The sequence below is a fragment of the Lactuca serriola genome, chromosome 2 (genome assembly GCF_051521515.1).
Source record: "Lactuca serriola cultivar US96UC23 chromosome 2, Lser_US96UC23_V15, whole genome shotgun sequence".
Lineage (NCBI taxonomy): Eukaryota > Viridiplantae > Streptophyta > Magnoliopsida > Asterales > Asteraceae > Lactuca > Lactuca serriola.
The window spans coordinates 179,005,515-179,077,603 of record NC_136409.1 but is presented as its reverse complement, the minus strand read 5'-3'; the positions used below and the strand labels follow the sequence as shown (position 1 = coordinate 179,077,603).

The 72,089-nt window shown below is 37.2% G+C and overlaps 4 protein-coding genes across 4 annotated transcripts; 3 read left to right on the top strand and 1 right to left on the bottom strand.

The window, feature by feature from the left end:
• Positions 1 to 24,416: 24,416 nt before the first annotated feature.
• On the top strand, positions 24,417 to 26,263 carry LOC145087538 (PLC-like phosphodiesterases superfamily protein). Its single transcript, XM_079025505.1, has 6 exons — positions 24,417 to 24,521; positions 24,604 to 24,729; positions 24,848 to 24,985; positions 25,072 to 25,170; positions 25,254 to 25,557; positions 25,650 to 26,263. Exons 1-6 carry the CDS (start codon positions 24,444 to 24,446, stop codon positions 26,135 to 26,137), a joined length of 1,233 nt encoding a protein of 410 aa, XP_078881631.1. The 5' UTR covers positions 24,417 to 24,443; the 3' UTR covers positions 26,138 to 26,263.
• A 210-nt stretch (positions 26,264 to 26,473) lies between these two features.
• LOC145089823 (uncharacterized) lies at positions 26,474 to 27,196 on the top strand. Its single transcript, XM_079028217.1, has one exon. It carries the CDS (start codon positions 26,474 to 26,476, stop codon positions 27,194 to 27,196), a length of 723 nt encoding a protein of 240 aa, XP_078884343.1.
• An 8,443-nt stretch (positions 27,197 to 35,639) lies between these two features.
• Positions 35,640 to 42,802, top strand: ICU2 (DNA-directed DNA polymerase). Its single transcript, XM_079025503.1, has 26 exons — positions 35,640 to 36,812; positions 36,958 to 37,128; positions 37,243 to 37,326; positions 37,414 to 37,488; positions 37,585 to 37,649; positions 37,720 to 37,810; positions 37,886 to 38,074; positions 38,166 to 38,444; positions 38,541 to 38,720; positions 38,799 to 38,912; positions 38,997 to 39,116; positions 39,225 to 39,533; positions 39,623 to 39,715; positions 39,799 to 39,990; positions 40,065 to 40,214; positions 40,304 to 40,524; positions 40,591 to 40,750; positions 40,829 to 40,912; positions 41,008 to 41,121; positions 41,202 to 41,291; positions 41,383 to 41,459; positions 41,564 to 41,774; positions 41,860 to 41,913; positions 41,985 to 42,104; positions 42,203 to 42,277; positions 42,351 to 42,802. The coding sequence occupies exons 1-26, from the start codon at positions 35,748 to 35,750 to the stop codon at positions 42,495 to 42,497; spliced, it is 4,530 nt and encodes a 1,509-aa protein (XP_078881629.1). The 5' UTR covers positions 35,640 to 35,747; the 3' UTR covers positions 42,498 to 42,802.
• Positions 42,803 to 43,364: 562 nt separating this feature from the next.
• On the bottom strand, positions 43,365 to 47,627 carry LOC145087533 (nicotinate phosphoribosyltransferase 1-like). The gene is made up of 15 exons (XM_079025502.1): positions 47,284 to 47,627; positions 46,304 to 46,451; positions 46,074 to 46,193; positions 45,843 to 45,977; positions 45,692 to 45,753; positions 45,500 to 45,575; positions 45,310 to 45,411; positions 45,111 to 45,227; positions 44,985 to 45,043; positions 44,742 to 44,916; positions 44,518 to 44,652; positions 44,331 to 44,429; positions 44,120 to 44,228; positions 43,926 to 44,038; positions 43,365 to 43,713 (listed from the first exon to the last, which is right to left on the bottom strand). The coding sequence occupies exons 1-15, from the start codon at positions 47,454 to 47,456 to the stop codon at positions 43,636 to 43,638; spliced, it is 1,701 nt and encodes a 566-aa protein (XP_078881628.1). The 5' UTR covers positions 47,457 to 47,627; the 3' UTR covers positions 43,365 to 43,635.
• Positions 47,628 to 72,089: the final 24,462 nt, after the last annotated feature.

The following is a 72,089-nucleotide window of genomic DNA, read 5'->3' as shown; positions in this document are numbered from 1 at the left end:
CGAATTAGAGCACCATGCATTTTGGGCGGTTAAACAATGTAATTTCAATGTTGATGAGGTGGGAAGACATAGGAAGATTCAACTCTAAGAGTTAGAAGAAATTAGAAATGACTCTTATGAAAATTCAAGGATTTATAAGGAGAAAACGAAACTTTTCCATGACAAGTCCATCACCCGGAAGCATTTTGAACCGGGGCATAGGGTCTTACTTTACCATTCATGATTGAAGTTATCTACGGGCAAGTTAAGATCAAGATGGATTGGCCCTTTTGTTGTGATCAAGACTTTTGATCATGGAGCAGTCGAAATTCAAAGCGAAAAGAAGGGACAAGTTTTCAAAGTCAATGGGCCCTGTTTGAAGCCATTTTATGAAGATTTCAATGCTAATGCTCTTGAAATCATCCATTTGGATGTTCCGATGTGTTGAAGCAAGCGAGGAAGTTGGTTCAGCGCAAACCGAACTCTCAGATGCTCCGGACATGAACATGTGCAGAAGCACCCCTCAATGTCAGAGATCCACCTCATCGCAACTATCGGATCCTGAGTCCCATCAAACTCCGGTGGCTTCATGTTGCTGAAATCCCGGTACAGCAACGCGTCACCCCCTTGCGGCCTGGCAGCAGCAACGACCGCAGTGGCTGCAGCAACAACAACATCAGTAAGAGTAGCATAACGCTCATCAAAAGTCTCGATCAGCGTGATCTTGATAGACCCGAACATCTCTGGAATCTCAGCGCGGATGGCAGCAACCACCTCATCATGAATCATCTGGCGGAGCTCCTCATCCCTCACACCCCCTCACTTGTCCCTGGTCTGTGGCGTGCCCCCACCATGATGTCTCTCTGAAATACAACACAAGATATCAGAGACTCACTCGAGTGTACACACACTCGATATCCAAATCCTACTTGATCCCTGGTACCCTAAGGATTCTTACTTGGGTTGCGCACTGATCCGGTGCCTTCGGTAGTACGGCCCCAATACTACCGTCCACACCACATCAATATTCACCCCAAGTCCTCCTCCTAGGATCCCAAATCCCAAGTACTCTACTCTCTCTCTATGCATAGTCTACTCTCAAGCAGATCTCTCATAAGCTCCTCGTTGCTAGCTATTCACTCTCAAGCATCTTCTAGCAGCAAAATCCCTAGGCTAAGGCATCACAAATCAGGCCACTCTAGTCCTAATAAGAATACCTAGCCTACTCTAGCATGCATATCATATCATAACATATCTCATAACTCATAATGTAAAGGGTATTTTGGGAAATCACCGTTCGGGCGCGGGCTGATCGTGCACACTGCTCTGCCATGCTCTTTCAAAAACTTTTTACTCTTGAGAAAAATTTTGTAAATTCTTTTTTTGAAAGTCCCTCAAATCCTCAGTTTGAGTCCAGATACGCCCGAAGGTGCACCCGAATCCCTCAAACCAAGGCTCTAATACCAACTTGTAACACCCAATTTTTCGAATAAATTTTCACATTAAAAAAAACCATTTTCATTCATAATTGTTATAAAACATCACTGTATCACATAGTCAAATCATAACATCACATCCCAAGATCATAATATAAAAACTCCTCGTGTGTGTACTGATCAAGCCGACGCCTTCCCGCGATCCTCACTGGTACCTGAAACACATAACACAACACTATAATCATAAATGCTTAGTGAGTTCCCTAAAATACCACACACAACACATATTAGCCACTCGAGGCTATAACTCTGTTTGAACCTCTGGTGAATGTGTCTCAGTGGGACCCTCCAGTCCCATAACTCTGTGGGCCCTCTGGCCCTAACTCTGTGGACCTTTCGGTCCTAAATCTGAAAACTCTGGTACATACATGGCATAAATCACATAGAAGTCACAAGTCACATCATGCAAAGGCATACAAAATACTCTGTCACATAACTCTAATTACCACTATAGGTAAAGTATAGTGAGAAGACTCACCTCGGGTAACTCGGTAAAATCTCGAACTCGGTAAAATCTCGAACTCTGTAAAATCCGATCTAGCCTCCGCCTAATCATATGAAATAAACACTCTAAATCAATACATCCCTTAAGGCTAGGCTATTCTCTCTCTTAGTACACTCAGAAGGGTAAGAGACCATTTTACCCCTCTCATGGCTCAAAGACCCTAAAGTTGACCAAACCCTAAAAGTCAACAAAAGTCAACCTCTCGGGTTACGCTGCGTGTACCAAACATATACGTTGGGCGTACCCGGTGCCTTCTCAGAAAACGGGGGTGCGCGACTCCTTACGCCCAGCGTAACTCCCTGTTTCAGACTCTAAGCATTTTGCGGTCTTAATCAGTTAAGACCCACGTCCAACTTCTAGATCTGACCATTTATAACCCTCTTAATCCATAAAGTCGGTGACTTTAATCTTTTGCATGGCTGGACAAGTCACTAACACGCATAATACTCCACTTCCTAACACTAGAAAGCTCAATACTCAAGCATGACCACATATCCACGACCAAGATGGTAACTTTATGGATCTATAACACAAATACCACTGAAATGGGACAGATCTAGGTCCATGGAGCACATTACACTCATAAAGTCTCCACCTTTGGGACTTTTAACCCTAAAATGGCTCATGCAACTTCTAACCAAAATGAAGAGGAAAGTTTTGAACTTTATACCTCCAAATGCAGCTCCTTCCTCTGTAGATCTCAAATCCAAACTTTCAATTCAAGATCTAGGCTTCACAAGCTCCTCTCCTTATTCTTCACTAACACACCAAGGCACTTCTAGCTCCACAACACTCACTCTCAAGCTAAGGACGATGGGAGGCTCTCTTAGGGTTTCACTCACTGATATGGAGGTTGAGAAATGAGCCTTAGCATCCATTATATAGTGCACAAGTCAAATATTAGGGTTTGCGTCTGGACCCATTACGCCCAGCGTAACCCTGGGTACGCCCAGCGTACCCAGGCGAGTCCGCGTCCAATTTAAGCGCATGAGTACACGCAACATACTCATTTGCTACAAGAACTCTTTCAAAGGACCACTTTTGACAATTCGACAAAATGGAAGGATATAATAGCTTTACCTGGATTTTGGGATGTTACAATTCTCCCTCACTAGAACCAGACTTCGCCCTCGAAGTCTCATGCCGAAAGCAACTCCGGATGCTGCTACCGCATCTCTGACTCCGATTCCCAAGTCAGCTCGGACCCTTTCTGATGCTGCCACTGGACCTGAACCAATGGCACCTCCTTGTTCCTCAGAACCTTGACCTTCTGGTCCAAGATCGCGATCGGTCTCTCAATATAATTCAGACCCACGTCCACATGGATATCCTCCAATGGCACCACTGCCGACTCGTCGGCTATAATCTTCCTCAGCTGAGACACGTGGACGGTGTCATGAATCTGGCTCAACTCTGTAGGTAGCTCTAATCGATATGCTACCCTGCCCACCCTCGCAATAATCCTGAACGGTCCAATGTACCGGGGCCCCAACTTGCCCCTTTTCCTGCATCGGATCACTCCTTTCCAAGGAGACACTTTCAGGAGTACAAAATCTCCAACCTAGAACTCGAGCTCTGATCGACACCTATCCGCGTAACTCTTCTAGCGACTCTGGGCCGTCAGCAATCTCTGTCTAACCAGTTGTATCTGCTCTGTCGATTGAAACACCATCTCAGTGTTTCCCATCACTCGCTGCCCTACCTCTCCCCAACAAATGGGAGTCCGACACCTCCTCCCATACAATAACTCAAAGGGAGGCATACCAATTCTCGAATGTTGGTTGTTGTTATAAGAAAACTCAGCCAAAGGCAGATACGTGTCCCAACTCCATCCGAAGTCCAACACACATGCTCGAAGCATATACTCGAGCGTCTGAATCGTCCGCTCACTCTGTCCGTCCGTCTGCGGGTGGTAAGCGGTACTGAAATGCAGCCTAGTACCCAACTCCTCATGGAACTTCTTCCAAAACCTGGAAGTGAAACGCACATCTCTATCTGACACAATCGAGATCGGTACACCATGCCGCAATACCACCTCTCTTACGTACACCTCTGCCAGCCTCTCTGCGGAAGAGCTCTCACTGATAGCGAGAAAATGAGCGCTCTTCGTCACCCGGTCGACGATCACCCAAATTGCATCGACGCCTCTTGCAGTCCTCGGCAATTTGGTGATAAAATCCATGGAAATCTGTTCCCACTTCCACTGGGGAACCTCAAGCGGCTGCAAATTGCCATGCGGACACTAGTGCTCGGCCTTAACCCTGCGACAAGTCAAGCACCTCTCTACAAACCAAGCCACATCCCTCTTCATACAGGACCACCAATAATCTCTTTTCAGGTCCAAATACATCTTAGTGGCCCCGGGATGGATCGAAAACCTACACCTGTGCGCCTCCTCCATCAAAATGGCACGTGCCCCGCCCTCAAATGGCACCCAAATCCGGCCCTGGAAGGTCATAAGCCCCCGGCTATCGGCAATGAACTCTGATATCTGCCCAATCACCCGCTCTCGCTTGCGGTTCTCCAGTCTCATGGCCTCCACCTGGGCCTCTCGAATGGTGTCCAACACCGGAGTCGTCACTGTCAACCTCATACAAACATCTCGCAAAGGGGCACTCTCTGCCCTGCGACTCAAGGCATCGGCTACCATGTTAGCCTTGCCCGGGTGGTACAGGATCTCACACTCATAATCCTTTACCACATCCAACCATCTCCTCTGACGCATGTTCAGGTTAGGCTGGTCCATCAGATACTTCAAGCTCTTATGGTCCGTGTAAATGGTACACCGAACCCCATACAAATAGTGACGCCAGATCTTGAGAGCGAACACCACAGCCCCCAACTCCAGATCGTGAGTAGGATACCTCGTCTCATGAGGCTTCAGCTGCCTCGATGCGTATCCTATCACATGCCCTCTCTGCATCAGCACTGCACCCAGTCCCGATATCGACGCGTCACAATATACCACAAAGCCCTCGATTCCTTCCGGAAGGGCCAACACTGGGGCTTCGCACAATCTCTGGCGAAGTGTCTTGAATGAGGTCTGCTGCTCCGGGCCCCAACTGAAAGCCACGCCCTTCCGGATCAGCCTGGTGAGAGGAACCGCAATCCTGGAGAAATCCTGAATGAATCTCCGATAATATCCAACCAACCCCAAGAAACTCCTGATCTCCGAAGGGGATCTCGGTACCTCCCAATTCATCAACTCCTCAATTTTGGTCGGATCAACCAATATCCCATTCTGGTTGACGAGGTGCCCTAGCAATTGGACCTCCCGTAACCAGAAATCGCACTTGGAGAATTTGGCGTAAAGCCTCTCCGATCTCAGAACTCCGAGGATCTCCCTCAAATACTCCTCATGCTGCTCTCTGGACCTCGAATACACCAGTATATCATCAATGAACATGATCACCGAACGATCCAACATCGGCCTACACACCATGTTCATGAGATCCATGAACGCCACTGGTGCATTGGTGAGCCCGAAAGGCATCACCACGAACTCGTAATGCCCGTAACGAGTCCTGAATGCTGTCTTCTGGATATCCTCATCACGTACCCTCATCTAATGATATCCATACCTCAAATCAATCTTGGAAAACCAAGACGCTCCCTGCAACTGATCGAACAAATTGTCGATCCTTGGTAAGGGGTAACGGTTATTGACCGTCAGCTTGTTCAACTCCCGGTAATCATTGCACATCCAGTGTGAACCATCCTTTTTCTTGACAAAAAGGATCGGCACTCCCCACGGCGAGCTACTCGGCCGTATAAACCCCTTCCCCAGCAGCTCCTGAAGCTGCGAGGATAACTCCTGCATCTCTGGAGGTGCAAGGCGATAGGGCGCTGCCCCTAGAACCAAATCGATACGGAACTCCACCTGCCTCTCGGGAGGCACACCCGAAAACTCCTCGGGGAAAACATCCGGGAACTCACGCACTATCAGGACCTCATCGACCGATCTCTATCTCTCTGCACCTACCCTTGTATCCACCACATAAGTCACAAACCCACTACAACCCTGCTGTAGACTTTGTCTCGCTCTCGCAGCTGAACAAAATGTCGACCCAGAACGGGTACCCTCACCATAAACCATAAGGACTCCCCCACTAGGGACTCGTATGGTCACCAGCCGATGCTCGCAGTCGATAACTGCTCCAAATCTGCTCAACTAGTCCATGCCCACGATGACACAGACATCTCCCATAGTAATCGGAACCAACTTAATCGGAAACTCAACGCCGAAGATCTCAAGTACACATCCTCGAATCACATCAGTGGCATACACTGCTCTCTCGTCAGCTATGGAAACTCGCAAAGGTCGACTCAACGCCTCACGACGAATACTGTTGTGCCGACTAAAGGCTAACGACACAAAAGACTGACTCGCACCAGAGTCAAATAACACCAAAGCAGGTACAGAACACACAAGAAATGTACCTACGCATACCACAATATAAGCATAACACCACAAACTCAAAATAAGCATATGAAAGAATACATACCGGCCACAACATCGGGTGTTGCGCGGACCTCCTCCATCGTCAGCTGGAAGGCTCTCCCACGAGCCTTCGGCGCCTCGGCCTTCACTGGTCGACTCTTTGTAGCTCGAACAGCAACAGGGACAGACCTCTAAGAAGCTCCTGAGCTAACCCTCGTAACTGCGGACACTCAGCCTTCCAGTGTCCGGTCTGGTTGCAGTAAAAACAAACTGCAAACCCCTTGGGGCAATCCTTGGCCATATGCCTCTCCTTGCCACACTTGTATCAAGACCCTGCTCTTCACATCCCCTCATGACTCTTTCCGCACTTGCCACAAGTGCGCCCCTTCTGGTTCCCTGATCTCGAATCGGCGGGATTAGCCAGCTTGGCAGCCGGCTGGGACTCTGCTGGCCGCCGATCCCTCCCCTGAGACTCCGCCTCTTCCCTGGCCTGAGTCTCTAGCTCAATCTCCCTCTTCCAGGCATTTTCCTAAAGCTAGGAAAATGTACGGTACATCGAGTTCCACCAATCCTTCGCCCCCAAGCGAAGCTGGTTCAGCGCAAACCAAACTCTCAGATGCTCCGGACATGAACATGTGCAGAAGCACCCCTCAATGTCAGAGATCCACCTTATCGCAACTATCGGATCCTGAGTCCCATCAAACTCCGGTGGCTTCATGTTGCTGAAATCCCGGTACAGCAACGCGTCACCCCCTTGCGGCCTGGCAGCAGCAACGACCGCAGTGGCTGCAGCAACAACAACATTAGTAAGAGTAGCATAACGCTCATCAAAAGTCTCGATCAGCGTGATCTTGATAGACCCGAACATCTCTGGAATCTCAGCGCGGATGGCAGCAACCACCTCATCATGAATCATCTGGCGGAGCTCCTCATCCCTCACACCCCCTCACTTGTCCCTGGTCTGTGGCGTGCCCCCACCATGATGTCTCTCTGAAATACAACACAAGATATCAGAGACTCACTCGAGTGTACACACACTCGATATCCCAATCCTACTTGATCCCTGGTACCCTAAGGATTCTTACTTGGGCTGCGCACTGATCCGGTACCTTCGGTAGTACGGCCCCAATACTACCGTCCACACCGCATCAATATTCACCCCAAGTCCTCCTCCTAGGATCCCAAATCCCAAGTACTCTACTCTCTCTCTATGCATAGTCTACTTTCAAGCAGATCTCTCATAAGCTCCTCGCTGCTAGCTATTCACTCTCAAGCATCTCCTAGCAGCAAAATCCCTAGGCTAAGGCATCACAAATCAGGACACTCTAGTCCTAATAAGAATACCTAGCCTACTCTAGCATGCATATCATATCATAACACATCTCATAACTCATAATGTAAAGGGTATTTTGGGAAATCATCGTTCGGGCGCGGGCTGATCGTACACACTGCTCTGCCATGCTCTTTCAAAAACTTTTTACTCTTGAGAAAAATTTTGTAAATTCTTATTTTGAAAGTCCCTCAAATCCTCAGTTTGAGTCCAGATACGCCCGAAGGTGCACCTGAATCCCTCAAACCAAGGCTCTAATACCAACTTGTAACACCCAATTTTTCGAATAAATTTTCACATTAAAAAAAACCATTTTCATTCATAATTGTTATAAGACATCACTGTATCACATAGTCAAATCATAACATCACATCCCAAGATCATAATATAAAAACTCCTCGTGTGTGTACTGATCAAGCCGACGCCTTCCCGCGATCCTCACTGGTACCTGAAACACATAACACAACACTATAATCATAAATGCTTAGTGAGTTCCCCAAAATACCACACACAACACATATTAGCCACTCGAGGCTATAACTCTGTTTGAACCTCTGGTGAATGTGTCTCAGTGGGACCCTCCAGTCCCATAACTCTGTGGGCCCTCTGGCCCTAACTCCGTGGACCTTCCGGTCCTAAATCTGAAAACTCTGGTACATACATGGCATAAATCACATAGAAGTCACATCATGCAAAGGCATACAAAATACTCTGTCACATAACTCTAATTACCACTATAGGTAAAGTATAGTGAGAAGACTCACCTCGGGTAACTCGGTAAAATCTCGAACTCTGTAAAATCCGATCTAGCCTCCGCCTAATCATATGAAATAAACACTCTAAATCAATACATCCCTTAAGGCTAGGCTATTCTCTCTCTTAGTACACTCAGAAGGGTAAAAGACCATTTTACCCCTCTCATGGCTCAAAGACCCTAAAGTTGACCAAACCCTAAAAGTCAACAAAAGTCAACCTCTCGGGTTACGCTGCGCGTACCAAACATATACGTTGGGCGTACTCGGTGCCTTCTTAGAAAACGGGGGTGCGCGACCCCTTATGCCGCGCGTACTGGGATTACGCCCAGCGTAACTCCTAGTTTCAGACTCTAAGCATTTTGGGGTTTTAATCAGTTAAGACCCACGTCCAACTTCTAGATCTAACCATTTATAACCCTCTTAATCCGTAAAGTCGGTGACTTTAAGCCTTTGCATGGTTGGACAAGTCACTAACACCCATAATACTCCACTTCCTAACACTAGAAAGCTCAATACTCAAGCATGACCTCATATCCACAACCAAGATGGTAACTTTATGGATCTATAACACAAATACCACTGAAATGGGACAGATCTAGGTCCATGGAGCACATTACACTCATAAAGTCTCCACCTTTTGGACTTTTAACCCTAAAATGGCCCATGCAACATCAAACCAAAATGAAGAGGAAAGTTTTGAACTTTATACCTCTAAATGCAGCTCCTTCCTCTGTAGATCTCAGATCCAAACTTGCATTTCAAGCTCTAGCCTCCACAAGCTCCTCTCCTTATTCTTCACTAACACACCAAGGCACTTGTAGATCCAAAATACTCACTCTCAAGCTCAGGACGACGGGAGGCTCTCTTAGGGTTTCACTCACTGATATGGAGGTTGAGAAATGAGCCTTAGCATCCATTATATAGTGCACAAGTCAAATATTAGGGTTTGCGCCTGGACCCAATACGCCCAGCGTACCCAGGCGAGTCCGCGTCCAATTTAAGCGCATAAGTACGCGCAACGTACTCCCCAGTACGCCCAACGTACTTATTTGCTACAAGAACTCTTTCAAATGACCACTTTTGACAACTTGACAAAATGGAAGGATATAATAGCTTTACCTGGATTTCAGGATGTTACAGAAATCTTTTGACTAGTTGTTGAATATTGAAGACTTCACAAACTTGTTCTTGAATCTTTATGGAACGTTTTGAGTTTTAACATATTATCACTACTTATATGTTTTTATTCATGAGTTTAAATGTGTTTGTGGTGATTAGTTGACTAATTTATTGATTAAGTAAAAGATCCTTAAATTAGTAAGCAACATATGATTTTTGTGTTATTTTTTATTCACACAATCATAAAAACATTTCCTCCAACATGGTAGTGAGAGCATTTGAGTCCTCTTGGATTTGGTGACTTTTTGGTTCTTAATGCTAGTTGTTTTTCACTAATTACATGTTTAATGGAAATTATAACGCCCGTAGATCCGGGCTAGTCAATTAGAGACGTTAAGCGTCAAAACTGACTTTTTGATGGAAGATTATTTTGAAGGAATAATCTTCACTAAGTTATATTATATGTTACAAAGATTCCGTACATATAAAGAACGCCAAAATCCGAGTTATAACGAAGAAGTTATGACCTATCGAAGTTTCGCGACAGAACCAGCACGACGCTGAATGACGTAAAAAGTGAATTTACGTTAGAGTGATATTTAGCCTTAGCGATCTAAACGAAATTCGTACAGTTCGTTAAACCATGAGCGTACATAAAAAAGAACGCCCAAATCTGACTTTGTATGAGAAAGTTATGATTTTTCGAAGTTTCGACTTAGCGGTATGCAACCTGAATACTCGATTTGAGACTGAGCGGTTTTTATCCGAAACAATCTAAATGAGAATCGAAGATCTCATTAATTGTAGTGAAACGATTAAAATATAGGCAAAAACGGACGTCGGATGAAGAAGTTATGATTTTATAACGGAGTTTTCCTGTACCGGCCTACTAAAAATAACTAATAAAAATAAAGTCAAAATTAGCCGACGGAGTCTAAACGAAAGTTGTAGAGTGTAGTCTCACCTACGCGGGGATATAAAGAACGTTGAAAACGGAGTTTGTATGAGAAAGATATGAATTTTTGAAGTTTATTAAATATTTTCGATATTTAATTTAATTATAAATTAACCGATATTATCCATGGGAGGAGTCAGCGATCTGATCCACATTACGCCCAACATAATGTAGATTTACGCCCAACATAAATGGGTTTCCAGCCCCCTACAAAAGGGTGTTGAGGGCAACCGACTACTTTGCTCATTTCTTCCCTTTCTCTCGCGTTTTTGCATCGTTTTTCGTGCAACTTATACCCCGAAGCCCCGGTATCATTCCCAAGCCCCGAATCAAGTCCCGAGGCCCCGAAGATCCCGAGAAGTGCAATTCCCGAGCCGAAGCTCTGCCCGCGAGGAGTCCGGTTTTTGTGAAGATCTTCTAGATCTGCCGAAGAATACTACTTCTACAAGCCGTAGTGTTGTCCGGTCATCTTCTAATCAAGTGAGTGTGTAGTTACTTTCTTCTAACGCATAATTATGAAGTATTTTATACGAAATATGTGCTATGTGTATAATATAAAGATTTTTATATGTGTGAGTGTGTGGTCACTTTCTTCTAACACATAAATATTAAGTATTTGTTATAAAATACGTGCTATGTATATATATATATATATATATATATATATATATATATTGTTGTTTATATGTATGAGTGTGTGGTTACTCTCTTCTAAACACATAAATATAAAGTATTAGCTATGAAATAAGTGTTATGTGTTATACATTAATTGTCTATATGAGATGGGCTTGGAATTGATGTTTTTATATGGGTGTTAAATGATTTAAATTGTGCTTGTATTTATATCTACAAATATGTTGGGTAGAACATGGGTAGATGAATTAGATGATGTGTGATGATAATTAGGTGATGAGAAATAGGTGATGATAATTAGGTGATGAGAAATAGGTGATGAATGATAATTAGGTGATGAGAGATAGGTGATGATAAATAGGTGATGTGATATGAGAGGAGATACCGTAACCTTGACCGGCGATGTGGAAATTTGGCGATGTAGTCATCTACCAAAGTATAGATGGCGACCATGGACTATTCTAGATGACCCCGTGGAAACACCAACAGGCTCATAACCTGTAGGTGATGAATTACGAGTCTAGGCGATGTTGTGTCTACGTATTCATGCGATGATACTCTAACCCCTAGGTGATGAATTACAAGTCCAAGCGATGTTGTGGCTGCGTATTCATGCGACGATAGTCTAACCCTTACTATGAATTACTAGTGCAGGCGATGTTGTGACTACGTATTCATGCGATCATCCTTAGGAATAAACATATAAGGAAATGTGATGTAAGGAGATGAGAGGTAAATACGATGTAGGATATGACCCTTAGGATAATCCCTTAGGGAAGGTACTCAAGAGATAAACGAAGATAATATGGATGGGTTATTGGGTTGATTGTTTGATGATTGAATATATATATATATATATATATATATATATATATATATATATATAATATTGTGGGTTGAAACCCCTATATGCTCACCAGGCTCCCAAGCCTGACCCACTCAGTTTAACTGTATCACAGGTATCGATATGAAGCTGCTTTGCACTGAGAGATTAAAGGAGATGTAAATCACTAGAGTAAATGAATGTATGTTTTGTTTATGCTTATGTATCTGTATCGGAACATGACATCCCGAGGTTTTATTATTTAATGAAAATACATTCTCTTTGAGAAATGTTTTGATAAGTTTTTATCATATCTTGTTTGGGAACAAATTCCGCAACCGTTTTCTTTAAAACGAATACTCTGATTTATAAAACAAAGCATAAACAAATCGGTCTTTTCTGGCCGTGAAATCGGGGATGTCACATAAATTGTGACTTTGACTAAGGAAATTGTTATGAATTTCTCTAACTATTTTAATAACTAAGAAAAGTCTAAGTAATCTCAAGCTTATTGGATTATTATAGCCAAGTTAAGGATTTAAAACAAGTATTGCACCATTGGATTCGAATGATATGTTCATCAAAAAGTCAAAGTGAGGGTTATTAATTTTATTGGCCTCAACAACCACCATTTTAGTGTAAAATATTTAGGGTTATTAATTTTATTAGCCTCGAGAACCACCAAATTTCCTCTCCAACCTTGATGGTTGTTCCATCTTTGATCACCCCGTGGTTGCTCATATCCTCTTCGATTTGACCCGGAATACCCCCTCCCCCCCCCCCAAGGCATTTGCTTCTTCCTAATCCTCCTCTTGTAGTTGAGGGCACACGTCGGTTAGGTGCCACACTTGAGTGCAAATACTGCAAGGGTGAGGTGTGGGTTGCACACCTTTATCTTTAGCTAGCATCATTACCACTTTTGTAAGCTTGGACGGTTGATCTTCAATTTGAGGAGTTTGGACTTCTTTTACACCACGGGGTGTATCCGTGTACCATTATTCATCATGACTTGAATGCTTAGAGTCTTCATCCATGTTCTTGATTAGGTTGCGGATTTCAGTTGGAGTCTTGTCGGGTAAAGACCCACCACTTGAGGCATTAAGAAACATTCTTTCCATTGGAGTCATGCATTCAATGAAGTATTGGAAGAGCTGGTATTCGGTGATTCCATGCATGGTACAATAGGCACAAACTTTCCTAAATCTCTCCCAATATGTATGAAAAGGCTTCTCTTTTATGCTACTTGATTCCAATGATTTCCCTCCGTATGGCTGAAGCTTTCATCTCGGGAAAGTATTTGTCCAAAAAGAGGCGTGCAACATCTACCCAAATAGTGACCGTCCTTGGTGGGAGGTCATATAGCCAGTCTTTTGTTGCATCTTGCACCGCTAAGGGGAATGCCCTAAGCTTGATTTGATCTTCCGTGACATTGTGTGGTTTCATGCCCACACACACGACATGGAATTCAGTTAGAAACTTGTGGGGATCTTCATTTTCCAGACCTCTAAAGGTTGGGAGTAAGTGGATGAGCCCGATTTTTAGTTCAAAGTTAGTGGCTGCCGAATATGTGATGCAAAGAGGTTATTGAGTAACCTCTTGCCTCGCCCACTAGAGAAGGGTTTGATCGGGTGGTGGATTTGGAGGATCTTGATTCCCTCTAAGGTTATCTCCCATTGTGTGAGTAATGGTTGAAGTTTATGTGGTTGTGGAGTTTGGGATGTTATAAGTAGGTGAAGAGGGTGAAGTGGTACTTTTGGGTGAGGATGGTTGAGGTGAGAGTGATAGAGTTTCTGTTTCGGATGCGGATACACTTGAGATGGGTATATCCTATGAAATGTTAATGACTGGAGGGGTAGATGATGAAGAAGTCCCGGAACCCGATTGCTTCTTGCGAAGCTTGGCTTGCTTTTGTAACCTTTTTGCAATATTCTCTATCTCTGAGTCAATTGGCAGTGGTGTACCTATACAAAAAGATCTAGGCATAAACAATTAGCAACACCTTGTCCCCAACAACGGCGCCAATTTGGTAGGCGTGTCAAACCCAACAAATAAAGGGTTACAAAGTACTCTAAAAGAACAGTGCTATATTGCACCAAAAGATAGTACAGTGCAAGCAGGGTCGATCTACAAAGACACATGGCTAATGTCTATACCTCTTTGCGTAAGGTACTTTGATCAAAAGCAAATGGGGGTTTTGAATGCGACATTAGAACAGATAATAAAGACACAAATAATCGACTAAATGAGTGAATTAAATTCAGAATTTGTAAGGACTCCAACTCTATGTATGACAACTTAGCAATGCGACTCAAAGATGACTAAATATTTGCTCAATTCTATCTAAGTTGGTACTTGAAAGTGTTAACAAGCTCTAACACTTCCCATTCACTACCTTAATTAACCAAAACAACTTCTTTGATTAACCCTAACCGTACTAACCTAATCTAAACAAGCTTTTATAATTAGATTGAAAGATTGCATTAAACTTTATGTGAATGTTCCCAACAACACTCAATACTCCTCACAAGCTCAGGAGCGTAAGAGTGTGTGATTAAGATTTACACTAAATTCGTTCAATGGAAATCAGTTTAGTGCTTGTTACTTAGTCCAATTCATGAAACAATTACGGATTTTGCAATTAGATAACTTGAATGAACTACCACTAATTCAAATGGCCAACTAGAATCAAACATTCGATTAAAGCAAAATCAAATTCACTAGATAGAAATTGAAAGCAAACATCAAGTCATATGATTGAAATCACAACTAAGAAGTCAAAACACAAGGTTGGAGAAACTAGGGTTCTAGTTACACATGGCTAGAACAATCAACATGTCTAGGAAAGATGAAATAATCCACATACGAGACTTACAAATCCGAATACAAATGTTTCCAAATGATCACAATTGAAACCTTGCAAAAAAAAAACTTCGAAATTGCCCTTTTCTCGTGCTCTGAAAATGAAGTCTAAGTCTAAAAATGCTCCAAATCCCGTATTATGAAAGATAGGGAGAACTGTCGAAAGTTAGTTTGTGTTTAGTGAAAATTGGCATGCCATCCTCGTGTTTTCTCCAAAGTACAATGCTCATCTGGGCCAACACGACCCGTGTCAAAATAGGCTAAACTGACATGGGTCGTGTTCAGCAAAGTCAACAACCCCTTCTTGGTCAAACACAACCCGTGTGCATTTTTCAGTACAAATTGAACACGACCCATGTACGCCTCTGTCTCCGAATCCAATCTTGATTTTTTCAACTTTTCCGTTCTGCGTCTGATCATCCCGAAATCTTCACCCATGCTTCCCGGCACCTCCCAAAGCGCGTTCCAACCTCCGGTTTACCTGAAAAGATCATGAAAGCATGCAAATAAAATTGTTATAGAGACTAACATGAATTTGATGAAATGCAAGAAAAATAAAGGACAACTATACTAAATGGATGCATAAAATGGACTAAAATGTGCACAAAAAGGTGCATAAAAAGCACCAAACACTCATGTAATTTGTATGACAAAAAGCACCAAACAATCATGTAATTTGTATGAACTTGTAGGATATCTACTCCAAATCCAAATAGATAGACAAAGTGAATGGTGTTTTTGATTTCCATATATTTGGTGGGACATGGGCCGGATTATGGGCAGAGAAGAAAATACCCGGTTTCTTATTTATGGCTCCACATTTTATGACAGGAGACCGAGGCTTTATTGGAGTCATAAACCAGGTGGGATTTTTGTCTAAGCAATTTGTCCCAGTTTGATTTGTGGAGATTTTAATTTTTAAGTAATTGGAGTTACAACTGGCCCCTGGAAGCTGTTAAAATGTTATTATTTGGCAGGAGCTTAAATTACTTTCTAGAAACTTACAATATGGGCCTATACTTTGTAGAATTATGTTTAGCCCCTGAAGTTATAATTTTATATTGAGAAATTAAATTACCTTTTATCTTTTATCCCTACAATTATTTTTACTTACTAAAATTATGACAAATCATCATTTAATTTAATTTTATTTGATATATTCCTAATATAGCTTTAATGAGTTAGTTAAAAAATATGGAAATATAACATTTGTCATAATTTGATTAGGTAGGAACATTTATAGGCATAAAAAATAGGAATCAATTTAATTTCTTTTTTATCTTTTTAACCCACTGTTCCATCATCAATGCGATCGTGGGGATTTAATATATATATATATATATATATATATATATATATATATATATATATATATATATATATATATATATATTAATTTTAGATTGAAGTAGATAAGTGTATTTTCAACACAACACTCAAATAGTAGAACGGTAGATGAATAATCCCATCATTTTTATACAAAAGTTGTGCTCGGATTGGTGGTGGTTATGGTTCCATGAAATATTAACAATACAAAATCAGTTTGGGTTTATATTTGCGTGAATTATAACAGCATCAATATATTAAAGAAAAGTTTAATCGTTATGTTTTATTTAAATAATATCGAAAAAGTAGCAAATTGACAAAAGTCATGAGACGATTATAAATTTCATATTTACACTATTTGGTATCATTTGCTTTATCAAAGGCAAGAGTAAGGAACATGTTATGCCTCGACTATTCCTGCCAATTGCCATGGTCAATATTAAACAAATTAGAAAATTCAAGGCTTCTAGAGACTAGAACCAAACGATTATATCGTTTCCAGGTTTTGAAATTAAATATTTTTAAAGGTCAAATAATTTTATATATCTTCGTCAATTTACTTCACATATGAAGAATCAGATTTAAAAAGGTTCGAACAATGTAAGCAAACATAGTTAGCAACGATTTCGATGGTTTCAACTTTCAACGCATGACAATAAACAAATTATCTGTCAACAAAATGTGATAATTTAGAATCTTATAACTGATTATCCGATTATCAAACAACATTTATAGATTAAAAGCAAGAAAATATTATAATTTAGAATCTTATAACCAATTATCCGATTATCAACCAACATTTATAGATTAAAAGTAAAAGGTCAAATTAAGAAATTTAAATAACAACGGCTGATATGTATTTTAATGAGTCTAGTAATACTCATGGGTAAAAATCCTCTAACACTATACGAAAATAGTAAATAGGTTTCTACCGAGCTTTTTGACCCGCCAACATGTTTATGTTTATTATATGAATCGTATTTGGGTTTGCAAATAATTTTGTGGGTTGACCATGTACTAGTTTTTTTTTTTTTTTTTTTTGAAAAATAATATCACACAAAAAAGTTTGCATTTTAAGAGTGGTTCGCGGGAAAATATGGGTTCTCAAAAGATAATGACTATATATATAGTCAATATCTTTTGCGAGCCCATAATTTCCCGTGAATCACTTTTAAAATGCGAACTTTTTTATGTGATTATTTTTTAAAAAAAAGTGACAAAAGTATCAAATTTATAGAAACATATTCGCAAAAAAAATCTCGAGAAAAATATGCATATACGACAGGTACATATGTACACAAACGTATGGAATTTATACATATGCACCTGTTGTATATTCACATTTTTTTTGAGATTTTTTTTTTGTGAATATAATTTTATAGAACCGATTTGGTGCTTTATGTCACTTTTAAAAAAAAATTATATCACACAAAAAATTTCGCATTTTAAGAGTGATTCACATGAAAATATAGGTTTGCAAAAGATCTGACCACACACACACATACACACGCACACACACACACACACACACACATATATATATATATATATATATATATATATATATATATATATATATATATATATAGGGTTAGGTTATTTTGTTTTTACTAACTATTGTGTGCCAGAATGCACAGATCTGGACCATCGGATGGAATATAATCAAAGGTAATGATCTGAGGGTCTATGATAGTAGAATATGATAACATGTACCATATAATCATACAAATTTCAACATAAGGGCATTTTAGTCAATTAGCCTATATTAAAAAAGGAATTTTTCGGATTTTTAGGGATGATTAATTTCTTTATTTTTTAAAATTATGAATATTTTAAACTAATTCAAATTTAAAAATCCGATTTTATTCTGTCAGAATGATAGAATGCCAACCATAAACTAGTAAATATATTTTTCGATTTTATTCTGTCAGAATGACAGAATGTCAACCATAAACTAGTAAATACATTTTGAAAGGCTACACAAAATCGATTCTTGAACTAATAATATATCAAAAAATTACATTATATGGTTGTGATTCATTGAATAATAATAAACATTCTGAAAGAATAACAAGTATAATTCTTAAACAATGAGTGTGATCATTCTTTAATTCATTCGTCAACCCTTTCCCATCAGGTCTTCAAGCCATTCTTGAAGCCATTTCTACCAGAAATTCATTGCCAAGTAATTTGTAGTGATACACTTGTAAAACCTGCACATTAAACATACAAATAATTAACTACAATTCTATCAGAATACAACAATAATATTCTTACAAAATAAACTATTCCGCAAGAATATTCTTTAAGAATTTGTATAATCAAGAATATACCCAACAAACAAAATAAGGAACTAGCATCAACCTATTCTGACAAAATAAGGAACTAACATTCTTCGGGTTCCCTGTGTTTCTTCTCGATATGCTCAATGTATTTAACGGCAAATTCTGACAGAATAAGAAACTAGCATCAACCTATTGTTATGAAAATGGCATCCAACCCAATATAAATTGAGTTATATAGTTCTAAAAAGAATAAGGAACAAAGTGAAGTAAAAACATTAAAGATTTTTAACTATTTTTTCATTGAGGCATTTTATCGAACACATGGAGGTCATCACAGAATGTTGTTTGTAAACAAAAATTGCAAATATGGTAATGGATCATAACTCATAAGACTTACATTAATGGATGAAAATGAGGAATACCGGGCAGATTACAACTTATTCCCAACAAGAATCTTGTTAACATTGTTCGAAGCATGTTGTTCAATGTTGCGAATCCAGTTTCTTATGTCTGGAGATATAAAGAGATTTGTCAACAATGTGTCATTCATTATAAGGTAAAAAAAACTTACTGTTGAAAGATGATTCGTCAGTAACATCATACACCAATAAAATCCCCATAGCACCCCTGTAGTAAGTTGGAGTATAGAGGGGTAAAAGTGTCAATTACTAGCATTATAATCTGAAAAACATGAGAAAAATCTATACCTGTTGTGATGGTTTGGAATCGTTCCTGACCAGCTGTCTCCTAAATTTGGAGTTTGATCCGTTTGCCATCAAGTTCAACGGTTCTTATCTTGAAATCAATACTCTATCAAGAATTTTTTTTTAACATATTTAAAAAACAAATTAATTTTTAATACAGTAGTTAAGAAATTAACTCACCCAATTATAGTGATGAAACTAATGATGAAAGAACCATCAGAAAAACACAAAAGAAGGCAACTTTTACCCACATATGTAATTAATTACCATTGTTATAACACACATAGGCACATTCATCATAACACAAAACATTGGAACTTGGAAAAAACACAGTCCATGCAAAAATATTACAATCGAACTATAAGTACACCCATAAACAATTGAATTAAATTACCCAGAAAAATCGAGAATAAATTGTATAAACTTACTGAGAGGAAGAACAGGAGCATAGATCAGCGGAACTAAAAACTTAAACGGAGCTCCATTACTTTGCCTGATTTAAAATCAACATACGATGCTGAAGAAGAATTGTGCTTGTGAAACCTATTCATCATCTTCTCCTTCATCATCTCCTTCATTCTGATTAGCAGCCAATCTTCAGAATCATTTGAACTTAGAATCTTCATAATCAAATGGTGATTTTAGGGTTTATTGCGGCTGTGGTGGTCGTGGTGTCCGATGACTTTCGTGATTTAGGGTTGGGTTATGAAGAAGCGGAGAAGAAGATGAAGGCAGGCCGTGCTTCCTCATTTTATTTTGGTGATTTTAAAATCAAATCCCCCATTTATCTCAATTACCATAAATTTAGAGTCATGATTTACTAATTTACCCTTATTAATTTATTTAATGATTAAATTATTCCTAAATTCCTATTGGTGCATTCATGCACACAATAGTTGCTAAAAACATTTGAACCTAGCTCTCTCTCTCTCTCTCTCTCTCTCTCTCTATATATATATATATATATATATATATATATATATATATATATATATATATATATATATATATATATATATATGACGGTTTACTTGAGATTAAAAAAAGTAAAGATCTTCAAATTCAACCTCAACCATATATTTATCATTTGCCGCTCTATCGCTCCAACGTCCCGGCAACAACGAGGTATGCCTAATCATAAATGATTATACATATACATCTGTTAACCAATTGAGTAATCATTATATGATTATGACAGTTGGTGGAAGAAAAGATGGTGGTGGCAAAGGTGGCGCTGGTATAAGTGACAGAGATGACAGTGGTGGGGTCGGCTGGTGTCGAGGTGGTGGTAGTGATGGGGGCGGTGGCGGTTGTGGTAGTGGGAATGGTGGTGGAGGAGAAAGGTGATGGGTTTTGAGCATAACAACATTCATATGTGATCATGCAACCCTAATTGCGTTGGATCTAAGTTTTTCTCTAGTTATACATGCAAATAGAAATTCCAAAGCAACAACCCTAATAATAGCATACATTTTTCTAGATCTATATGAAAACTAGGGTTTGAACATTACCTTGCTTGTTATCTCATAATAACAAGTATTCATTGGATGACCTTGACTCTTGAAAGCTCTAGTGCCTCAAGTGTTGCACCTCTAATGGAGTCACAAACACCAATAGCAAATGATGAGAGGAGAATGGTGGTAAAGCACTACAATTTTTGCTAGGGTTCTCCAAGAAAGCATGGAGATGAAAATGCTATGCTAGGGGTCTTTATACAGTTGAGGTTGCTAGGATTTTCAGGTGGAAACCCTAATTTCCTTGCTTAGGCCTTAAACAGTCCATGGACCTCCACAATAAAAGCCTTGGACGAAATTCTATAGGGCCTCCTATAGATTTCGTCCACTTCCTTCTAAATGAGTCCATCAATCCAACTCTACAACTATCATTGATTTACAAAACCAGTCTCTATACTTCCAATCAGTTCCTTTAATCTCAAAACTAATATCAAATTAATTTATGATTAAATACTAATTGAATAATATGATTTTTAATTAATATATTATTCTTATAATATATTAATAAATCATTTGTTAACCTCTTTCTCCAAAAGTCATTCTGTCAAGTTGTTATGGTGAAGGCAACCTTAAAAGACCATGCTACTATCAAATCAAGTATATACCAATTGTAGTTATGGGCTTAGACACCTAATCCAAAAGTCTCTATCTCTCTCTCAATATATATATATATATATATATATATATATATATATATATATATATATATAAGACTAAGGACTAATAAGTAAATGTGATATTTAAAATAACCTACGAACCTGAATTCGACTCACCAACAGGCCGGCCTGTATAATTAAACAAGTTACGCAGGTTAACCCATTTATGGATAATTTGGGTTAGTGTTGTGCAAGATACAAGGCCGGTCCAATACAATTTGAGTCCCGGAGCAAAACAAAAAAATGAGGCCCTTTGGAAACAATGGTTGAAAAATAAAAACACTATTGAAAGTACCTTGCTATAAACTTAAACCATTTTAAATACGAAAAATGTTTTTTAAAATATATCGATAAAGTAAGATGCTAATTTGAGAAACAAACAAAAGGACATTGTCATATTTTACATTTTCTCCTCTATTGGGATAAATGGAAAAAATAGCGATTTATTTCGAAGTTTATGTCTACTATAACAACAAACTTCTTTTTAATAACTGTTAATTTTAAGTAATACATTTAAAAAAGTTATCATAAAAGGTTAATACACAAACTTACAAATGTGGTCCCTATAATTAAAAAATATAATAAAAGGTCCAAGAGATACAGAGATCATATTTGTCAATAACATGGGTAAATCTGTCTTAAAACCAATAAAATGTCCTTATTATACATATAATAAAGAACATGTTTAGTATTGAAAATTGCTAACATGGATAAATCTGTCTTAAAACCAATATAAGAGATTTAGATTGTAAAATAAAAATACGATTCTAAATTCCACACCATCTTTGAACAACACACCACCCAATATGATCTCAACCTTAGTTGTGTATCAACCAACAGTAAGAGCAAAAACGTCTAGAAATATCTTCAAGTCTTATCAATCCATAACCAATCTTTATATAAGGTACTTTAGTTTTATACATGTAAAAAAAGAAAATGTATAGCTCTATCAGCCCAAAATATATAGCTCTATCAGTCCTAATATTCTTGCTCATTTATACAGTTCATCGTTTTCTTGTACATCAACATAATTTATTTACTTAAAAAACTTATGCATAGATCATCTTTGAGTTTAATTAGATTGTTCAGTAATAAGAGGCTAACAACAAACATATACCAAACATATTAAAGAAAAAATAAAACTGAAACTAAGAGATAACAAAATGCAATGAAGAAACCAATTCCAATTTCCATGTAATTAAAAAAACTAAAGATAAGAAATCATCTCCAAAGAATTGGAGTAAACTTACTTGCAATTCACAATTAATATGCAGTGATTCATAATCAGATTCAGAAGGTCTATACTTGGATATTATGATTCTACACAAAATAAAATAATGAAGTTAAAAAGATAGATTTTACTAAAAAAAATGAATTGCACAAAATAATCAGAATTTTCAAGAATGCTAGAAAGTAGAACTTACAAATATTCACAATAAGGTCAGATACTCATACATAGAGTCTACTCTCGATTTCGTCTTATTTTCAAGAAAAAGAAACTTGAAATCGAAAATAAGAAGAGCATGAATCGAGATTCACATTCACATTCACTTGTGTTGTTTCAGTAAAATAAATTGGAAATCGAAAGGAAGAAGGGCAAGAATCGATTTCAGTTTTTCTGGAATCGTGAGAAAAAAAAAAGCAATCAAACTCGATTCACTGGTTGTCGTTCCTTAATCGATGGTTGTTATGGAGAAACTCAGAAAATCATAAATATAAGAAAATCAAATAACTGATTCACTTAATCACTTGAAATTTTGAATAAGAAATTAGAAATATAAGAAATCGATTACCGTTGCTTCTTGAATGAGGAAAAACGTCGTTTGGATTTTCCATTGAAATCTAAAGAGTTATTGCGCATTGGAAGTAGGAAGCTATCGCACGTCTGGTCTCAGTATCACTTTCTCATGCTTTATTTTAATCGCCTATAATAATAGTATTGGGATTTAAGAACATGTCCAAAATACTTAAAACTAAGGTGTTATTACCATATAAACACTATAACAAGTATAAAATGGGGGCCCTATCGCATTGAGGGCCCTTGGCGGTCGCCCAGCTTGTCCATGCCCATGGGCCGACACTGGCAAGATGACACAAATATTTATATGACTTGTGTATAGGTTGAGTTTTTTAAACCGAACATGACACGATTGTCACCATAAGTAATAATTTGGGTATTACTCGATTAAATTCAAACTATTATATCACATCATACTTATAAGTCTTTGACTTTGTCATGATCATATTTAAGTTTATGGGTGTGTTTGACAAAAGTAGTTGTTAGCTGGAAGCGGGTAACATGTAGCGTGTAGCTGATAGCACGTACCGGATAGCTAGTAGCCGAAAGTTATAACTTTTATTTGTTATATGAGTGTTTGACAAAAATAATTGATAGCTTTTAAAATATATAAAATTACATAAAAGAACAATTGTTTAAAAATAAGTAAATATATAAATATATTTTTAAGGGCAATTATGGAAATGGATTTCAAGAGCTCAGTAGCGTTTTGTTAAACGCCAAATGAAGTAGTTTTTAAATTTGAAGCGTTTTGTTTAAACTAAAAGCTAAACGTGCGTACTGTCAAACGAAATTTTTTATTTAAAATATAGCGTTTTATTAAAAGCTAAAAATTAGAAGCTCTCAAACGGTTTTTAAAGTTTCGTGTCAAACACGCATGTATGACTCAATCAAACTACGCATTAATCAAATTTAATTCAAGATTATGTCTCAATCATATTTAAGTTTAGGTCGAACTCAATCAAATATTTACTTAATTATATTTAATTCAATCAAGTACGATCAAACAACTTAAAATAAATTTCTCATAATATTTTAGAATGGACTAAATTTGGAAGTTGGAAGTATTTAAAAGATCGTAGGTCCTTTTATTTTACATATATTAATTTTCCTCGTTAAAGAAGCCAACAAGAGTCAAACCAAACTCACGTAAAAGTCAAGATGCAAAAATATGATGTTTTCAAAACTAATTCCAAACTATATAACCGCCCCGCTTCTCTCTCTCCGTCTATAATCAAGATTCTTGCCGAAGAAGAAGGCTCCAAATGCCGCAATTCGATCATCACAATTTTATCCTCGTCATCACCATACTTTGTATATTCCAATTCTCAACGTCTCTAAAGGTCTGTTTTGATTCTTCTCTTCATTTTTTTTTAATTTCCCGAATTCATTCATGGCGCTAATTCCTCCACAATTTGGAACCAGATCGGAGAAACATGTTCCATGGACGACGACAAATGCGACGACGGGTTGCGGTGTGGAACCTGCCCTGCGAGTGGAAATACCCGCCCTAGATGCACTCGAATCCAACCAATCAATCCTACTACGAAGGTCTGGAAGTTAGTTTCTCTTTGTTAAACTCGTATTTGGGGAAGAACGAAGATGAACAGAGTCTCAAATCCGATTGTTGTTCTAGAGTTTTTGCGTAACTTTTTAAATTTTCGAACAGGTGAATGGGCTCCCGTTTAATCGGTATTCATGGCTGACGACTCATAATTCATTTGCGCTTTCCGGCTCAACATCACCTACCGGTTCCCCTGTTCTTGGTCCTGCCAATCAGGAAGATGATGTTGCTTCACAGTTACGCGTGAGTAAGATTTTAAAGCGGATTCCTTATAAAACTTATTTGGTTCATCTTCTTCATCCATTTTGATGTGTTATTCGTCTACGTAGAATGGAGTTCGAGGATTAATGTTGGATATGTATGACTTCAACGACGATATCTGGATGTGCCATTCCTTTGGGGGAAAGTGCTATAATATCACAGCATATGTGAGCAAATCTTCTTCTTTCTATATGATTCATGAATCATGCAGCTAGCTTCAGCTTCTTTATCGTTGTTCTTTTACTGTTAGCAACCAGCCATCAATGTGCTAAGAGAAATTCAAAAGTTTTTAGAGGAAAATCCGAGTGAAATCATAACCATTTTCATCGAGGATTATGTGACATCAGAAGATGGATTGACGAAGGTGTTTAATGCATCCGGGCTTAGTAAATACATGTTTCCTTTGAATCGAATGCCCAAAGAAGGTGGCGAATGGCCAATAATCACCGATATGATCTCCCGGAATCAGCGCCTGATAGTCTTCACCTCCAAATCTACAAAAGAAGCACCTGAAGGTTTCGCATATGAATGGACATACGTCGTAGAAAACCAATGTAAGTTTAGATCAATAACATTCTTATTTTTTTATATCTATTTTTTTAATAGAAGATTGATCGAGATTTTGCAAACCCTAATTGGGTCTTAGATGGAAACGAGGGTCAGATTGCTGGTTCATGCCCTAATCGATCTGAATCTTCTGCAATGAACACAACATCACGAGCGTTGGTTCTTCAAAACTACTTTTCCACTAACCCTAATGTAACCGGAGCTTGTATCGATAACTCCGCTTCACTGATCTCGATGATGAACACATGCCAACAAGCAGCAGGCGGACGGTGGCCGAATTATATCGCGGTTGACTTTTACCAGAGGAGTGACGGCGGAGGAGCTGCGGAAGCCGTTGATCAAGCGAATGGTCATATGACGTGTGGATGTCCGAACATTGCGTATTGCAGGGTGAATGCGACGTTTGGGAGTTGTGATATTCCAGTACTTTCACCGCCACCACCAGCACAGCTGCCGCCGGACGAACCAATTGGAGGTTTTGGCGATGGTTTCTTAATTAGTGCAGCGGCTCAGCCACGGTGGTTCTACGGAGTATTTTTGTCTGCATTGTTGTTGTTGGCGTTGTAAATTTATGCACCACCAATGACTTAAATATCTGATGATTCATTCATGGCTTCTTTTTTCTTGAGCAAGTTGTGTACATAGATTCACTTCCGATCTGGGGGCTGGTTATATTCGTCTCATTTATAACATCTCGACAAATTATTTTTAATGATGTAATTTAATCAATATTTTATTTTGCATTTATTATAAATAAAACTAATATACTAAAATAGTGGTATAAAATAAAACAAAATAATAAAAGAGAGGGTATTATAAGATCTCGTCACTATCTAATTATTGTTGGTACTTGGTCGGGTATCCATGGGAAGGTCACTATAAGCTGGTGTTCGAGACTTAAGGATGGGGGGTCACCGCTACACTTATTTCTGTCAATCGGATCCAAAAATGAGTAAATTGGATAGGTTTATGATTTGCCCAAGATTACTCAACCATTTTCCCAAAATATATGTGGTGGCTGTTTCACGTGAACCGTCTGATCACTGCCCAATTATTTTGCAATCGGTGACCGAGGACTTTGGCAAAACCCCGTTCAGATTCTTCAATTCCCGGATGAACAAGGATGGATTCGGTCAGGTGGTAACCAAAGCTTGGGAATCTTTCGTTGGGTACGGGACGCATGACAGATACCTAGCTGCAAAACTCAAATTCTTTAAAAATGAAATCAAAAAATGGAGGGTTGTTGATTATCCAAATGAGGTAAAAGAATTACATACACTAAAACTCAAGTTACAGGAGTTGGATGTAGCATATGAATCCCGTGAATTGTATGAATCGGAGATTGAGGAAAGGAGAGTGATGTTTCAAAAGATAGTTGAACATGAAAAGATCGTTGCACTTGATGCAAAACAAAAGGCAATGATAAGATGGGCAATTAACGGAGATGAGAACACAAGTTTCTTCCACTCTTTTGTTAATATCAAACAACATAAAAATCATATTCATGGGTTGGTTATAAATGGTGAGTGGAACACAAATGCATATACAATAAAACAGGAGATACATAGATTTTTTCGAATGAAGTTCCAGGAGAATTGGCCTACTAGACTAAGATTGATTAATTAAAAGTTTCATATTCTGGATTCGGATATTAGTCATAACCTTGAATCTCCTTTTTCTATGGAGGAGATCAGGATAGTTGTTTGGGCATGTGGCGGAGACAAAGCTCCTGGGCCTGATGGCTTTAGCTTCAAGTTTATATATATATATATATATATATATATATATATATATATATATATATATATATATATATATATATATATATATATATATATATATATATATATATTGGGACTTAATGAAGGAAGACATATTCTGATTTGTTAAACATTTCGAACAACATGGGGAACTTAGCCCTGGGTGTAACTCCTCATTTATTACTTTGGTGCCAAAAGTTAAGGATCCGTTAGTTCTTGGTTGTGACTTCTGGCCGATTAGTCTAACTAGGAGCATGTATAAAGTTATAGCAAAGGCTCTTGCTATCCGGCTCAAAAGGATTATTGCCCACAACATGAATGAGGTACAATCGGCGTTTGTTGAAGGCAAAAATATACATGATGGGCCGCTAATTGTAAATGAAATATGTTCATGAGTGAAAAAAACAAAAAAGAAACTACTCCTCTTCAAAGTGGATTTCGAAAAATCCTTTGACTCGGTTAACTGGGAGTTTTTGGATTCTATAATGGAACAAATGGGGGTACGAATCAAAGTGGAGGATGTGGATTAGGGGGTGCCTCAAATCCGCTAGGGCATCAGTCGTTTTAAATGGTTCGCCCACAGTTGAGTTCGATTTCGGGAAAGGAATACGACAAGGAGACCCACTCTCTCCATTACTCTTCATAATGGTAATGGAAGGGCTAAATGTTGCTATGCAGTCAGCGTGTGAGAAAGGCATATTTAAGGGGGTCCTCTCAACCGCTACCTCTAAGGCACTGCTTGCACCACAATCGCTATTATCGACCGAAAAAGCCAAGGCGGAACTGCAACCACCGAGAAGCTACCATCGTTGCCCGCTCCAGTGAAGACATAATCACCGTCGAACGTTGCGACTGTCGTCCCCAGCGACGTCGGTTGCTCCTTTATGTCATCAACGAGGGTTGAGCGCATTTCTACCACCGTTTTGTCACTCACGGTTCCACCATCCCTCACGTCCTTTCTTCAGTGATTCGTTCGAGCCTTGAACACCGTGGTAAACCGCCGTCTTCTGCCATTTTCCGTCGTCACCAACCACCGTGGAAGGTGGTTGTGTGTGTGTTTTTCTATGTGTTTAGGTGTGTTGATGTATTATGTTGTATGTGGTGTTTGTTTGGCCATAAATTTGCGAGAATAGCCACCACCACCACCGTGAGGTGGTGGTTGCCACCATGTACCACCACAAGGGTGGTTGTATGTGTGTGTGTGTGTTTTCTTATGGTGTGTGTGTGTGTTAGAATTTCATTGTAAAAATTATAATCGTGAAGGAATAATGAAAATAAAACCCATAACCACCACCGTGAGGTGGTGGCCGCCGGCGTGAGCCGCCATTGACCACCACTACCCAAGGTGGTAGTGGGTGGTGCCCGAATTATGAAACCCTAGTGGAACTAATAAAATCCTAATTGATCTAAAGACTTAGTTTTGGGCCTATTGGGCTATGATTAGGTTGGAAACCCTGATTAGGGTTTAGAAAACCCTAATTTTGGAATTATGGGCTTGGAGTTATCGGGACCCGCATTTTGGGCCATTGGAATTAGATTATGTATTAAGCCCGACCACACCATATGATTTGTCTAGTAGAGAGATGGACTTAATGGATTAAGTCCTTAATGGGTAAAGTGAGAAACACTCAACCCTAACCATCATTTTATGTGAAAACCCTAATTTCACTTGGGCCTTAAGTTGGGACTTTCTTTTGGGCCTTTGGATTTGGCCTTGGGCTGGAATCAAGCTAAGATAGGGGTAAAACAGTCTTTTACCCCCAAGCATGGAATTGTGGGTCTATGTTGGAACCCAATTGCTGATTGAGTGTTATTTTGATGATTGACAGTTCGAGAACCTGTTATCCAACAGTTAGAGTTTTGTCTACATGACTTTAGCAGTGTGAGGTGAGTTACTTTCCAGTAAAAGTGGGTATAAGGCACTAAGACAGGCCCACTAGTAAGAGTTATAGTGGAGATAATTGTCTTCGTGATAATTATTTGGTATGTTGTTATGATTATGTGCTAGCATAATAGTCCCCATGTTAGTATGTAGCATGGGGAATAGTTCTCGTGTTACGGTCGACTGAAGGGTAGGTCGGGCACAGATATGCCTGACAATATGTTTATGCTGTGTTATTATGTGGTAGTAGTAGGGGTGAAATAGTCCCCGTAGCCGGTTGAGATAAACCGGAGGGTAGGTCGGCACCCCTGAATTGCCAAACAGGGTAGGTCGGCACCCCAAAAATGCCATACAGGTTAGGTCGGGCACCCCATAATTTTGCCTGGCAGTATGTTGGGTATGTGGTATGTGGTATGATGGGGGAAGTCACCAAGCTGTGTGCTTACGGTTTTCAATTTTGGTTTCAGGTACTTCGTTTTCAACGGAAAGGAGTCGGTGATCGCAGCGCGTCACACTATGTTTTCCGCACATGAGATCTTTAGGACTACACTATGATATTGTTTTATGATAACATGCTTTGATTATTGACACTTTGGTTTTAACATGAATGTTTTTATAGATGTTTTTGTACTGTTGGTTTTATAATAACCTAATTAAAAATTAAATTTTTGGTCTTGACTTTTGGGATGTTACAGTCCGGATACCACGAGATGATATGACAATATCACATCTTTTTTATGAAGATGACGCCTTGTTTGTGGGCGAATGAAGCAGATCAAACATACACAATCTTGCTCGGATACTGTGATGTTTCAAAATCTCTTTTGGACTCAAAATTAATTTTTATAAGTCCCGATTGTTTGGAATTGCAGCATGCCCTAATGAAGTACAAATTTGGGTTGTGCCACTTGGGTGCGAGCCGTCGTCACTTCCGTTTATCTATCTAGGCGTTCCAGTGAGAGCGAATATGAACCTTAAGCGTCATTGGGCCCGGTGATCGAACGTTTCCGTTCCAAGTTATCTACAAGAAAGGCAAAAACATTATCCTTCGGTGGAAGGCTGACCCTAGTGAAAGCAGTGTTGGGAAACCTTCCAACATTCTATCTATCATTGTTTGTTGCACCTATCGGGGTACTAAATACACTGGAGGGCATCAGGAGAAAATTCATTTGGGGATGTGTTGAGGATAGAAAAAAAATACACTGGGTTGCATGGGAAAAAATAACAGCCCCAAAGGATATGGGAGGTTTGAGTGTGGGCTCAATCAGGGCTCTTAACCTTTCTCTATTAACCAAGTGGTGGTGGTGTCTGAGAACAAACCCCACGGCGAGCTGGGCCCGTGTTATTAAAGGAATTCATAACCTCAATATCAAGCCCTCCAATGTTATATCTAATAAAACCATTATAGGAGTTTGGAACAATATTGTCGGTATTCGGCATGCCTTGAGCAATATATGAATAAATATGGAGCATCTGTTTACAAAGCACATTGGGATAGGAGACGATACTATATTCTGGTTGGATTATTGGATTGGAGGCGAACCTCTAAAATCTACTTTCCTAGGGTTGTATCATCTGGAAAAGAAAAAAGAGATGCTTGATTGAAGATATAATTCAAGATGATGGTCCCTCGTGGGATTGGATCTCGCGTCCACAAAATGATGTCCACTCGGAAGAATTACATAGTATTGAGACATTGCTTGGGTCCTTCCAGTTGCAGGCCTCAAATGATGGATGAAAGTGTGGTGTTACAACTGATTGTGAGTTTCAGGTGGTTGCTCTTAGGAAAATAATCAATAAACCTCAAACCCAGGTAATGATGGATCGGGTTAAATGGATTCGTGAGGTTCCTATAAAAGTTACAGGTTTTATCTAGAGAGCAATGCCGAAGCGTATCCCATCGTTATGTGCCCTTAGAAATAGAGGTTTGGATGTGGATTCGGTGATATGCAACTGTTGCTTAGCAGATGTAGAAGATTCTGACCATATCTTGTTGTATTGCCCGTTCGCGAGAGAAGTTTGGGTTTGGGTGATGAAGTTGTGTGGCATTCCAGTAGCACAGGCATCGACAATCGGAGATTTAGCTGGGCATCTGGTTGATTTTGGGAAGGATAAGGATCGAAAAAATAACATAGTCGCAATTTGCTACAGGACGATATGGTGGATTTGGAAGGCGAGGTGCGACAGAGTAATTAAAAACATCTGTTTGTCTCCAAAAATGGTGGTATATATCAATAAGTCTCAGGTATCCGTGTGGATCAAACATAGACGAATGAATTGTAACTACAAATGGGTTGATTGATCCATTTCTCCTTTTATCTGTATGTAAACTTTTGTTCTTATTTTCTCTGCCGTCTAGTGACTTGCTAAGCGGGCGGTGGTGGAGACTTTTAATATATTTATCGGTTCCAAAAAAATATGAATAATAAATTAAATATTATTAATAAGTGTAATTTTTTGTATTAATTATTCAGTATATCAACTTTATCGAAAACCATTTTTTATTAATCACGCAAGACTTTTTTAAACCGCATTAACCAATCGTATTTTGTATACATGAAAAGGCTATATTTTTTATTTATTTGTTTTTTTTTTCAAAATTAAATATATTAGTTTTCTTAAATCATTTAATCAATTTTTGTTTTAGTTTTATTATTTTTATTATTATTATAACTGGTATAAAGTTTAATAGATATTTTTAAATGGATAATTCATGTAAAAAGTTTATAGGAAAATACTTGGGGACAAATTTAACATCATAATGATCATTTGCGGATTTTTGTCTTAAAAATTTGTTTTTTTTTTTCTTTCTAAAATGACCCTTAATGTTTTTTTATAATTTAAAATATTGTATTATTAAATTAACAACGTTCATATACTTTTTTTTAATAGTTAGGCTGGAGGGAGTGGTACCACCGAAACCGCACTCCTTCACCGCCACATGTGTACCACACCATTTTTTACCACACAAGTATGGTTTCTTGCCACACCAAGAAAGTGATGCACTTTTATTATCTTTTATTATTATTATTATTATTATTTTTTTAACTATTTTAATTTAATAAAACTTCCTTTTTAATAAAAACACAAATTTTCATTACATGAAAATTAAAAAAATATTTAATTGAAAATTCAAAAAACATTACATTGCATTACAAAAAAAAAATTGATGATTTTTTTTTAATAAATTAGAGAGAGAAGGGTTTGTTTTGTTTGAAAAAATAAATAAATATGTGTATTTATGGGAAATAAAGGAAAAATAAAAGTAAAAAAAATCAACGGTCGAATATTTGACGTTTTCTCCCCAACCAATTTGATTGCACGACTTTGAAGGGTCGCATCACGACCTAAACCGCATGAGACCGCGGTCAGTGGGCGGTGTCAGTGGCGTAGCCACATAGAGGCAAAGGTGAGCCTTGGCCCACCCCACAAAAGTTCAAGTATATATATATATATATATATATATATATATATATATATATATATATATATATATATATATATATATATATATGTTAAATAAAAAAAATTAATTCATCTCATTCAAAACTTCAGATCTTATATCTAACTCATATTTTTAAATTATTTGCCCTACCTTAATTTAAAACTTTAGATCCCATATTTAGGGATGAGCATATGGACCGGGGAACCGGCCGGAACCGGCACCGGAACCGAAACGCGATGGAACCGGTCGGGCCGGGACCGGGACGTTATTTTTGTGGATTTTTGGAACCGGTAGGAACCGGAACCGATTTAACCGGAACCGGTAGAACCGGCAAAAACCGGAACCGTATGATGCTATTTTTCAAGGAGCGGTTCCAACATTTGAAGACACGACAAGAACCGGTAGGAACCGGGAACCGGTAGAACCGCCGGGCCGGTTCGGTTCTTGATTTTGGCCGAAGCCGGTTCCCCGGTCCGGTCCAGTTCGGGCCGGTTCCGGCCGGTTCGGTCCTTTTGCTCATCCCTACCCATATTTCATTCATACATTGTAAATTATTTGGCCCATCCTAAAATAAATTTCTGGCTACGCCACTGGACGGTATGTGCAGCTGAGATGGCAAAACTGCGGTCCCAAACCACGACCACTCCCACTAGTCTTATATACATAATAGTATTAAATCTCAAACGTTACTCTATATAATAAAAAACAAAGGTCGAATAATAGTAAAGTTTTTCATTTTCATTTGTTTTTTGTTGTTAGGAATTTAGCCATAATCTTTTTATATGTTAGTTTGGTTAGAGAAATATGTTAGTTTGGTTACAGAAAATGTTAGTGTATATATATATATATATATATATATATATATATATATATATATATATATATATATATATATATATATATATATATATATATATATATATATATATATATATATATATATTTCTTACAGAAATTGTCTATATGTTTAAAATTGACAAATATGTTCCGTGTATAATTGAGATTTTAAAGGTTACTGAAATGATCCATATGTTTAAAAAATTTATAAAATGAGCCTTATATAATTGAAAATTTAGAACAAACTATTGAAATCGTCCCTATAGTTTGCTAAAATTTCATGTTTAGTCCCTAACGTTTTTTTTGTTTGTTTTTTGTAGTGTAACCATACTTATAATATCATTTTGTTGTATTTTTCATCCGTAACACATATAAAAAGGACTATCCTGCCCTTATTTATTTATTATTAATTTAATTAAAAAGATATTAAATAGAAAATATGATCCCACCTACATCATCTCCTCCCCTAAGCCTAAAATACCTCACCCTCACCCTCGATTCTCTACATCGTTCCTCTCATCGACGTAAATTTTGTATATGTTTTCGTGTTTCTTTATATATATATATATATATATATATATATATATATATATATATATAACTTATAACTTTGGTCATATATAATACATTTTCGTACGAAGTTAGTAATATAAAACATAAAGAATAAAAGTTTTAAAACTAAACCTCTGTCGACAATGGACTAAAATGTTTGCGTTCGTCTGCGAAATGGAAAGTTGGCAACTTCTACTCTTCTAGTTTTTATAGGGAAAATGACTCTTGAGGGTAATTAACTTTTGCGTTTGTACTCATTTGGTCCCTTTTCTTTTTTTTTTGTATTCAATATACCATCGAACTTGTTGTTGGTGTTTACCATAGCCCTTTTGACCGGCTTTTGACCTGTGATAGCCGGTCAAAGGGTTATGGTGAACACAAACAACAAGTTCGATGGTATATTGAGTACAAAAAAAAGAAAAGGGACCAAATGAGAACAAACGCAACAGTTGGTTACCCTCCTGATTCATTTTCCTTTTACTCATTTACAACAAATCCCACATCATTTCCTACTGATATTAATGACTTTTATGAGATTCATTCTTGTTTCTCTTCAAAACATAACCTACGAAAGGACATTATTCATACATGTACAACTTTGTAATGCACTTGAATATTTATTAGGGGAATCTTGACTAAGCAGGCGCATTTCATGACTACATTTACATTTCCAATCAAATGATTTATCGTATCATGGATTCTAGACAAGTCTACAAACGAGTGGAATCACAAGTGCTATGATTTTTGAGTTTACTTAGCTTTAAGATCGAACTCATGGGATAAGATACAACATCAGTATGTACAATACAATGGTGTATTGTACATACTGATGTTGTATCTTATCCCATGAGTTCGATCTTAAAGCTAAGTAAACTCAAAAATCATAGCACTTGTGATTCCACTCGTTTGTAGACTTGTCTAGAATCCATGATACGATAAATCATTTGATTGGAAATGTAAATGTAGTCATGAAATGCGCCTGCTTAGTCAAGATTCCCCTAATAAATATTCAAGTGCATTACAAAGTTGTACATGTATGAATAATGTCCTTTCGTAGGTTATGTTTTGAAGAGAAACAAGAATGAATCTCATAAAAGTCATTAATATCAGTAGGAAATGATGTGGGATTTGTTGTAAATGAGTAAAAGGAAAATGAATCAGGAGGGTAACCAACTGTTGCGTTTGTTCTCATTTGGTCCCTTTTCTTTTTTTTTGTACTCAATATACCATCGAACTTGTTGTTTGTGTTCACCATAACCCTTTGACCGGCTATCACAGGTCAAAAGCCGGTCAAAAGGGCTATGGTAAACACCAACAACAAGTTCGATGGTATATTGAATACAAAAAAAAAGAAAAGGGACCAAATGAGTACAAACGCAAAAGTTAATTACCCTCAAAAGTCATTTTCCCGTTTTTATATGAAAACGAAGGATATAATTAATATTGAGACCAATTGTTTTAATTTCACGTATTATATTGTAGATCACAATATATTTATACTGTTAAATGTTATTAGTAAAATATTATCCCTGATCGCGTAATAGGGATTTCGCCAATTTATTTTTGGCGCCAAAACGTTCTTCCCGCTATTTCATACATCTCTTTCTCCCCCTTTCTAGTATCAACCCTATCGACCAAACCCTCCATAGATCGATCCAACAAAATCAAAGAATAAGCAAGCCAAGTCCGTGCGAGATCGAAATGGAAGACGATCAGCGGAGACAAAGGAGAAAAACTAGAGAAATGCAGTCTGAGGAGCGCGCTGAAGCACTCCGCAAGCTCAAAATCCGCAGACAAGGCGGCGGCGCCGACATTGGCGAAGAACGTTACAAGATAAAGATCGATGAGCCGATCTACGATACCGTCGATGACGATGAGTACGAGAACCTCGTGGCCCAACGACGTGAAGATTTTAAAGGGTTTATCGTGGACGACGACGGCCTTGGTTACGGGGACGAAGGCGAAGAAGTTGATTGGACTAAATCCGGCGTAATTCCGTCATCAGAAGAGGAATCGGAAGGTGAATTGGAGAAAAAGAAACCGAAGAAGAAAACGGAAAAGAAGGAACATAAGAAGCCCTCTTTTGAAGCCGCAGCTGCTTTAATGGGTAAGCAAAGGATATCTAACTTGTTTACTTCTGCCGTTTTCAATAAGAGTAAGCCTTCAGTGGCGTCTTCCGATAGTGTTCTTGATGATGTGCTTGCTGAATTTGCGCCGGATGAGAATGATAAAGAGAAAAGGAGACGAGGAAACAAAAGATCATCCCAGAATGGCACAGTTTTAGCACCAGCTGCTTTGATTACCTCGATTAAGACTGAAAATACACCTGCAAGTGTGGTGGCTGTGAATACTCTATCGTCAAATAGTTTGTATAAACACGACGTAATAGAAGAAGGGAAGGAAGTGCTAGAATTTCCTAAAAATGAAACAGATTTGGGTGTTGTGGAGGAGCCACCGGTGGTGACAAGTGAAGTTGAAGCATCTAAGGATACTAGCGAACTGAAAGTTGAGCCAGTGATGAAGGAGGCCGATGGTTGGACTTTAAATGCTAAAATTAAAGTGGAAAAGGATCCAACTTTCAGTGCAACAGCAGGATTGCAGACCAACATAAGCTCTGATTTGAATGCTGAGATCGGTCCTGGTGTATATTCTGATGAAAAACCACCATTTGTGGTGGAACTTGATGGATCTCTTCCTTTCTACATGCTCGATGCATATGAGGAGTTTTCTGGTTCTAATGCTGGCAATATCTATCTATTTGGGAAGGTATTTTAGCTAATTCAGTTACATGTCAGTTTACCCTGTTCATTTGCATTCTAACGCTTAATTAATTATATAAGACTCACTGTTTTATCATTCTTACCAAGATAAAGATTGATCTTGATCTTTAATAACATTCATTTGAATCAAGGTGAAAGCAGGAAGTACTTATCACAGCTGTTGTGTGGTCGTGAAGAATATGCAAAGATGCATGTATGCTATCCCAAATGGTCCTGTTTTTGAAGACTCTGTCATTATGAATCTTGAGAGAGATGTTGAAGAGTCAAAGATATCACCTACAGCTTTTCACACCAAGCTTCATGTAATACACCTCTTGCCTTTGGCCTCTTTTAATTTACAATCACCATATTGGCTGTATTATTAGTACTATTCAGTCATTGTTGACAATCACTGTTTAATTATTTTAATTTATTAGGAGATGGCATCTGGATTGAAGGCCAACATAAAGAAACAATTGCTTGATCGAAATGTTTCAAACTTTAGCATGAAACCTGTCAAGGTCCGGTTCTTAGTCTAATTAGCTTCAAAAATCAATGAATTTATATATATTTTTTGTGCTTAAACTGATTTATTTATTTATTTTCAGAGGAATTATGCATTTGAAAGATCCGACATAGAGCGCAAAGAGAATTATGTACTCAAAATCAGCTATCCATTCAAGGTATTTCACACCTTTAACAAAGAAGATTAATCATGCTACATTTCACAAAGAAGATTCATTAAGTGTTTACTGATGTTGTATATATTGTAATTCCAGGATCCACCACTTCCTTCAGATCTTAAAGGAGAAACCTTCCGTGCTTTGCTTGGAACACATAGCAGGTATAAAAGTTACTGATAAATTTTTATTAATTTCACAGGAATCTGAAAACTAATATTATGTTTCATTTAGTGCTTTGGAGCTTTTTCTTATCAAAAGAAAGATAAAGGGACCTTCATGGCTATCACTTTCAAGATTTACCACCTCTTCCACTGCTCAACGTGTAAGCCTATAAATTTTACATTTACAGTTAAGATCTTAGCAAAATGCTCAAATTACTTTCTTACCCTTTGATCAGGTAAGCTGGTGTAAGTTTGAGGTTACAGTGGATTCCCCTAAAGACATTAAAATTGCAACCTCTTCGAAAAACACAGGAGAGATTCCTCCTGTAGTTGTTACTGCAATCAATCTGAAAACTGTAATAAACCAAAAACAAAACATAAACGAAATTGCATCTGCATCTGTCATCTGCTGTCATAAGGCCAAGGTACTTTCACATTCTTTCTTGAAATCTTGTTTGTAACATTACTGATAACATTAAATTTAAATACTTTTTTTTTTTTTTTTTCAAATTTCAGATTGATACACCAATGTTGGCTTCAGAATGGACAAGACCTGGAATGTTAAGTCATTTTACAGTTGTACGTAAGCTTGAAGATGGATTATTTCCAATGGGATTTAACAAAGAAGCAGCAGATAAAAACATAAAAGCTGGATCAAACATCATTAGCATGGAAAGCAGTGAAAGAGCTTTATTAAATCGGTTAATGATTGAATTCCACAAATTAGATAGTGATATTCTTGTTGGCCACAACATATCTGGATTTGACCTTGATGTTCTTCTCAACAGAGTCAAGGTTTTTACAATACTAACAAACACATTGATTTAATGAGAACATTTGTATTTGTATTACCATTTATTAATAATAATGATATGGTATAACATTTTGCAGGCTTGCAAAGTTCCTAATAGCATGTGGTCAAAAATAGGAAGACTTAAGAGGTCTGAGATGCCTAGACTTAATAAAGGAAATACAGTTTTTGGGTCAGGGGCAAGTCCGGGAATTATGTCTTGCATTGCTGGCAGGCTTTTATGTGATACCTTTTTGTGTTCTCGTGATCTTTTAAAGGAGGTAATATTAATATTAATATAGTATAATAACAATTTAGTGTTTATATTTAATTTCTAACATTTTGTTTTTTGGTTTCAGGTTAGTTATTCATTGACAGAACTTGCAAAGACTCAGTTGAGTAAGAATCGAAAAGAGATTGCTCCACATGATATTCCTGGAATGTTTCAAAGTTCTCAATCCTTAATGGAACTTGTATGTTCTACTTCTCAACTTTTTTTAATTTTTATTTTGTTAATTTTTATTTTTGTTGATATTGTTAACACTATGGATTTGCAGATTGAAATTGGGGAGACAGATGCATGGTTGTCAATGGAACTCATGTTTCATTTGAGTGTTCTTCCTCTCACACGACAACTGACTAATATTAGTGGTAATTTATGGGGAAAAACTCTTCAGGTAAACTAATGAAAAGTTAAAAAAATCATTCACTAAATATGTTTTTTTAGTTTTTTTTTTATTTTTATTTTTATTTTATGAAATAACTTATTATGTGCATGGTTTCAGGGTGCTAGAGCTCAAAGAGTGGAATATCTATTGTTGCATGCATTTCATGCTAAAAAATTTATGGTACCTGATAAGTTTTATACTCCAAAAGAAAACAAAACAGTAAAACGTAAATCAGATGGCCCAGAAGACAAAGTAAACAATGATTTGGGTGAAAATGACGAAATCGCCCCTCCAGGAAATGAGCCTGTAAAATCCAAAAAAGCAGCTTCATATGCAGGTGGACTAGTGTTGGAACCCAAAAAAGGTTTATATGATAAATACATTTTACTTCTGGATTTCAACAGTCTCTACCCCTCCATTATCCAGGTTTGTCATATCTCCACCATACTTTTTAACTTTCAACACTTTCTACCCTTCTCTCTTATCTTTTTTCTGTGTTTATTTTCTTTAATCAGGAGTACAATATCTGCTTTACAACAGTAGAGAGATCTGAAGATGGTTTAGTTCCTCGATTACCATCTGCAACAGCAACTGGAGTTTTACCCGAGGTTAGATCTTAACCATAGTTAAATTGATTACACCGGTTTAATGTTTGTATAAGTCTTTCATATGTTGTTACTTATTTTTTTAGTTACTCAAAAATCTGGTTGAAAGAAGGAAACATGTAAAAAGATTATTAAAGACAGCATCAGGCCTCAAGTATCAACAATTTGATATACAACAACAAGCATTGAAACTAACAGCCAACAGTATGTATGGATGCCTCGGTTTTTCCAGTTCAAGATTCTATGCAAAACCACTTGCAGAACTTATAACACTACAAGTAAGAAAGATTTTAATAAAAAAAATATATATGGAAAAGTATTACAACTTATTTAATTATTTATTTACTTACAGGGGAGAGAGATTTTACAAAGCACTGTTGATCTTGTTCGCAACAATCTAAACTTTGATGTGATTTATGGTGACACTGATTCAATCATGATATACACTGGACTTGATGATATCAATAAAGCCAAATCAATCGCAGGAAATATCATCAAAGAGGTAGTTTTTTACAGTTTTATAAAAATAGTTTTGAGATTATAATAGTGAAAAGTTGTTGAATTGAGTTTTTGGTTTTGATTTAATGGTAGGTGAACAAGAGATACAAGAGATTAGAAATTGATCTTGATGGTGTATACAAGAGAATGCTGTTGCTTAAAAAGAAGAAATATGCAGCTGTGAAAGAGCAAATAAGAGATGGGAAAATTTATAAAGTTATAGAGAGGAAAGGTCTGGATATGGTCAGACGTGACTGGAGTTTGTTGTCAAAGGAGACTGGAGATTTCTGTCTTGAACAAATATTATCTGAGCTGTATGTCTTCTTCTCTTAATAATCATCATCATCATTACTCTCTGAAATTTTAATTTATAATGACAGGTCATGTGAAGAAGTTGTTGAAGCAATACACAACAAACTCAGAAAAGTACAAGAGGATATGAGGAAGGGAGAAATAGGTTTGGAGAAATATATCATTACAAAAACGTTGACTAGACCTCCTGAAGCCTACCCAGATGCCAAAAGTCAACCTCATGTTGAAGTAAATATTCTGACTATTTTGTTTTTTTTATTCTTTTTTATAATTTTTTTATTAATACATAAACATATCTACTTATAGGTAGCACTCAGGCTGAAGAAACTAGGGTACAACAGTGGTTGTTCTGCTGGAGATACAGTTCCTTACATAATTTGCTGTGAGAAGGTTTGTGATTAAGCCTTTATTTTCATTTCTAATTTTACTTTTTCACATTTATTCATCTCTAATTTGCATTATTTAATTTTTAATAAATTTCACAGGGGAATGGTTTGAGTACATCAGTAGGGATTGCTCAACGTGCAAGACATCCAGATGAACTCACAAAGGATAATGAGAATTTGATGATTGACATCGACTATTATCTAGCACAACAGGTATCATTTTTTATTTTCTACTTTTTAAAAAAAAATTATATTATCTTTTTATTAAATCATTTATTTTTGGGTGCATTCAGATTCATCCAGTAGTATCGCGTCTATGTGCATCAATCGAGGGTACAAGCCCAGCTACTTTAGCTGATTGTTTAGGGCTTGATCCTTCCAAGGTATCTATATTCTAATAGTATTCTATAACCTATCATTTCCAAATAACATTGATGAGATAACTAATAAAATTAATAATGATTTTGTTTTCAGTTTCAAAGCAAATCAAGTGAAGTTGCAAACAATGATCATTCTGGCTCTGTTATTTGCATGACAGATGATGAAGAGAGGTAGTTACGACTTACTAGTTCTCTTCTGAATTTTTCACCTTTTATGCTTTTATAAATTTTATCAACATTTTTTTAAAAACTTTTGTGATGTTTGATTATTGCAGATACAGGGGTTGTGAGGCTTTAAATTTATCATGTCCTGATTGCTGTGTTAGTTTTAAGTGTCCATCTGTACTGAGTTACATACAAACAGTAGCCCTTGAAAAGCCACAAGACTTGCAAGATCAATCAACCAACAACACCACTACCTTTTGGCAGAAATTCTGTTGCCCTAAATGTCAAGTGGAATTCCCTCCAGCATCATTATCCAATCAGGTTTTCAATTTTAACTAAATTTAATTTGTTTTTGCTTCAAATGGAAAGAAATAAAGCGAGTAAATTGTTGGTGGAATGGAATCAGGTAAAAAGACGAGCTGAATTGTTCATATCCACATACTACAAAGGATTTATGACGGTATGCAAACAATGCTATTATGATTTTCATTTTTTTAATCTTTTTTACTGAAATTGGATGTAAAATTTCAGTGTGATGATGAAACATGCAACTACACAACAAGGAGTTTAAACTTGCGTGTTGTTGGTGAGTCAGAAAGAGGAACAGTATGCCCAAATTACCCTCGCTGTAATGGTCGTCTTGTGAGACAGGTTGGTTTTCATCTCTTCAACTCTCAAAGTCAAAAAACACTATTTTTGTCATTACCCTTCATCCAACAACAGTTACTGAAAACTTTATTTTTGATTAGTATTCGGAGGCTGATGTGTACAAACAACTCTCTTACTTCTGTTATCTCCTGGATGCGGATCGCTGCATTGACAAGGTTATTTTTGTCATTAGTTAAAAAGTTTGAGATATTGATATGAATTGTTTTGTAATTAGTTAATGTATTTCAGGTTGATGCTAAGTTGAGGGCTGCAGTTGAGAAAGAGGTTGGTAGGATAAGAGGTTTGGTTGGATTAGCTTTTTCTACAGCACAGAAGGTTAGGGACAGGTGTGATTATGGTTGGGTCAAACTTAATGATCTTTTCGCCTCAATTTAGTAAAATAATGGATTAGAGTTGATTAAATTTAATTTAAATCCCGTTTAAAGAAATACAAATTGGCTTTCAAATCATGATGAAGAAGCTAAGCTAACAGAGTTATGTGGCTTTGTGATGAAAAATGGATGAAGATCTTAACAAGTATTGGTATTGGTAAGTCGATGATGTATGTATGTGTGATACTTAGTTATTTTATGCAAAAAGAGTTGTTACTTAGAATAGACATGATCAATTTTGTATTTAGTGGTGTTGTGTTTACTCTAGTTTGTATTTTGTTACTTTAAAAAGGAAGATTTAATGTGCTAGTAAGTTCTATTCTTTTATCATGTGAGTTAATCCTTGATCCATGTTCATTTCAAGTAGTGGTTAACAAGATCTAATACTCTTCATTTACCATAAATGTCTTATTAAAACAAGTTCTTTAATTGGACACAACTTTAGGTCTTAACTAAGTTGGAAATTTGCATGAAGTTTTGTGTAAATGCTCACAACGCTCAGTTCCTTTCATAAACTTGAAGGAGTAAAAATGTACAATCCATGTAAACAATATAAATCCTTTCACATAAGTTATCATTCCTTAAAACAATTATGGATTTCAAGGAATTAACAAAATAAATAAATACTGGAATTCATCTAGTACTAGTGGCCAAGGAAAACTAAATGAGAATTCAAGTAATTTGGATAAATCAACCGCCCTTGATGAAGAATGTTTGGTCAAACTAGTCTTGAAAGTTTGGATTAAGATACTTAACAAATGAACCCCAAAACTCTGGAGTGGAAGCTTAATGATAACAACGTTCTAATGCCCTTTATCAAGTCTTATTTCGTAAAAAAGAAAAAAAAACTCATAGTCTCTCAATCAAGTGCTGAGCCAAAATATAGATGTATCATACAAAAAGAATTGGCAGATACAATTACAGTCAACATCGTTAACGGATGCAAACATTTATTAACATATACGATAAAAGCATGTTGAAATATATAACAAACCCAAAAAAACATACACACAAATAAAAATAAAAAAAAAATTATTATGTTTTTGAGTAATGATATCTTGAATGAGTATTGATGTGATGTGTATTTTTACTATTTGTGTAGTGGCATCAGCATGTGCATCTCCATCCATCCTCTTCCTCTTTTACTGTAACTCCCCAACAGGCGCTTCATTCAGCCATAAGAAATGAATGAACTCATACAGCTTTGTGCTTACACTAACCTACTCCACCAAGGAATTTCATTCAGCCATAACAAATAAATAAAAAAGAGTATCAAGGAATTAAAAGGTTTATACGTTGAGTCAATCAATAAAACAAATTCAAATTAATGTGGTAAAAGATAATTTTTCATGAACGACCTCTTTTATAAGATAGATATGGGATAACAGATAGATACTAATATTTTATTTTTGTTTTAACTTTTAATACATACCTTGTAGGGGGTTGGATTCAATCTTCTCATGTGATCTGTCCTCATTTGCTCCAATTGCTTCATACAATGATCTCTAATCTCCACAAGTGTTGGCAATTCTTCTCTTTCTTTATCTTCATAAATATTATTTTTTCATGTACCACAATCATAAAAAGAAAATAATAATAACTATTATCTAAATCAAAATCTCACACCTGCACTTCCAGGCCAATAACACTTGATAAGATCCTCAACCCGTTGTGGCACCACATAAGCTCTCTTCGATTCATTAAACGGATGTCTACATAAAATCCTTTGCCCTGCCTGTGTTTATTTTTCAACAAATCATTTCAAAAAAATAAAAATAAATACTAATAATCCATTCATTCCCTTCATATGGGTATTTTTGTCATTTTCTCTACATACCTTTGGAGGTGGTTCATTTTCCCCTGACATTATATCCACAAGTGCATAACCTTCCTTCCCATACAATCTATAAGACCTCTTTTTACACGGAATCGATACCTAAACCCCCCCCAAAAATAAAAATTAAAAAATCACCATTGACCTTTCTTTTTTAACAAAATTTATAAAATATATACTGATTCCAAACCTTTGAGACATCTTCTGATAATTTTATACGCGGCTGGTTATTAATCTCAACAAGCTTAAACACACAGCCTAAAGCAGGCTGAGCAAAACATGTCACCAAATTTGTTCCAATCCCAAATGAATCCACCTCATGCCCCTGATCAACCATTTTTTTTTTTTTTTAAATAAATGTTAATAACAACAATTTCACTAGTCAAGAATTTTATAAAAAATTTAAAGTCTCACCTGTTTGTTTAGAGCATCTAATGTTTCCTCATTGAGATCATTGCTAGCAGTGATTCCAGTGTTTCCAAAATCAGGAATCTGAAATTCCTTTTCAATGGTTTGAAAAAACTTTCTTGTTTCACATGAAAGGTAAGCAAGGTCACCAGAGTCTAATCTAATTCCCTTTGCTCTATATCTACAAACATTTTAAATAAAAAAAAATTATATAAAGAAAATGTTAAAAAGAAAAAAAAAAAAACATACCCCATATCGTTTAGTGCTAGAGCTACAGCACAAAAATTAGGGACACCACTCCTCATCACCTAAACATATCCAATTTTAAATATTAAATGAGAAAAAGAAGTTATTGAATTTTTATTTTTGACTTACATCATATGTGTCTACAAGAGCAAGAAAGTTGTTGGGAAATGCAAGGGCGTATGAAACGAAAGCTGCTAACTCACTTTGATTTGTTTCGCCAAAAACGCCCTCTGATGAACTTAATCTCTGTTTATATACAATTTTTAAAAAATTTACAAACGATAAATTATGGGAATATAAATGTAATTATTATAATTTATAAGTATACCTTTAATTTGCTTAACCATGTCTGTGTGAGACTCACAAAATCTTTGCATACTTTTGACCCATCTTGACTTTTGAGAGACTTTTCTGTAATCTCATCAGGTCCCTAAATATCAACAAATTGATTATTATATTAAGTCACAGGAAAATATTAAAAATCAAAAATCAAAAGGTTATATATGTATGACACCAACCGTGAATGAGCTGACAAAAGCATGAGAATGGGTCCCACGGAGTGGTATTCCAAATAACTTTCCAGCTGCACAATTGCTATTCACACACAAAAAAAAATAATGAGTAAATGACCATTTTAATTCATTAAGTCATTTTCTCCATATTAAATGCTTAAAGCATTAAGCTCATTAAGTAAAAAAGAAACAGATCACCTTGTTGCATCAAATCCTCCCATGTAGCAATACCTTGATGCCCCTACACCACCATCTGGGCCCTACACATGAAAGAAAAAAAAGATTTTTTTTCTTTTAATAAATTATAGCCCATGAAATCCGTTAATAATTAAAAAAAAAAGTCTAAAACCTGGGCCCGACGAAGCCCAAACTCAAGAAGAAGTTTATTTTTTCCAGCAACAAAACGGTGTCTTGCAGCATTTGTAGTGACTAAAGAAGCAAAATTTATAAGATTCACAAAAGGAGTTTCCAAAAGTTGAACCACCTGAAATAACAACAATACAAATAGAACTTTCAAAGATTCGATCTTTTTGTCTAAATGTTTCCAAAAATGCCCTGCAAGTCTGAAAACGAAACTTACAGCCACAGGGCCTTCAATCCTCATCAAGGGTACTTTAGGGAATACGACAGATCCCTCAGCAATAGCATATACTTCAACATCAGAACAATCGATTCCTCCAAGATACTCAAAGAAGCCATCCTACACCCATCATCAAAAGGTTAGTGAATGACCATTTGACCCTTCACAACTGTATTTGACAGAATCATTACTTGAGAATTTTGTTGAGTTGAAAGTTAGTTACACTTAACCTCACATGTAGGAGATAAACATTCTCGAATAAAGGCAATGTCTTCTTTTGATAACTTAAAGTTTGCAATGAATCTTATGCATTCTTCTAGACCTGCAAAAACTGTATATTCACCACCAAATGGGTTCCTTCTGAAATATAAGTCAAACCTGAAACAAAATCATGACAATAAGCAATCTAAATAGATTCTAATATAGTTGTAAATTCTTAAAGGCTTTAATTCAACTAGTATTAATATGAAGAATTACTAAAACCAATAGACAACAAAGATGGTTCCAATTCACGATTTAAAGATTTTATTTTACAGAAACACATAATAATTATCTTAGACAGTTAAACCACAAAAAGTATGATCAGTTACAGTTACAATTACAAATCATAATCTCAAATGATATCAAATTTGGAATGGATGCACAGAATACATCAAGCAAAGGCTGATTTATTACTCTTTTTACATTATTCTTCTAATGTTCAGTGTAATCCTTTCCTGTTGAAGACCCTACTTCCTTATGATTGCATGCACTCTGTTTCCTTAATCTTAAGGATTTAAACGCTATCATTCTTGATAAATCTTATACCTGATTCCAGAATAGCATTTGTGCATAATTTACCTCTTATAGCTTCATATAAATACAGGAATCAGAACTTATTCAGCCTTAAAAACGCCAGTATCTAGGGAACTTCATAATTCCATATCCAAACGGCTAAAATTTCCTAATTTGTTCCAATGACAGCTGAAAACAATCCACAGTTTTGGTATATGACAATTAGGAATCACGAATTACAACTTAAATCAATTCTATCTATCTATAATTTTTACGTTTCTCGTGACTAATACGCTTCGGAGACGAATTGTATTATCTGAGTAAACAAAAAGGAATCTGAAGACAAAGAATTTTACACCACATACACCGAATTATACAAAAAACAGAGAAATTAAGCAAGATTATAAAAATGAAAAACAGGAATTGAGAAACTAACACGGCGCGGTCTTTATGCTTGCCGGCTTTCCAATAAGCATAAGCCATGGTGAACTGATAAAGATCTGTAAGGAGTGGCGTAACCATTGGATTGGTAGGACCATGGATTGCCGGCATACGGCGGTTCTGTTTTCCATCTTTTACGCCGCCGTTAACCTTTGGTTTCGCTTCCATTATATCTAACACAATTACAAGAAAAACAAAAGAGTTTCTCTAGGGTTTCCTAATCTTATTCCGAGTATGACGGATATACGAATGGGAGAATGATGCTACTGTATATGCATTAACAACGAGAATGGAGTTTTTACACGAGGAAGAAGAAGAATGGGCATCGCAAGATATATACTCCCTTCCACACTTTCTATTTTACCAATTTACACTTGCACAAAAATATTATATGATAATATTTTTACTTTTTATTTATTTTATTCAAGTAGATATAAATTTCTAAACCAAATTTGGAAACTAAAAGCTTATAAAGATTTGAATGATATTTATACCTTATAGTTGTTTATTTCTATTAATCGCATTCAAATAAGAAATAAAAAGACTCAATTTTCAAACTATAAATTCTATGTCGTATGACTTCGGGTTTTTAAGGTTTTCTATTATATCATATTAAAAGACTTATAAATATTATATTAATCATCTTGAAAGCTAAATAACACTTAGACATGGTTTTTAACGTTGTGTGCAATAAAAAACAATGTTTCAAGAAAAACAAAAAAAAAAAACAATTTCTTAATATATATGGGTTACATCTACAAGAAAAAAGTTTGTATAACTTATATGAATATGATACAACTACTAAAAAATCATATATATTTGGTTACTAATATAAAAGCTCTCATTGAACTACTAGTTTTTAGAGCTTTCTTAACCTTTGTGCAAACACACTTCTCCTGCAAATTAAAAGCTTTTCAAACAGATGGTGGTACTGAATTTATGAATCATCGAGTTCGGGATCTTCTTATTTCTAATGGGACAAATCACCGGGTTTCTTGTCCTCATACACCGCAAACAGAATGGTCGTGCAGAACGCAAACACCGTCATCTTACCGAAACTGGTCTAGCAATGCTCTTTAATGCTAGTGCTCCTGCCTCATATTGGGTTGATTCCTTTAGCACCGTTGCCTACATAATTAATCGAATTCCTTCAAAATTACTTGACAACAAGAGCCCGTATGAACTTTTATATCATGCATCACCGAATTATTCCCTTTTGCGGACATTTGGCTGCCGTGTTTTCCCATACCTAAGGGACTATTCACAACACAAGCTTGCTCCTAGAAGTTCACCGTGTGTTTTTATCGGGTATGATTCTCATTACAAAGGCTATCGTTGTCTAGATCTAGCTTCAAATCAAGTGTATACCACTCGTCATGCAATTTTTGATGAGGCTGTTTTTCCATTTCGTGATACCTCACAATCATCAACATCATCGACACATGTTTTTGCAAAGTCACGGGACTGCCCAATACCTCATATTACACCAGATATTCATTCATGCGTCGCATGTTCTTATGTTCCTACTTCGGCTCCTACAGCACAAGTGCAACCTCCTACTGATAATATTATTGACCCTCCTGCCCATATTGATCCAGTAGCCCACAATGACCCAGCTACTGGCCCTCCTTCGCCGGTCCAAAATTCTACACCAGCCCAACAAGGCCCAACGGCAGCCGCTGCTCCCACAACCTCAGCCCATCCTATGATAACTCGAGGCAAAGCTGGGATATTCAAACCCAAACATCGTGTCGATCTCTCGTATCTTGAGTCAAATCTGTTAATTCAAGCACTCTTTGCTACAAAAGAACCACACATATACAAGACGACTGCCAAGGATCCTCAAAGGTTATTAGCCATGAAAGATGAAATGACTGCTCTTCGAAATAACCACACTTGGGATTTAGTTCCCCGTCCTTCTGGTACAAATATTGTTGGCTCAAAATGGATTTATCGCACTAAATGCAACTCTGATGGTTCTATTCAACGTTTTAAAGCTCGTTTAGTGGCGCAAGGATTTACTCAAATTCCGGTGTTAGATTACACGCATACTTTTAGTCCCGTTGTTAAAGCCGCTACAGTACGCATAGTTATCTCTCTTGCTGTCATGCACAAGTGGCCTCTTCACCAATTGGATGTCAACAATGCTTTTCTCAATGGTCAATTGCAGGATACGGTTTTTCATGGAGCAACCTCTTGGTTTTTCTGATGTTCGTTTTCCCAATCATGTATGTCGTCTCAGGAAAGCATTGTATGGGTTAAAGCAAGCTCCCAGGGCATGGTTTCAAAGATTAAGTTCTCTTCTCATTGGATTGGGTTTTATTTGCAGTCGTGCTGATCCATCTCTATTTGTTTTTAAAAAGCAAACACAAGTGCTTTACTTACTTGTCTACGTTGATGACATTATTTTGACCGAAAATGACATCTCCCTAATTCGTAAGTTTACCTCAAAACTTGATGCTGAGTTTGCTATCAAGGATCTTGGTCTTCTAAACTATTTCCTATGACTTGAAGTCTCTTACATGTCTGATGGCTCTAGTTTATTTCTCACCCAAGCTAAGTATGCACATGACATTCTTCAGCGTGCTTGTCTACTTGACTCCAAGGCTGCCCCTACACCTCTTGCTACTTCTGATTATCTAGTTTCTCAAGGCACTTCTTTTAGTGATCCCGCCTATTATCGTTCATTGGTAGGTGCTTTACAATACTTGACTATTACACGTCCGGATATTTCTTATGCTGTTAATCAGGTGAGTCAATTTCTTCATGCACCTACATTGGATCATTTTCAAGCAGTCCAACGAATTCTTCGTTATGTTAAAGGCACTATTTCATTTGGTCTTCATTTTACGCAACCACGGTCTCCTTCTTTGCTTGGGTATTCTGATGCCGATTGGGCGCGATGTATTGAGACATGTCGCTCCACGTATGGTTATTCTATTTTCTTAAGTGGAAATATAGTCTCTTGGAGTGCTAAGAAACAATCTACTGTTTCTCGATCAAGTTGTGAATTTGAATACAGGGCTATGGCAAATACTGCTGCGGAAATCATTTGGATTACTCATTTGCTTCATGAGCTTCATACCCTTCCACCGGATCGTCCAACTCTTTTATGTGACAACAAAAGTGCACTTTTCTTAAGTCAAAATCCCGTCTCTCACAAAAGAGCTAAGCATATAGATATTGACTACCACTTCATTCGAGAATTAGTCACTTCTGGGCAGCTATATACGCGTTTTGTTCCAACTGCATTACAGCTTGCGGATATTTTCACCAAAAGTTTGCCTCGTCCTCTATTTGAAAGTTTTCGTGCCAAGCTACGTGTTGCTCCACCACCACTAAGCTTGAGAGAGGGGGGGGGGGGGGTATTAGAAATAAGAGTACATAATATTGTATAGTTTTATAAGATTGTGTCAATCGTGTATTTTAATACCTTATTGTATTTTATGTACTATATATATACCTAATGAATAATACAATATCATCAAGGTGAATTAATTGTAATCCTTACAAGATCCATGATCACACCACCCTTTGACATCATTTTGAGGTATCAAGTTCTGAAGTTGGTGTAGTTTCTTGTAGATTTTGTTTTGGGTTAGTTTTAGGTTCTTTTTGTCCCATATGTGGTGTTTCATGAACAAAACATGTTCTTGACCCATTAAGTTGTCCTTTCAGATCTTTGGGAGTGTCTTGAGTCATGAAATTGGGTTTCAAATGGTTGGTTTTGCTCCATGCATCTTGTAGAATGTCTTAATGGATTAAGAAGTTGAGATAAGCACTTAATGGGCATGTAAAGTCATAAAGTTGTAAATTTTAAGACTCTAGAGTGTATTTTAGCCTTGGATCTGAAATATGGACGCAAATGCTTAATCCATTAAGCACTTAATGAGTTTTGAAGTTTGCGAGAGTACGCCCTGCGTATGAGGTCAACCACCTCGTTGGTGGTCAACATGCGAAGACTCGTGTACGCCCAGCGTACCTTTGGAGTACGCCTCACATACTCACACTAGGTTAATCCGGTTGAGTTGACTCAGTTGGGTTGACTCGGCGGGTTGACTTAGTTGGTTTGACTGGTTGATTTTGACTTTGACCAAGTTTGAGCTTAAGGGTATTTTGTGAATTCTAATTGAGATTGGTCATTTGGTTGGAATAAGAGGCGGTTGGAGCTGGGATTTGGAGTTGAGACCTCATTAGCTTTTGTCTAGTTTGCGAGGTGAGTTTTCCTCATTGTACTTACGGGTTGAAGGCACCGAGGCCAACCCATTGGTTTGATATTCACTGATATGATGAGTATGAGATAGATATGCATGTTTATGCTAGTTTGGTATATCTATAGGACTACCTGTGATTCTGTTGCATGATTATCTGTATATGTTTTTTATCTGGTATATGTCGACATATTGTGTTGGGTTGAGGTTGTATTGTTCCGTATGATAGCCAACAAACCCTAGAGCATTCCAAATATGAGCTGATGGCCGGGTAGGGCATGTCATACTCATACCGAGGGCTCATGATCATTCCATATACGAGATGAGGATCGGGTGGTATGCAAGACTCGTACTGAGGACTTGATGGTATCCAGTCCGAGGATTGATCTGGTTGGGGAGCAAGCTATATATATAAGCTGTGGGCTCCGAGGGCAAGCTAAACTTATGTTGTGGGTTCATGGGTAATCCAGTCTTTTAGATGTGGACCCATTGCATGTTGTTATTATATAAGTTATTGTTTATGTGTTGGTACTTTGGGGAACTCACTAAGCGTTGGCTTACAGTTTTAGGTTATGTTTCAGGTATTTCGGATGACCACGGGAAGGCGAAGACATGACCGTACACATCCTCTTGTTATGATCTAAGATTTTGGGAAAACTATGATGTTGGAAATGTTTTGAAAATTGTTTTGTAAACACTTTATAGTTTTGGGTTATATTTAAAAAGTTTAAATTTATCATGATTTTTTAATGAGTGTTACAGTGAAGATGGCCTTTGAATTAGGGCTATAAAACCCATTATTTATAGATTTTTTGCCTCCATGGCGTGGCAATAGCCTTGCCACGGCTTAGCAATGGGTTTCTTTGCTGCACACGAACGCGTAGACCGACATGGGGATTTTTGGATTCGTCATGCTGTGGTAATGCCTTTTCCACGTTGTGGGAACTGGGAATCATAATTTTGCTCAAACACGAAAGTCGTCTGAAATTTTGTCTAGTTTTCGGAACATCTTCAATCTCATCAATCGGAATTACGAGTCATCAGAGATGACCAAAACACTAAAGATAAGTCAATCTGTCAACCAACATCTTTTCTACGTCTCTTTAGCTCTGTTGTCTTTCTTTTGCATCTTAGCTTCATTTTAACTGTAATTTAACATTTTCAAGCATATTAAGTATCATATATCTAAAAATATAATATTTTAATCAAATATATTAAAAATATAGCAATATATATATATATTTATATATATATATATATATATATATATATATATATATATATATATATATATATATATATATGACAATATCAATTTCTGATATAAACTATCCATCCAAATTTACATCTAATTACAACCAAGATTAATATTTTATATATTATTTACGAACAAGGTGCTCCCTCACATGGCAAATGAAATTGTTCATTTGGTTCTATATTTTTTACTCCTAAACTTTATCTGGTTGTGTATTTTTTACCCTTAAACTAATTTTAACCTAACAGTTTTCGTCCTTCATATATTTAAAATTAAATTATTGGTATTTTGTAAGTTGTAATTTTGCTCATTTACTATATTTTAAAATTAAGTTTTTAGTTCCTTACATAATTTGTTTTATAGTTTTTGTTCTTATTAATATTACTTTTTATTATAATATTTTTTAATTAATTGTCATTTGTGTATTGTACCAATCAAGATACACTTTCAAACATTATTTTTGCCTTCCTTCTCCATACATAATTATTTGGATCAAAACTTTATTTTTATACTTTTGTGGTCTATTTTGCAAAATAGTTTTCCACCGCAACACGCAAGATGACTAAATATTAGGTATATATAATTTTAAATGAAATATGCTTCAAATTCGATTAATCCAATTGGAAAACAACGAGATTGTATGTTAGTTGGACTAGATTTAGTCTCACAGAAATTAATTGGATTTGATTGATTTTATTGGATATAAACTAGGTGTAAGACCCGAGTAATACACGAGTGTATTAAAAATAAAAATTTAATATCAATATTTAAACATTAAATTTAATATCAATATCAATTTTAGAGCTTTCATTAATTATGACATTTATTACATTATAAATATATCAATTCTTTTTCAAGGAATCGTTTATTTCTCTCAATATTATAACCGAAATAAGTTATAATATGTGAACAAATCAGAAAATTACATGTGGAAATAAATAAATTCTAAAAATCTATTAAAATGCCATGTATCCAAATCAATAAGGACATGACATGTGGCAGAAAATGAGTTTTATTTATTAGTATAGATTGTTATCCAAAAACCGATTGAATCCATTTTAGTATTAAGTTACTGAGACTTATACTATAAAACTGCAATATTTTGATTTTATTGAATTAATTAGTTTAATTTGAATCTATGTTTTTTCACATATCTACTGAGACGAGGAGGCGTGGTCATGACATATGCTCGGCATTTGTTTGACACTTTCCGGCATACACCATCCCCCAAAGGTAGCATGCCGATTAAACCATGGTCAAACGACATTATTGTGTCAAGGTGAGAGAAAGAAAATAGTGTGTGAGGGTTAGGTTATTTTCTTTTTCTCTTTTTTTTAATATATATATATATATATATATATATATATATATATATATATATTACTATCTTATAAAAGAAATCCCACTATTTCTAAAAATAGATTGAATATAATAATATTATTTTTTTAAGACGTTCAAATCATTAAGCTAATAATACAAGTAGCCATCAATAAAATAATATTAAATTTTAACCTGTGTTTTGAATCCTTATATTTTTCAACAAATTCTATTTGCTTCCCTAAATTTCGGATAATTCAAAATTTGAAACCATCAGAAAATACATGTTGATTCAAATATCCCTCCTGCAGATGGCTCTTTCTTAATAGGTTTTTATTTTAATCCTTACTTGTAATTGATTTCATCATTTTTAACTTTTTGTATTTTTATCTTATAAATATATTGGGTGAAGGCTTTTTTATATCAGGTTTGTTCCTAAAAAAGTTTTTACTATGTTTCTTTAATGTGTTGGCTTTGTAGGTTCAAAGAACTCAACCAAGAGGGTCAGTTAGAGCATTGTATTATCATTAGTTTGTATATTTTGGCATCTTACTTTTGCAATAAAGAACGGTTAAACACAAGATTTGACATGATTAAGGTAGTTTGTATATTTTTCATCTTGTTTAGTCTAAAAATGGAACCTTTTTCATCATTGGTCCTTATAATATCAAGTTTCATCACATGGACTTCCTGATTACGGTGATTATTGTCCTTATTAAAAGGTTCTATATAGATTTTGTTCAATATTTTAAGGTTTCGAGAACCTAAATCAATATGAATCCTTGAATTACATACCATCGTTGAAAATGTTTTAATTTATGACCAAACTTGGTTTAAAATCACAATGAACAAGTTGATACCTGAGTATTTTAGCCTTCTCAAAGGCCTATTTATCGACTTTTGAATCACAATACCTGATATTCTAAAAGTTTATTTTTATAAACTATTATTTATATATTTTAGCATTTTACTTAGTATGACATTAAAGTAATAAAAGAATTAAGGAAAACGAAAAAAAAAGATGACGATAAACAGTACAAGTGGTTTGGGTATGTATAAATGGAAGTAATAACCATTTAGGGGGTGTTTGACAAAATAGCTTATTGCTTATTAGTTTATTAGCTTATAAGTTAATAAGTAAGTGTAGGGTAACTTATGAAAAAATGACGTATTAGAGGTTTCCCACTGGAATAAGTTATTTTAATTCAAACACTTTTTTAACTTATAATGATGTGGAACCTAATAAGTTGTTTTAAAAAAAGCTTAGCCAAACACCCCCTTAATATGGTATAGTAATGTTCTTGAAAAATAGATGTCATTTAATATTCATTTCTCGAAGTGAACGCAAAATGGTTTTAACTCTAAAAGATCAAATTATTTGCCGCCCGCCGCTTTACGCGGGTAAACGGCTAGTATATATATATATATATATATATATATATATATATATATATATATATATATATATATATTACTTTTTGACCCGCTCTAAAATGTTACATGTCTTGCGGTAAAAATGACATACGAATGAGATGGCTACGAAAAGACTAATACAGACCTACGTGTCATACACATTCTTTCCGGTCTAACAATCACAAAATAAAAGGAAAGAAGTTGCATGATTTCAAAGTCATGGTCGTGGAGGAAGACAAATTGAAGTCCAATATGAGTCTCCATTCATATCAACCAATCACTTTTGCATATATCTTCTCCTTCTAATCGGAGAAAATTTGACCATTTTTTAATGATATAGTCATAAAACAGATCTATATTTTTTGGTTTGTTAGAATAAATAATTGTTATTTACAAATAAATGATCATTATATTTACAAAAAAATTTATGTTAGGGATAATTTGTAAGATCAGATAATATATATATATATATATATATATATATATATATATATATATATATATATATATATATATATATATATATATATATATTATGTTATTATTAAATTTGAAATTATTAAAGAAATTAACCTAATAAATGTATATATTACGTTATTATTAAATTTGAAATTATAAATAAAAATTATTTGAAATTATTGATGGATTGGTTTTAAAAACTAGATCTAATTAGTGTTTATATTGTTACTCAGGGATTTAGAGAGTTTTTGACCTGCTCATCAATCTGAAAATTTCAATGGAAGCAAGTATGTGATCTTTCTTATTTTGTTTAGTTTCTTTTAACTAGATTTGAGATCAAGATAAGTTTAAGCTTCTATTTTTTAGATCTAGTTATCAAAATAACTAACAATTGATATCCCATTCTAATCCAATATATTACTAAAAACTTTTTTGAGTTGATTTAAAATTATTAAAACGTGCCTAGTTTGCAATATCTTTAAATACGTTAGAACATTATCCCACTATGCAGATAAAGAAAATGTTATTGGTTTGTTTATTTTTTGTTGAACGATGCTTCTTTTTTGATTTTTTCTTTTGAACATGTTATACACGGGATGAAAAAGTTTTTCTTTCTTCTTGCCATTGACGAAAGAGAAGGTGAGATAAGACTGTAGACTTAATTTGTGCATGAACCACTCTTGAACACAATGAATATAAAATTGTCATTTTCTTGACAAAAGAAAAGTTGTACGTTGGAAGTTGACCACACAATAAAACATTTTCCGTTGTAGCTTCTCATTGTTTATATATATATATATATATATATATATATATATATATATATATATATATATATATATATATATATATATATATATATATATATATAGCGGCGGACGCAGAACATTTTCGTAGCGGTTGCACTAATTTTTTTTTCCAAATAAATCTATATTAGTAGTGTCACTCGTGTTTTAAGCTGGTGCACCCAATAGAAAAAACATTAAAATTTTTTTTTACACTACGTGCCGGCGTCGGAGCAGTAGCCCGGGACTTTTTTGGATTTTTCCTTTTATTTTGTTTTTTAAAATATTTTTTTAGAATGCATCTCACAGTCTCACAAAATTAGTATGGTCTCAAATGAACCTATATATATATATATATATATATATATATATATATATATATATATATATATATATATATATATATATATATATATATATATATATAGATTACTTTTTAAATCAATTTGACCGAGAGATAAAATAACAATCCTTATTTCTTTTTCAAGTCAGGGATCACACATCTATTTATTTAATTTTTAACCGAAGAATCATTAGTCGTAGGGTTTTTTTTATTGGAACAACGATTATAAAATTAGCAAGCAGTTAGAAAAGAATCATAACAATAATAACGTAGCAGAAGCATGATTATGAAGCCAAGAGTTCCAATTAATCTTTGCTTTACTACAACTATTAGAAATCCAAAAAGAAAAAAAAATGATCTATAAACAACATCATAAGAAAAAGATTTTCTAGGGGTAGTCGTTCCAAAATCTGTTGAATTTATGAAATTTCAGAGACAAAAAAAGTCATAACTACAACATCAAATGCCTGTCGTTGGCCCCTTCTCATCATAACAGAGTCAACCCACGTATAAGTGAGGGAACATATATTTGAGTCGGAAGTTGAATTACCCACCAAATAGCAATGCATGACCAAATCTCAATCAGCTTAGTGCATCCTGTAAAAAAGTGATCAACCGTCTCAACCATACGGGAACAAATAGGGCATAAAAATCGAATCCACCATGATTCCCCTATGAGTCTCTCTCTCTCTCTCTCTCGTGGGAATACAAAGTAACTGAATCCTACATAAAAGAACATTAAGCTTGATGGGAACCTAATTATTCCATCTAGTCTCAAACACCTCTAGAGAAAAGAATACTCCCATCCAGAAAACGACGAGCATAAAAAACAAAGAAGGTATAAGAGACATCAACAATCCAACCCAATCTATCAGGAATCGACTGCAACTAGAAATCTTGTAAAAGAGAAAAGAACCCATCCCACTGCTCCTGTTTAATACCACCTCTAGGACCACGTCTAAAAGTAGCAATATCCCTGCCTAAAGTTAACCAGTCTCTGATTGTAGCATGTCTGACAATATCCAAGTCGAAAACTCTATGAAAAGAGACAGCACAAGGCACCTCCCAGTGCATACATCCCAACCAAAATTATGTATACCTCCTATCACCAACCTTGATAGGACACAAGTACTTGTTGGATTAGGTGTCTAAGTCCATAACTATATTTGGTATGTACTTGACCCGATAGTAGCATGGTCCTTTTGGGTTGCCTTCACCGCAACAACTTGATTGGATGAATAATGGGGAAATAGGTTAAATGTGATTTATTAATATATTGTGGAAATAATATATTAAAAGAGAAATCATATTATTTGATTAATATTCGTCAAGAATTAATTTAGAATTAATTTTGTGGTCAAAAGAGATTAATTAAATTAAGGGGACTGATATTGTAATTATAAGATAATTGCAAGATGGGCTGAGAACTCCTAGATAAGGAGGTGGACGAATTCTATGGAAGCCCATGGAAGAATTCGTCCATAGGGAGGGTTCTGGAAGGATCCTATGGGCTGCTTAAGGCTTAAGCAACCAGATTAAGGTATTTGACTGAAACCCTAATACCTCAGCTATATAAGGGACCCTTGGGCGTGCCGAAATCGGCCACTTGAAACCACAGAAGGATCTTCCAACCATTTTTGAGCCTCATCCCCTCTCTCATATTCTTCCAACTTGCTTGTGGTGTTTGTGATCGATTAGAGGTAATACACTTGTGATACTAAAGCTATCAAAGATTAAAGATCTCCAAGCTACAAAGAAAGGTATCATTCTAACTTGTTTATTATTTCAATTTTGAAATAAGCATGCTAGATTAGGGTTTATAGCTTTGGATGATTGTTGCATGTACAGTTAGAGAAAACCTAGATCCAAAGCTTTAGGGTTGCATGTGCACCATAGGAATGATGTAATGCTCAAAACCCATAAGTGGTATCAGAGCCTAGGTCGTTTTTCTATTGTATTTGATGCATTATATAATTGTTCATAGCTAAAAAAGTCGAAATCTTGCAATCTGTTGATGAAATCGTTGAGTCCTCTCATGAACTCGACGAGTCAGGGCTACAGACGAGTCCCAAAGTGTGACTCGACGAGTCGGCTTGTCAGTTGGTAGATTTTTCAGGATTTTGACCAAAATTGAATTTGTATAATTACCAAAAACCTTGTACATCATGGATCGGATCTGGACACCGAAGCTCAGTGGTTTCAAAGACGTGGTCATGAACGAAGTGCACAATACTCGATATTCCTCCACCCAGGTTCAGATAATATGTATGTGGATCTCAGAAAGTTATATCGGTGGCGTAACATGAAAGTAGAGATTGTTACCTTCCTGAGTAAGTGTCTTACTTGTGCCAAGGTTAAGGTCGAATACCAGAAACCCTCAGGTTTACTACAACAACCGGAAATACCTGAGTGGAAGTGGGAGCGGATCATAATGGACTTCATAACCAAATTGCCCAAGATAACGGGTGGTCTCGATACCATTTGGGTGATCGTAGACATGTTAACTAAGTCCGCACACTTCATGCCAATCAAAGAAACCGAGAAGATGGAGAAACTGACAAGAACTTACATTAGGGACATTGTACGACTGCATGGTGTTCCCATATCTATTATCTCGGATAGAGACAGTAGATTAACTTCAAGATTCTGGCAGTCGCTACAAAAGTCCCTGGGAACTAGGCTGGACATGAGTACAACCTACCACCCATAAACTAATGGACATAGTGAGAGAACGATACAAATGTTGGAAGACATGTTGTGAGCTTGTGTGATCGACTTTGGTAAAGCTTGGGATACCCATTTTCCGTTAGTCGAGTTTTCATACAACAACATCTACCATTCTAGTATCAAAGTTGCTAAATTTGAAGCCCTCTATAGACGGAAGTGCAGATCCCCTCTGTGCTGGGTTGAGGTGGGTGACACACAACTAGCTAAAGGACGAGTTCCTAACAGCACTTTCATAGGTCTAGAAATCATTCGGGAAAAGACAGAAGATTATTCAGATTCGTGAACGATTGAAAGCCTCTAGAGATTGACAAAAAAGCTACGCTAACAAGAGACAAAAACCTTTGGAATTCCAGGTTGGTGACCTTGTTCTCTTGAAGGTCTCACCCTGGAAGGGCTTGACATGCTTCGGAAAGCATGGAAAGCTAAATCCAAGGTACATAGGGCCTTTTGAGATTCTCGCTAGGATCGGCCATGTAGCTTACAAACTCAAACTACCTCAAGAACTTAGTAACATACACCCTACCTTCCACATATCAAACCTCAACAAGTGCCTATCCGATGAGACTCTTGTTATACCACTCGATGAAATCGAGGTTAATGAGAGCCTCAACTTCGTGGAAGAACTAGTAGAAATCATGGACAAGGAGGTCAAGCAAACGAAACAAAGCCGTATCCCGATAGTGAAGGTTCGTTGGAATGCAAAGCGGGGACATGAATTCACTTGGGAGCGGGAGGATCAAATGAAACTTAAATATCCTCATCTTTTCCCTTAGTCTATGTGTATTTTCTTAAACTCTAATTTCGGGACGAAATTTCCTTTAACAGGGGGATGATGTGACAACTCGAATTTCTTATCTTGTAAAGTCAATCAAACTAATCAAAAGTTCAGACTTGTTTCTATTATCTTTTACTGAGTTAAGGGCCATTTTATGAGTTCTAGGCCCAATACACTTAAGGGATTATATGTTAGGAAGTGTTAGCAAGAGATAAGTGGATTGCATTCGAGCTGGAAACACCTTCAAACGAGGTTCATGGCCGCAAACTAGGTTCACGTTTGTGAACTCCACTCTATATATACGAGTTTAGCTCATTTTATCTTCACTTCTTCTCTTCTAGCCGTGAACTCTCCTTTCTCTCTCAAGTATCATCCTCATAAGGGTCTCCTTTGACCTCAAAATTGTATTTAACTCATCCTTTTCTTGTGGTTTATAAGAAGTTCCCTGCTTTCATGTATTGATTTATCATCTTTTCATCAAAGATCTTCAAGTGTTCTTGGCAGTGAACCCTTCAAAGAGCCGTGAACCTCCATCTTTTAAATGCTTTTAGGGGGGAATACAAGTAAAGCACAATACAAATATGTTAACCATTTACGTGTGAAAACAGTAAGCAAAAGGATTTCTTATACTCAAAAACTTGTTAAAACTTTTTTAAACTATCTTAGACTTCTTTTATATCAAAATCATATTCGTATATCTATTTACGTATAAGTATGTTTTAACCGACTTAGGACTATTGGTAAATACCTTGAATCCTGTTCCTTGTTTGGTTGTGGGCTTAGGGTAGGATCACAAGTTCGACTTTCGGCTAAATCATAATTATGCTCATTAAATACATATATGAATATTAAACCCATTTTAAAGGATTATACTTAACTTAGTTGCTTATGGTGAGTAATTGAGTCATTTCTACAAATCAGAAACAGTCAAACAATCATGCTAGTAAACTATAATAGGTATAGTTTAGAGGATTACTAGTTACTACTTCCAGATTAGTGAAACATATATGAGTCAGTTCATACATACTATAACTAGAATAGAAAGGAACATACATACTATAACAAGAACAGAAAATAACATATATACTATAACAAGAACATAACAACTAGAATGTGAAACTCTATTTCATGGCATAACAATATACTTGTTGTGTCACGTTTTGAAACCAGAGTCTCCTGGAGGGAGAGCGTGAGTTTGTGTATAGATCTATACGTGATTGACCATCCTACACCTTACTGCTAGCTACAGTGGGACCTGTAGGTCTACGGGTGACAAATGTCATACCATTTTGACGTCTGAAGAACGTCGTGTTTTATACTAGTCAATCAAGCATGGTTATAACCTAATCACATATCTTAACCTTAATTAAAAAATTGGTTTTAAGGTAGTTAGTGCTTCTGTAGAGTATCTTTACACCACACTACTGTACATCTTCATTTCCATTCATTCATATGGTGATATCCTCATATTGAGGAACGCAAACTATTTTTCTAGTAAAGATAGTCATAAACTTGGAAAAACATACATTTTACAAAAGAACAAGCACACAAAACAAATGAGTCTTGGTAGAAGACTAGTTTTCATTTAAGTAGAAAATATAGGATTTTCTGGAAAGATACAAACCTTTTTACTTACATATACAAGCATTATCATAAAACTAATGCAAACAATTGACACAAAAATACTTATGAACTCACCAGCTTAAATGCTGATCTACTCTTTCAAAGTAACTTGTATTCTCAGGTTACCAGTAGACAGGTACAAATGACCAGGTTTTGAGAAGATGGAGCATATTCAAGACTCGTCTTTATTTTGTTGATTACATATTTTTGGTGTCTTACAAACTTTACATAGAACACACTTGTATTAACTATATTATTAATGCAATGGATGATGTTGTTGCTTGTTTTACTATTGTGCATTGTTATGACACTATACATGACGTCCTCTGCCCCCGAACGTCTCCACCGTTCTTGTTTGTAGGTGTGACACGTACTCACCCTCGAAGCATAGAGTACAAACGACTGATTCACAAAACCTTCATTACACTGAGCGTACTTCCTGTATACGCCCAACGTACTCACGAGGGACCAAAAATCCATATTAAGCTCTTAATGGTTAAGCGAATGAATTCCAAACTAATTTATGACCCTAATGAGATGTCTTAACACGTAAAGTTGGCAACTATACTCCTTTACATGGTTTAATGGGACCAAAATCCTTAATAACATCCATAATAAACATCCAACTCATGCATGGTCCAAGATAACTCACCAAGATGACAATTTTATGAACAATGGACCTCTCAAAGGCCAAGATCTATCATTCTAAGCTCGTGGAGTAGCTCATACTCACAAGGATGACTCTAAGGACAAAAATGAACCCAAAATACACCTTAGAATAACTTTATACCTCAAAAGGGTAGATCAAAATGCAACAAGCCTAGATCCAGAAGCTTAAAGCAATCCCACACTTATCTAAGAAGTTTCTTCTTCTTCGATGAACACCAAAAAGCATGAAGTACCACCAAAAGCTCAAAAACCACTCAAATGGGGGCTAGGGTTTCGTTTCTTGGATCCAAAAGCTTAAAGCAATAACACACTTCTCCAAGAATTTCCTTTTTCTTCTATAAAAACCAAAAAGCATAAAGTACCACAAAAAGCTTAAAGACCACTAAAATGGGGACTAGGGTTTCGTTTCTAGGATTTAGAGGGATGGTGGCTGAAGATAATAGCGTTTGGTGGTCAGTTAAGGAGCTTAAATAGTGTCCAAGACCCTAAGTTATGGTTTGGATCAGACTGAAGTATGCCCAACGTACTCCATAAGGCATGCACGATCAAATTGCTCAGTACGCCCATCGTACACCAATTTATGCCCCGCGTACTCGCCTCAATACTAGTACGCCATGTGTACACATGTGTACGTCCCGTGTACTCAATTTAACCCTAAAAACATGAATCTTCTGAATGCCATAATTTCTTTTTTTATAAGTCCATTTTCAACGATCCTGATATCCACGAAGAGGTAATGAGAAGCTCTACAGTTCTATCAACTCATACTTTCCATAAGACTTCCCGAACAAAAATCAAATTTCCATAAAATCCCAAACTGACACTTTACCAAAATACCCATTGGCTCCAAAACACAAACTGAACTTCCGGACCATCCAAATTACATTACCCCCACCCAAATGGGTATAAATCTCTTTTCCTCAAAGGCCCTAAGCCTGATGATACTCAGTCTGCGGGTCACCACTCCGCATTAGGAAAAGATCCCGAATATGGCGTTATAACTCTCCCCCACTTAAATTAGATTTTGTTCTCGAAATCACTCCTTACCACCCTCCTGAGAACCAACGTTTCGAACAAACCTTCTAGTGCTAAACAAATCACTAAAACCATAAATGTAGATCCAGAACGAAACTTTTATAATTCCGAAGCCCATTACTTGCCTGAACTCCACACATGTTGAACTATACCGAAACACAACCACAAGGGTCTCATCCTACCATCAGAACTAAAAAACACCCTTTTTACCCTGAACCTTTCAAATGATAACTTGACACACTGATTCCTTAATACATAACTTGTTGATGTAAAGATCTTGCATACACACAATAATGACTCCCAACGCGAATCCCGACCGAAAGCCAACTCGGTGCATAACTCATAACCCGAGATCCAAGGATTTACACTTGTGTTTCACCTGAAACCTTCTGATTCACTGCATCCATTCACAAAACTTGGATATAAAATCCCCAATCCACCGCCGAGACTACCAGTCTCACACTTGGTCCAGCCACCAGGTTCCTAAGAGTCGAACTGATGAGGCTACCCGAGCCTATGAACCACACTACGCCACTCTCTGGCCACATAATCATCCTATTGAAACCATAATCTAATTCATTGACATCGCTAGTCTCCACTAGTTATCACCTGCATTTACATAATCACACGAGCCACGCCCACGGGTCTCATCCCATCGAGAGCTACATAGGCCCAACCTCGCCTTAGACCCTAATAGTCATCCTTGCCCAAGACACGAGTTGATCCTCCTTTATACTCACAACTAACGCAATTATGGTCTACCTCAATCCGGTGAATGCTACGATACCATCGTAGACTTACAACACTTCCATCCTATCTCCCAATCCAATGAACACTATGGCCACCCCGCAGTCTTATGATAAGTCTATCCCGCCATGGTCACGGTCTATGGTCTTACCACACATAATTCCTTTCACAGAACACGCTGCTACCAATGCAAAACCTGACGAAATCATGGTCGCAAACAACTTGAGAATAGGATAGACGGTCGCACTCTTGATCCAATTCAAAGGCTATAACCCAAAAAGAACCATGCATATAATTTGAACCAAGTGCTCCATTGATACCTCGACTAGCCCATACATATCCCTCTCGACAATATAATGAATTTACCATGGTGCACATCCTTAGGGAACCCATAGCCTCATCCAAAAGGGAAGAAATACTAGAATTCTATTGAAACGACAAACCTCAATCATTATTAGAAGACATCCTCATGAACGATTGGAATAGGACCCCATACCTTGATTGAGACTGAAAAGACTCCACCAATATGCAACCAGCTCAAAAAGACATCCAAGGTGATCCTGAATGCTACCTAAACCCGAGCCTGCTATGAACCAAAATTCCACACCACCATCATTGAGGATAAACATACCCAGAGAATAAAGGAACATAAAACACATTAACTTTGATGATAGGTTGAAACATCAATTGAACTTGAACTGACACAACTTGAAACCTTCGGAGAACCTCCGCTGAATGACGAACAAAACAACCAATGATCGAGGATGCATTGACATTAGATCTAATGAACCAAAACCCACACGGAGCTGAACGTACCGAATTCTGAAACTAATTTCCTGATCACCACCTACTATATACCCCTGCCCTAACCAAATCCTGAATCGAGATTCTATATACCTGCACCGCAGATCCCTATGAGCCATTCTTTCAACATTACGAAATCAAACCGATCGATGATCCTCCAAGAAGAATACCTAGTTCTCCCCTACTGAGGGTTCGAACTACCACCCACAGGTGTTGAAACCAACAATTTATCAAAACCGGCTCAAACAACATGAACCGTCCTTAACTCTTGGAATGCATAGCACATTCAGAATGATCTTATAGATAAGGACCAATCAAATCCAAAGAGAATTTCAGATTTCAGCTGAAGACCTCAGAAATTCCCAATCATAACCACTTTAACATTAAGGATTTCATGCAAACGCAAATGCAAACACTGACTTATGATCCACAACCTACACTCCTTTCCTGCAATCCCAACATCAATCCAATACCTGAGTTTCCTATATCCTAGGAGACAAACTCTTGATCACCTCACAAAGCATCCATACTGATGGGTTTTGAGCATTCTAACACTTCCTAAGTGTACATGCAACCCTAATAAACCTTGGATCTATGTTTGTCTAAGATACATGCAAATAATTATTTTTCCACGGCTTATATCCTAACTAGCATGACATGGGGAACTTGAATCAAATAAAGCTAGTAGAAACACTTACCTTGTAGTTGTAGTTGATTGCTTGGAGTTTTAGAACCTAGCACCAATAGTGTGGATGCCTCAAATGAAAGTCACAAATCACCACAAACTTGGAACTTTGAGAGAATAGTCACCAATTCTCTTGAAATCGACCCTCACCTCAACAAGTGTCAAACTAGTAGTGATTTCAAGAGCCAAGACCTCCTTTATATAGTGTGGTGGATTAGGGTTACATCCATGTAAACCCTAATACCCATGTCTCTTCATTTCCATGAGATCCATGGGTTAAAGCTCCATGGAGTATCCATGGACTTCTCCATGCAAGCCTAGCCCATTCCAAATAAGCATAAGCCTACACTATATAAATATAGAAGCCCATATTTAATTAGTAATATCTTTGATCACTAAATTAATCCTAGATTAATTATAGATCACTACTAATTAAATAATATGATCTTATATTAATATATTAGAACTTATAATATATTAATAAATCATAACCTGTACTATTCTCAAATATTATCCAACAATTGTTCGGGTGAAGTGCAACCCAAATGGACCATGCCGGGTCGGGTCAAGTACATACCAAATATAGTTATGAACTTAAACACTATATCCAACACATACCACATCAATCCTCATGCACACTTTGATATTGACATACTGTCGTCAAAGACCGCGACCAACAAACCCCATGCAGGGTTTACATCCTAACTCTGATAGTCACAAGCTTGCTCACTTATTCTCTGAACCCAGAAACTGAAAAGGGCATAATGCTTGCCACATATAGAGAAAATCCAATCCACCAATCAACTACTCAACTTCCAGTTGTAATCACCTAGCCGATCATAACAATTGTTTCCTTCTTGAGTCCCACGAATCAATGCACGAACTTGAGAAAAATCCTAGAGACCTCAAAACCATCAAACTCGTTGAGGTCTACACTAATCAACCCAAACCGATATTGCCACTGGAGCCCAAAACAACTTCCAGACCCATCCTCATGCCTAAGCAACCATAACCCAAAAGATCAACATATATGGAACCACTGCCACGAATCATGGCTTCTAACCATGTTATCTTTCCCGACAAGCCCATAGAATCCCCGAAACTCTCCTTGATTCAAGTATGGATCATGTGCTTCCAGTAGTACGGGCCCAATACTACCTTCCACACGTATCCATACATTCCTCAAGAATCATCTCCGGTCCTCTAAGACCTACTAATAATAATACTCCCAAAACTTGCTCAACCACGAAACAAATGCGCTGAAATACTTCCTAGGCTCTCCTAGGATTCCCCCCACCTCCCTTTGCATCAGCTGTTGAAGGACTCCAATCAATGTCAGCGAAGCACGTCATGAATACAATTACATGCAACAAAACTTAAATAATCTTTCGACTAAAGAACCCAACCCTAAAATGGTTAGACTCTAACGAGAGCTGCACAATAGGGACAAATGCTTCACTCTAAGATTATTTAACCTTCATAGCATGTAACTTAGTGTATTCATTTGATAGTCAAATCACATCAATGTGAGTCCCACAAAGCACAAAGCAAGAAACATTTGAGCAGTGGAGTTGACTGGCACTAAGACACAATAAAATTAGGAAGATCCTCATATGAAATTGTCGATCTCTATCTCCCAGCATCTCGGATACACGTTCACCCCACCCCCGACCCACCATGCACTGCACCCACTCCTGAAACTTCCACCAACCATGCAACACTCGTTTATGCTAATCATACATAACACTGGATCCTATAGACAGTCGAATACTCGAGTCTACCCTAAGATATGTTTGAGAGTTTCTAAGCCTAGTACACTCAAGGATTGTGTGTTAGGAAGTGTTAGCTTGAGTCCATTGAGTTGTAATCGAGCCGGAAATACCCTCAAAAGTAATTCATGTCCGCAAACTAGGTTTAATTCTTCAAACTCCAGCCGTGAACATCTCCCTTCTCTCTCAACTATCTTCAATTGTGATCACTTCTAAAGGACTAAAAAACGTAAGTATCTCATCCATCTTCTTGCTGTCGCTTTGAAACACTTGATTCCACCTTTGATACAACACTTCCTTGCAAGATCTTCAAGAGTTCACGGCCGTGAACCCTTCATAGATGCAAGATTGGGTCGTGAACACATCATGTGTTCTTAGTCCGTGAACCCTCCAAAGGCCGTGAACACCCCTTGTTTGGCCGTGAACACCTTTCAACCATTCATTTGTGATTCTAACACTTCATTGAAAGTGTTTCCTAGTTCCTAAGGTTGTTTCCTATACTTATTAGTTATTATAGGCCCTAATTCCATACATATATGTGTTGTTATATGCTAAATAGGGTCCATTTGTGCTCGGGACTTCACTTGGCATACTTAGCATCCTATATCGATCTTTCATTCGAATCACTCACTCCAGGTGAGTTCATACCCCTACAACTACACTTTTAAATGCTTTTAGGGGGGAATACAAGTAGAACACAATGAAATTGTGTTAACCATTTACATGTGAAAACAACTGTAACGACCCAAATTTCACGTCCAAAAATTTCGTTTTAAAAACATTACTTTAGAAAATATTAATAGTTAAAAACATTGTTTGATCAAACCATAACAAAATGTAAACCATGTCTAAAAGTAAAATCATACAACCATCAAAATATCAGAGTATAAATCCCAGAGAATCTCATAAGTGCGGAAGACAGTGTGTGTGCATGATGTGCCGCTACCGCGCCGGCTCCTTCCCCTTTGACGAAGAGGTACCTGAAACCAAAACTGCAAACTGTAAGCACAAAGCTTAGTGAGTTCCCCCATCGTACCACATACCATACAAACAAATAACACGCATACTGCCAGGCTATTCTGGGGTGCCTGACTACCCGGTACGGCCATTCTGGGGTGCCGACTACCCGTGTCAAGCCATTCTAGGGTGCTGACTACCCATCGATCCTAACAACCGACCTTTGGGGACTAGTCCCCTCCTCCTACCACTATCGCAAATAACATAACAGGCCAACATGCAACCATATCATCACGTATTGTCAGACGTTTCTGGGGTGTCTAACTACCCTCCGGTCCTAACAACCGAACTCTACTATTATCACATATAACATATCATGCTAGCATATAACATATCATATAGTAGCAACCTAGATGATATCACAAAGACAATCATCTAACATACGACTCCTACTGGTGGGCCAACATTGTGACCGTAGACCCACCGCTACTGGAAGGTAACTCACCTCGAAGTAGCTGCTGATCTGAGCGGGAACTGACTGTCTATTGTTGCTGCTGCTGCTCCGGAAATCCTCCGGCTGCAATTCCCACAACATACTCAATCAAACACTGCTAACTGTCCTTTGAGTAAAATGACCATTTTACCCCTGATCATGACCTAAGTCAAAATCAGAGTCAACTTTCAGTTGACCCGACTCGCCGAGTTGGCTTTCCAACTCGCCGAGTCCCTACCCAAACGTTTGCCCTGAATCCCGTTCCTACTCGTCGAGTTAGGCGACGACTCGACGAGTTCTCCTTCTTAACAGATACTCAAGTCCTTCATCCTACTCGCCGAGTTGTATGAACAACTCGTCAAGTTCATCTTCATCCGATGAACACTTATGCTAAGACTCGCCGAGTTGTATGAACAACTCGCCGAGTCTGTTCTTGATCTAAGGAGATTGCCTTGAACTCTCCGAGTCAGGGCATTGACTCGCCGAGTACCTCCATAGATGAGTTCAGCTTCCGACTCACTGAGTCACACCCCGTGACTCACTGCTCACTCGACACTACGAAACGGGGACAAACTCGGAGACTCGCGAACAGACTCGCCGAGTCGTTGCCATGCACCCACTGAATACACAGATTTGCTCGATTCCAGTCCATGCCATTCACAAATCTGGGCTTCTAGGACACGAATCACACGTAAAGTTTCCAACTTTACGTGTAGATATTCACCAATATGGATTTTAGGGTTCAAAATGCCTCAAAAGGGTAGCTCTAGGGTGAACAAGCAACATGGGTCCATAAAGCTAACAGATCTGAGCTCCTGGAGCTCAATCTTGCCTAGATCTAGAGGCCAATCGACTTATTACGAAATATTATGCACATACAAGCTTGGGGGATGGCTCAAGAATGTCTTAAATAAAGTCTTAAGCATAATGTCTTAAATAAAGTCTTAAGCATAGAAACAGGGGAAAATGGGATATACCTCAATGGAACTGCTGAAATAACACAATGATGCTTGGATGGCTTCCCTTCTTCTGGATCTACTTCCCTTCTTCTTCAAAACCTTCAAGAGCACACAACAAATGCTTCAACTCTTCAAAGAACAAGCTTAAACGAGGGTTGGGAGCTCGGGGGAGGGGGGGGGGGGAATGGGGGCTGGCCTGGGGCGGATGTGTTGCTTAAATAGGGTGCAAACCCCTGAAACTTAGGGTTTCATCCAACAGCTGTGACTCGCCGAGTCCAGGATATGGACTTGCCGAGTCGACAACTTAAACGTGTCCCGGGTCCTGCATCTACTCGGCGAGTCGGACCTGTGACTCGCCGAGTCCAAGGCTAAAAGAAGAGAAATACTCAAATAAGATTTACGTACCAGGAACCAGGTGCTACAAATCCCCCCACTTACTTTAGACTTCGTCCTCGAAGTCTGCTGCTCGATCCTGAAACAGCTCAGGATAATGCTCCATCATTTCATCCACCGGCTCCCAAGTCCATTCCGATCCCTTGCGGTGCTGCCATTGCACCTTCACCAGCTCCACCCTCTTGTTCCTCAAATCCTTCGACTTCCTGTCTAGGATTGCGACTGGGCGCTCAATGTAATTCAGGCTGTCATCAACTTGAATGTCCTCTAACGGCACAACCACTGAATCGTCCACTAGGCACTTTCGCAGCTGAGAAACATGGAAAGTGCTGTGGATCTGGATGAGCTCGGCTGGCAGATCCAACCTATACGCCACCTTTCCCACCCGGGCTACAACCCTGAACGGTCCGATAAATCTCGGGCCCAACTTGTCCCGCTTCCTGAATCGTATGACGCCTTTCCAAGGCGACACCTTCAGGAGAACCATATCCCCGACCTGAAACTCCAAGTCGGATCGACGTTTGTCGGTGTAACTTTTCTGCTGACTCTGAGCAGTCTGAAGCCTACTCCGGACCTGCTGAATCCTCTCGGTCGTCTTGAGCACCACTTCGGTGCTCCCCATGACTCTCTGGCCAACTTCACCCCAACATATTGGGGTCCTGCACCTTCGTCCGTACAACATCTCAAATGGAGGACGATCAATACTCGCGTGGTAGCTGTTGTTGTATGAGAACTCGACCAGGGGAAGATAGGTATCCCAGTTACCACCGAAGTCTAGCACGCATGCCCGCAGCATATCCTCCAGAGTCTGGATGGTCCGCTCGCTCTGACCATCCGTCTGCGGGTGAAAGGCGGTGCTAAAATGCAGACGAGTGCCCAACTCGTCATGGAATCTCTTCCAAAATCAGGAAGTAAAACGCACATCCCTGTCCGAGATCACCGATACCGGCACCCCGTGCCACGCCACGATCTCCCTGATATAGATGTCGGCCAATTTCTCAGCCGATATGCTCTCCTGAATCGGAATAAAATGAGCACTCTTGGTCAATCTATCCACGATGACCCAAATCGAATCCACTCCACGCGCGGTCCTGGGAAGCTTCGTGATAAAATCCATCGTGATATCTTCCTATTTCCACAGTGGAATATCCAACGGCTGCATCTTGCCATGCGGTCTCTGATGTTCGACCTTGACCTTCCTGCAGGTCAAACACCACTCGACGTACCATGCCACATCCCGCTTCATGCAGGGCCACCAATAATCTAGACGAAGATCCCTATACATCTTCGTCGCCCCGGGATGAATAGAGAATCGGGACTTGTGCGCCTCCTCCATCAAAGTCTGGTGCACACCTCCGTGATACGGTACCCACACCCTACAG

Bases quoted from the DNA above. Each gene is read 5' to 3' on its own strand.
- LOC145089823 (XM_079028217.1), top strand. From the start codon at position 26,474: ATGGGGGGTCACCGCTACACTTATTTCTGTCAATCGGATCCAAAAATG.
- LOC145087533 (XM_079025502.1), bottom strand. From the start codon at position 47,456: ATGGAAGCGAAACCAAAGGTTAACGGCGGCGTAAAAGATGGAAAACAG. The intron at 45,576-45,691 runs GTGATCTGTTTC...GTGTGTGAATAG, and splicing joins GGAGGATTTGATGCAACAAG to CAATTGTGCAGCTGGAAAGT. The intron at 44,430-44,517 runs GTTTGGAATCAG...GGGGGGGTTTAG, and splicing joins TATCAGAAGATGTCTCAAAG to GTATCGATTCCGTGTAAAAA.
- ICU2 (XM_079025503.1), top strand. From the start codon at position 35,748: ATGGAAGACGATCAGCGGAGACAAAGGAGAAAAACTAGAGAAATGCAG. The intron at 38,721-38,798 runs GTAATATTAATA...TTTTGGTTTCAG, and splicing joins CTCGTGATCTTTTAAAGGAG to GTTAGTTATTCATTGACAGA. The intron at 39,991-40,064 runs GTAAGAAAGATT...ATTTACTTACAG, and splicing joins CAGAACTTATAACACTACAA to GGGAGAGAGATTTTACAAAG.
- LOC145087538 (XM_079025505.1), top strand. From the start codon at position 24,444: ATGCCGCAATTCGATCATCACAATTTTATCCTCGTCATCACCATACTT. The intron at 24,522-24,603 runs GTCTGTTTTGAT...ATTTGGAACCAG, and splicing joins AATTCTCAACGTCTCTAAAG to ATCGGAGAAACATGTTCCAT. The intron at 24,986-25,071 runs GTGAGTAAGATT...TCGTCTACGTAG, and splicing joins ATGTTGCTTCACAGTTACGC to AATGGAGTTCGAGGATTAAT.